Here is a 72,089-nt window from a genome sequence, read left to right as displayed (position 1 = left end):
TTTGATTTGTTCTTCTATCCAAAGTTGTGGTCTAAAAGCAGCAAGGCCACCACCCATTATATCTGCTTTAGGGAAAATGCACTCCTGTAGCCACTAGGGGAGCCCTCACCTTCTCTGAGCCCTGCTAATAATTATGTCATGCATTCTAACAAGCTTTATAATCTGTGTTAATAAGCATTACTTTTACACTAACACTCCTGCTGAGAGACTAATTTGATTACCAGTCTTGGCCTTATCATTAGGAACACATTTAGAGAATTTGCAGAGTGCTGTTTCACAGTGGATTCTCCCTGGTTTTCCCCAAGAATGGTACCATACATTTTATTCACTTGCATACTGCAGATGATTGCAAGAAAGCTTAATTAGTTTACTCTTATACCAGTGCAAGGAAATTGTTTAATACATGCTTAAAAAGGAAATTAATAATTACATTTTTAAAACATTCATTCTCTAACCCAATCCCAACTTCATAGCACATGTAAGGCAAGAATCAAGAAGAAGCATGTATTCAGCTTACCAAAACACAGTGTGCTGATCTTCAGAAAAATCAAAGTTAACATTATTTAAAGTTTACATACCAAGAGACCTTATTGCTTTTTTGCTCTTTTTCATGACGGTGGGTTAATCAAACACAGTACTTAGCTGCCCCAGACATAAGCCACCCATTATGCACCTGTGTGTCACTTATATGGGCTTGGATTCTGGGAAGAGGTGGAGTTTCAGTGATCTAACACTCTATAGTGTCAAATGAACACTATAAGAGCTAATAAAATGTAACACTATACAACAACACGCATTGCACTCTACAAAGTGTTAAATGTAACGCTGATTAGGTGAGAATTATAAAAACAGTATGCAGTGTTAATTTAACACTGGCAAATTTGCTGTGAAGTTCACACAGAGCTTTCGCACTAGCCACAAGTGGCTACCGCACACTCTCAAACGCCCCATCCACCCCCAGCAGTCACTGCGACAGAGTGAGAGAGGGAAAGAGTGTTAATTGGAAGAGTGAAAACAGTGAAAAAGAGAAGGACAGAATGTTCCGCTTGTCATGTTAGATTTAGCAAAGCCTAACACACACTCGGCAGAAACTGCCCCTGTGTCAGTAACCCAGTAACCCTACCTTATCAATTACACAGCTGTGTCAATGACGCTTTTTAAGACTTATGTTTGATTAGAAGTGTAATCCACCAATCAGAGATATACATGCATGCACCAATCAGAAAGCTGCACTTCTGCTTGCCTTCAGTTACACATACGTCACATATGCAATCTAACAAACCATCGCCACTTCTATACATTAAACACAAGGGTTTATCCTTCTTCACTCTGATGTACCAAATTAAATACAGGAGAGACTTCATACTAATCTGTAGAAAATAATCTGAATAACCTATCAAGTCAAGAGCTTTAGGATGAATGATCTAAATAAAAAGGTGAAAGTGAAAGATTTTGCCTGACTTTCTCCAGCCTTGTCTGAAACTTTGTCTTTATCTTACAGAGGTATTAAATGCCGTTATATCATTAAGGAAGGTTTACTGTTGATCACTTGAGATTACAGTCTTCATGTACGTCTTTTTATTCATACCTCTTATAATGTATAATCAGTTACGCACTTGTATGTGGGAAGCTGAAGTACAGCCTTGCAACATTCATTACAAGTTCATTACACCTATATGACCAGAACATTTTTCCCCCCATCATATTAATGTGGATTTGGATAAAAATGTCTTCCTTTTAAATTTATATTAATGTATATTTCAGTTAACCAAATGTCAGCCTCACTGTAGGTAACAAAGGAGAGACATTTTATACCCTCACAGACCAAAAACAAGGGGTTCAACATGTGACGACTACACAGTAATGACTGGCTAAGATGTTTCTGTGACTAATATAAACTCACCTTGTGTAGGGCAAGTACAGCAGTACGCATAGGACGTCAGGACTCACACTGAAATTCCCTACATTTGGACATATTATGTAACTCATGGTTTTGTAGGAATGTTGATACACACATATACAAAGATATCATATATGAATTTGGATTTGGGACTGGAGAGGCTTGTAGTACAAATTCTGCAAAATTTTTATAATGGTTGTTGCAAATATTATGTACAAACTGTAACAGAAACTTGAATGCAAACATGGGTTTTGTTGGGAAAATATCATGAAATACATTACTGAGGAAACTGCGGTTTCTTTTACTCCTATTTCATACTATTAAGCAGAGACATCACAAGGAAAAGAAACTTATTTATAATGATTTATACAGCAGACAATAACTACACATACAAATATAGCACAGAAAAATCCAATAATACTATCGGACAAAATGGCCATGGAAATGTAACAGAGAGCTGTGAGCTGGAGACCAGAGTCTTGACCTTAAGGAGTCAAATAAAATATTTAATTTCTCTGTTGTGCCACAAACCTTACAGATACACTACTTTTCAAAAAGAAAAGAACTTACTTCCTCACACATTTCTAAAAGGATGTATTTGTCAAATCCCTCCAGCTCACTGAGAAATAACACATCAAGAGCACATATGGCCTAAATAAAGATATAACATAGACATATAATACACTGGGCGACATTTTAAAATGTTTTGTTAGGTGATTTAACAAAAAACAAGTGCATGTTCTACAGTTTTTTCTGTAGTTTCAGAATATGGCTTCCAATTTGCCACCACATGTCTGGTTTTGTCACAATTTACAATTAAAGTTCAACATAAATTACACTAACGACATCAAATTTGGTGAATAATATCAAATGACATTTTTCAAACACCCTTCATAAACAAACATTTTTAGTATATTTAGTTTTGCACCAGTATGTCTGCTTTTTTGACGTAACTTTATTTCATATACAATGCATTGTATTCCTAGTAATGTCATATTAAATCACCAGTAACCTGTCATAGACTCTTGTACAAACAAGTCAGCAGGGTTTACAGGCAGCTTGCAGTTATGTAAACTTACATGTATGCTGCTGCAGGTCCACTGAAGCCGACCTTTGCATGCAGAACTGTGTTCCGCCTTCCGGTACTGAGTGACAGACCACCTTGAATTGTTGGACTATCTTACAATTTTCATGCCCCGCTTGTCCGCTCCTCCGGTGTGCCACGCTCCCTCGTTAACCTCGTGTGAAATCCCGATGTTATTAGCAGTTTCCACTTGTTTTCATTAGTCCTATGTATTTAACTCCACATCAAAGTATGTTTCCCCAGTCCTGTCATTGGAGTCGCTACCTGTATTGCCCGACTTAAATATATAATTCATTGTACAATATAGGCCTACTATACATACGGTCAGGGGCGCATGGCAGATTCCCCGTACACGCGCGGCAATTCCTTGTTAGCAGCGCAAATGCGTATTTGTTTTATGTGCATTCACGTAACGACAAAAAAATTACCGTGCATGTTAACATTTATGTGGCTAATTTGTACTTCGTTCTGGACATGAAGGCTAGAATGCACAGTGATTCTTTGTCATAACAGCGCGAATGCACATAACATAAATACGCATTTGCGCTGCTACAAGACATTTCTCATACCAGTTATGTGTCCCCTGCATATGATCTGACAGCCTGAGTCTCGCGCCAGATGCGTCAGAGTTCAACGATGCCTCATTGCAGATTGCAATACGGCCAGGTCATGGTCCCTGCCACGGCCAGCCCGAGCGACTCAAGTGTTGCTAATTTTCATGGAGAAATACATAGAGCAAATAGTCAACGAATCAGATCTGAGAGACAGTGTAATTTCTGACCAATCAGAAATGAGTGGGCCAGGCTGCCCGTGGGCCTGGCCGTCTTGCATCCTGTAACGAAGCACTCTTTGCTAGGTTTGCTAAAGCTAAACTTTAGCGGTGCGCCCTTACCCTACCTCCAACCTTGGATAAAGTGAGATGCTTTTATTGTCACTGAAAATACAATGAGATGTCATTTGGAGCAAGCCTGTAGATGCCATAGTAAGCATAAAACTATAGACTAACACTTATAGAGCATAAATACAGAAAAAATACATTTAAAGGCTAAAGATACATACACCAAAAATAAAAAAGAATAAAAATGAAGAAAAAATTCTGGTGCTGGAAGCAAAGAAACCAGTAGCACATTGTAGTGATGAGTCGGTTGCGAACAAAACGGCTCTCGGAGCCGGTTCTTCGAAGTGAACGATCGGAGCCGGCTCCTGCCTGTGAGCCGGAGTCAGAGCCGCTTTTTTTCTTTCTCTATTTTTTCCACCCGCACGGATTGGTCAACTACACGATGTGTGTCTGCACTGAGCAGGAGGGGGAGGGGCGGTGCTACAGGGTGCGTTCGACTTGGGATTTAAGTCTTAAGTCGTCTTGCTCTCGTGAGGTTTTTGTACCATGTGACATGGTCACGGATGGTAACATTTTGCAGCGCCGGCTGAAGTCGGACAAAAAAATCTAACCATGATGCATTGCGTTGGGACCACAATGCACTGCTTTAAGCAAGCACTGCAAATGGCTGTGTGAAGTCGAACACACCCATAGACAAATACAGCAATCACACGCACTGAGAGAGAAACAGGAAGGAAGGAGATGTGCGCGACAAAATGAGTGACTGTAGGAAACGGAAAGTAAAATTTGGATACATTTCAATTGCATTGATAATACAAAGGCAGAGTGTAGAGCTTGCAAGGTTAAAGTCTCATATCGAACAGGTTCTACAAATAACCTGCATTGGCACATGAGAACTGTACATCCATCAGTGCAGTGGGAAGAAAAAAGACAAGCAAGTGAACCTGCTACTAAGGAAAGTGACAGTTTGTCTACTGCAGTTTGTCAATGTCTACACCGTCATCCAGTACAGCACCACAACCACCTAGACCTACAACCTAGAGCTCTATGAGACAGTTTCTGCAAACAGAACACAATTGATGAGGAATTGTCTAAAATAATTGCGTGTGATTTCCAACCATAGTAATTCATTTCACTAATAATTTTACATTATTTCTGGTAATAAATTCATTTAAGCACCAAAGAAAATCTGAAGAGCCACTTGGGAGTCGAAAGAGCCGGCTCTTTTAAGTGAGCCGAGCCAGAAGAGCCGGATCTCTTAAAAGAGCCGGAATTCCCATCACTAGCACATTGTTAGATATTACACAACAACAGCGTAGCATTGAAAAGCTCCGGGCCGCTGTTTCTGCATGCACTGCCATTTTGGTTTTTGACTCTGTTTACATTGGAGTGGATGAGTCAGATGGCTGAAGATAGAAGACAACACTGCCATCTAGTGGTCAGGGGTTTAAATGCCAACAGAAAATGAAAAAGTCTCACAAATTTTTGAACTGATTAGCTGTGAATTTTGTAAAACAGCAGAGGCGGTTGGCTGGAGATGCACTAATGATCGGCTTGCAGGTAGTAGAACAATGACCAGCTGAGTCTTTCCTCAGTGTTTCTACTTTAAATAGCAAAGGGTATCATAACACACTTTAGAGTACTTGGTACTTCACTCATTCTTCTATCTTGGTGCCATGTTTCACCATCTCTATCAGTGTCATCAACATCAGTGAAAAGGTGTCTGGGATGCTGACCTTAGAAGCAGAGTTTCAAAGAAGAGCTGAGGAAAGGGGGGGCGAAACACCCCCCTTTGAAAACCTCTGAACACTAGGGGATAAGAGCCTTAATGAAGGAAAGATCAGCAATTTGGTGTGAAGCACTTAAACAACTTAGTTAAACTTGGCATAAGAAAAGACAAACAACATAGCAGAGAATGGTTTCAATCCATCGAACTCTGGGTTATGGGCCCAGCTCACTTCCTCTGCGCCAAACTTTAAACAGCAAAGGGGCTCTGGACACACATAATGGTACTTAGTGCTTCTTTTCAGAGACCCTAGGTTATAAAGCCCCCGTGAGGTGCAGCATGAGCCTTCCTCAAGCGATGCCTAATGTATGCATGACAAGCAGCTAAAAGCTGTTGGCCATAGACAAAGTGAGACCCAGCAGAGGACATGGCCGTTCTAAGCCTCAGACCTGGTATGGTGATGAAGCTTCCTGTTACACTTTCTACTGCCTTGGTTCATCGCAACAATCAATATGATAAAGAGAAGGAGTCATCCTAGATGGGACTCAAACCCACCCCTCCACTTTGGGATCCCCAGTACATAATGGGGAGCGGGGGGGGGCATAATGAATTCTGAAGGTCCCCGTAGCCCTCAGCCCACTGGGAAGATGCCCAGTACGGAAATGACAGATGCTAAAATAGATGCTAAAGACTCAAATGGCCTAATTGTCAGTGTTTGTTATAGACACCTAATGTAGCTGCAGAGGAAAGCAAAATGTTATATGACGACATCAGGATTATGAGTAATAAAAATGATGTGGTGGTTATGGGTGATTTTAATTTACCAGGGATACAGTGGGACACAGTCTCTGGCTCTTCTGTAAATGAACTCGAGATGGTGGGAGTGGTACAGGATTGTTTTTTTACTCAGTTTAATACCCCTACCAGGGGAGAAGCCATTCTTGATCTTCTTTTCTCTAATAACCAGGTTAGGATTGGAAAATTAGAGGTTTTAGAACCACTGGACAGTAATGAGCATAACATGGTTAAATTTCAGGCTAATTTTCGTGTCGGAAGAGCAAAATCCAAAAGAAAAAAATATATTGTGAGGAAGGCAAACTTTAATGGTATGAGACTGAAATTAGAAACTGTAAACAAGTTAAATAGCAAAACGGTTGAAGAGGCATGGGAATTTTTTAAAAGGACATTGTTGCAAGTGCAAGAGGACTTCATACCTGTTTCCAGCAACACTAAATCTAGGAAACTACAACCAAGGTGGTTTACTAAGGAAATTAAGAATAAAGTCCGGAGGAGAAGGGCAAAATAAAGCAGGAGTCTACAGGTTGAGTTAAAAAATAACATTAGACTCAATAAGAGGAATGTAGAGAGGAAGATTGAATTGGAAGCTAAGAATGACATTAAAAGTTTCTCCCAATGTTTTATCTCCAAAAGAGTCTAAAAGCTGAAATCACTAATTTACAGGATAGTAAGGGCTTTATAATTGAAAATGAAATTGATATAGTAAATGAATTTAATGATTATTTTACACGGGTGTTCACAGTAGAGAACACAAATAACTCAGCACCATGTAGATTCATTGAATTATTAGATTTCCAGAAGTCCTTAAGCTCAAAGCTACAGGGTTTTTACAAACTGTATCAGCCTGGATTGAAAACTGGTTTACAGACAGGAAGCAGTGGGTAGTTATTAGAGGCATAATATCACAGTGGACCTGCGTTCATTGTGGGATACCATAGGGTTCAATTTTAGGACCACTATTGTTCCTAATTTGCGCCAATGATATTGACATCAGTACATACAGTAAAATGGTTAAATTTGCTGATGATACCAAGGTGAGTGATGTAGCAGATACTGATCTATCAGCGGAGAGACTACAATAGGATTTAATTAGCAACTGGGCTGATACATGGCAGACGAAATTTAAAGTAGATAAATGTAAGGCTATCCATGGAGGGAGCAGAAATATAAAGTACAGATATTTTATGGGTTCCATTGAAATAAAGTTAGCTGATTATGAGAATGACCTCGGTGCGTATGTTGATGCTTTCATGTTCCACTCTCGTCAGTGTGGGGAAGTAATTAAAAAGGCCAATTGTTCCAACTAGAACTTGTGGCCGTAGTGGAAATTAGCTGGAGAACATTTTAAAATGAATCTGAGGAAGCACTTCAATTCAATTCAATTTTATTTATATAGCGCTTTTAACAACATGCATTGTCACAAAGCACTTTACATTTAACCAGCCAGAACCCCACCAAGCAAGCCTGAGGCGACAGTGGCAAGGAAACTCCCTCTAGCAGGAAGAAACCTTGAGTGGAACCTAGACTCAGAAGGGGACCCCATCCTCCTCTGGGCGACCAGGGAGCATGAAACTGCATTTACATTGACATTCATTAGAGTTCATATAGTTATAAAGTCCCAGTTGGTTTCATGTAGTTATATCCAGGAGTCCAGGTGCGGGTTCACACGGTGTAGTCGGCTCGGTATCAGCTCGAAAAAGAGAAAATGGAGAAGAGTTATTGCCCTACACCTAACCGGCAGGACTAAAGCAACTATGACAGCCTGGCTAAAAGATAGACCTGGAAGGAAGCACAGGCATGAGGGTTTACAGGGGTTTTGGCGTCAAGCCACCTCCCATCCACAGCTTAAGTGATCGGCGAGAGTGGCAGGACGACAGCACCAATCCCCCCTTTCCCCTTCAATCTCAAATAACTATGAACCTCCAGATTTCCCATTCACCTTAGAAAAGAAGATTTAACTATCCAAAAGACTGGCTAAAGAGGTACTTCTTAAGCCTTGACTTAAAAGCAGAGATTGTGTCTGAGTTCCGAACACTAATAGGAAGTTTATTCCATAGCTGTGGTGCTTTATGAGCAAATGCTCTTCCCCCAAAGGTAATGTTCTTTATTCTGGGTACGGATAGAATACCTCCATCTCGTCATCTAAGTGTATGATTCGGAACGCAAATGAGGTCACTCACATACTGCGGTGCAAGACCATTTACAGCTTTATAGGTTAAGAGCAGTGTTTTGTAGTCAACACGAAATCTAACTGGCAGCCAGTGCAGTGAAAATAAAATTGGGGTAATATGATCATATGTTTTAGTTTAACTATTGCTAGTAGCGGTTCAATCAATGCTGGGAGCATATCTGAATAATTTTGATGGAACAGGGTCTAGCATACAAGTAGATGAATTTGAAGATAAAATTAAGTACATCAGTTCTGACTGGTTAACCCTGGTAAATGCTTCAAATAGGGTGATTGCAGCATTAGCACATGCCGTGTCAAGGCCAGAGAATGTAGTTATTGGAATATTCAAAATGTTCTGTCTAACTGAGCATATTTTTGGTCAAAAAATTTCATAAAGTCGTCACTGGAAAATAACCAGTGGTCAGTGGTTATTAGTCAGCTTGGACACCATAGTAAATAGGAATCTAGGATTATTTTTGTTTATTTCAATTAGTTCTGATAGATACTAGATGATTTGGCGGCACTAAGAGCCTTTTTGTAGCTACCCATAGCCTCTTTCCATGCTAGTTCGAACACCACTAGTTTAGTATGATGCCACTTACATTCTGTAAGGACATAAAACTTATAGGTCCTGCAGGCCCCAACTCTGATCAGCCTGCATCAGTCTATTTCAGAGCTCCGCTGGCCCAGGCAAGACTGGACTCAACTCGTCAAACCACCCCTTTTAAGGAAGGCAAAGGCCTGCCGGCTCCTGAGAGACTGGATAGGAATAACTGGAGCAACACAAAAAAGCAAGACCTTTCACCCCCGGAGTGACCAGAGTTCCACAATCAATCCACAGCAACAACAGCTGTCAGCCTCCAGACACAGACACCTTTTCCACTATAAACAGGATAACTCAGCACACATAGATGTTAGGGACAAATACACGCATGTTTGGTCTCGTTTGAATAGGCATGAGACGAGGAGTATTATACTCTCAGATTTAAGGCAGTATAGCTTTTCCTAAGAGAAATACAGAAACTTCGGCTCAACCCACCAAACTGAGAGAGCCTCTCACATGGTAGAACAAGGGAATTACGACCACCCCCTAAAGTGATCTGATTGGCTGGGGACTTGAGAACCAAGGTCAGCAATGCCCCTAAAATTAACCATTGACCGAAATTGGTCAGTCTTCAGAGACATGCCATCACCTGGTCTGGATACTTAAGGAAGGGCTTCAGAAGTAGTCGGGGAGTCACTCTGTAATCAGAGCTCCCGCAGAGAACTGGGCGAAAGTCCATCTGTAGTCAGATACTTTCCACAGAACTTTGTTCACTCTCAGCTGAGGAATGTGATTTTTAATATTGTATTTGTCCAAATGTATTTACAAGTATGTGTCCACATGTCAATAATTGTATATTGTAGTATGTTTAATAAATGTTGTTTCGATTACTTTATGACTGTCTGATTTGCTAACTTCTTTATAAACTTTCCAGATTGGACTTCTATCCTTATTAGGACTATGGTGGTAAATACTATCTTGCAGCCTCTGGGTTAAATCCCATTTATTTATCCGGGTCCCAAACTTGACTGCCCAAGTTAAGTTAGGTGGATACCAAAACTACACCTCTGGAGTTCGCACACGCTCAGTTACGGGCCGACGTAACCTCTGAGGTCAACACATGCTGATGAAAGGTACAGGTCTACCCTCTGAGGGGCGTACACACTATGTTCCTAGGCACCGGGCATAGTCCCTGAGACGCTCACATGGTAAGACAATGGGCGGCATCGGCGGAGTCCCCGAGACGAGCCAAAAGTAAACCTCGTACAAACTACCGCAACAGAAGGTGCGCCTTCACAGCCGCTGAGGTTGACACACGTTATGATATGGGCTGCCCCCGGCTGAGCCTCTGAGGTGGACGTACGTGAGGTTTGGGTAAACATCGGCTTAATCTCCGAGGCACCCACATGCTCAGTAATTGGCAGACACTGAGCCTTTGGGAAATTATATAGGTCGAGGGACCCAAATAATCAGAGGCTGACATTGTCTTAAATGGTGGCAATTTCCGTACCTTTAAGACAAACCCTGTGGAACAAGCCCACGGGTCGCCCTGTCGGCCGAGGCGAATCTGGCGGACTCCTTCGTCAGGGGTAAACTAGAGTTGGTAATCTAAAGTCTCGAAGTAATCCGAACAACATAAATGTCATGACTACAATATACTGAAATAAGGTCTTTAATAAAATGGAGTCAGATATGTGTCTAAAAGAATATTTTGCATATTAAAAAGGGTAAGTAATTCCTAGGAGCGCTTGGAAGGACCAACACGCATTCACAGCCTTCGGCTGCGCCATTGGATTCCGCCATTGGGCCAGTGGGCGGCTCCCTACAGTTCTAATTTCCGTGTCTCCAGTTTTAAAGTACGCAAGTGATCATTATACCAAGGAGCAGTTTTATTTACTCTGTTTTTTTTTATTTTTAACAGAGCAATTTTCTCTAGTGGAATTAAGCATAGATGCTAAATAATCCGTAATGCTATCAAGTTCAGCATGATTCGACATTAGTTTGGTTGAAAACGATAGCTCAGGGAGATTATCGATAAAGTTACTCGCTGTATTTGACGTGATTGTACGTTTGGCATATAGAAGCGAGTCGGGGGGCTAATATTTTGAGCAAGGGAAATATTGAACGCAATAAGATGATGGTCAGAGATAATACTGGACTGAGGCAGTAGAGTGACATTATCTATATGAATACAACTGGATCACGGGGGAATCATAAGCAGGGAAGAACACACAGGCAAACAGCAGCAGCAACATTAATGGCAGGACTGAGAAGCACATTTATACAAGGCTAAGCAGGGAGCAAACTAGAGGCACCTGAAATGAGTAACACAAGGGCAGGAAGGAGAGGTAAAACAAACGCGGAACAGGCATGGCACGTTATACCACACTAGGGAGGAAACGGGAGGTTCAGGAGGGCAGGGTGTGGCAGGGATCCGTTTCAAAATTTAATTTTGGCTTGTACAAACCTTGGTGAATTTATCACACATATAGAAATTATTTTAGGTTTAAATAGTGATTTAGCTGAGTAACTAGGCTGAAATTCTAGATAGTTGCAATTTTAAGAATTATTACTGTTATTCACAGCTTTTAAGCATGCAGTTGGATGATGGATGGATGGATATTCAGCCACCAGAAATGCCAATTGTTGTTAAGAGGATCAAAGTCTGCAAAGTAGTATGCAGGGTTTAAGGCCAGAAAACAGAATACTCTCCGACAGAAAGCATAAAGTTCACTGGGGGAATTTCTGTGGCCATTCCAATGTGAGTTTGACGTCAGATGTCACTGCGTATCACGTCGACATCGTACGTCTGTTTTTGGTTTTGACCAAGCGCGAGATGGCGAATGAATTTGAAACGGAGGACGGCACAGTGGTTAGTGCTGGCTTCGGTCCTGGCTTCGGTCCAGGGCCCTTTCTGTGTGGAGTTCGCATGCTCTCCCCGTTTTCGCCGGGGGCTCCGGCAGCATATTAGCTTTCCGGTAATCACAAACGAGGAGGAAACAGCGAGAAAAGCACAGACAAGACATAAACTGCATGCAAACATTGTAAAAGACTGATAACATACACAAACTGGCACCACCGTGAGCCGAGCGAAGATTATTAAAAGGGCAAAGCCCGCTAAAAAGCTGCCATGCAAACCTTAGCTTATTTATTTGATTTTTTATTTTTTTTATTTACTTATTTTGATTTGGGATTTTTTCAACAGTATTTTATTCAAATTCAGTTGCACTGTTCACAACAGTGTCAACAGTTCAGAAAGATAAATATGAGAATATTTTTGAATATATTTGTCTGCAGCTCATTCTGCAAAAAATGAGAAAATCGTATCGTGAACTCAGAATCGTGAATCGTATCAAATGGTGAGTCGAATGTATCGTTACATCCATAGTTCTTACAGTAGTACTATGGTATGGTGGAGCCACATGACAGGAAGGCAGTACATTGTGAAGTCTGTTAAGAACATCATTCGCACTGAACTGCCCTCCATTGACCAGCTGTACTTTAACTGCCACAGTAACAAGGTTCAGTCTATAATCCAGGACTCTGACCACCATCCACAAACACTGACTAGCAGATTCATGAACAGCTTCATTCGCCAAACAATTCAAACCTGCAGCTTTTGCATCCCCTGTAACAGTCATTTCCACGGCAGCTGCACTGTACAGCTGTTTCTGCACTTTATCCACCACTGACCACATATCATCCAGTTTTGTCCTGCTTTGTATCGCACTGTTTCTGCACCATGTTGTCGTGTACTCCCTTGTGTTGTTATGCACCATCTGTGTTGTTCTGAGCAGTGCCATGATGCAATATTACAAAAAGATCTTGAGGAAATGCAGAGTTCTGGAGGAGATTCTCACAGATGATGGCATGTGTTTATACTGAAGAAACTGTACAAATTGCTAGACATAAAACACAGGACTGGCAACTGTGGTACGTTTTAACACCTTGATAAAAAAACTTAAAATCCATAGTAAGTAGGACAACCTCATAGAACCTTTACTAGTCATTGTTCAGAAGATTAACACGGATTAAAAACCATTACTATGAAAGAACGCTAATCAGTTATGTTGATTATGTGGAGAGAGAGAAAAAAAACTGTATTTGAAAAAGATCAACCATAGAACGAAGCTGCAGCATTGACACCCCCTAGTGGTGATTTGAAGATAGTTCTGTCTGAAGCAGCTAAGCAGGAGATTTTGCGTCAGCTGTCGTGACAAACTCAGTGCTGCTCGGTTTGAACGGCAGAAGCACAAAAATAAAGAGGGCATCTACTGCACGCCCCCCACCCTTGAAAATGGTACAAATTATCATGCAACAGTTCTCTTAAGTAAGTCTTTTTGGGCGTCTGCAGAAACGTCCACGATGCGATTGCCCTGATTAAGAAGTGCGCAGCGGATACAATTTGGGATGCATCGTTCATCCGATTTATTAATATATAATTATTAGTATGTCTTTATCATTTAGAAACGTTACCAACAAAGCTTGACGAATATTTTTCATTGAGATTGATTCCCCGTTTAAAATTCTGGTGACACTTCATATTTTTTAAGAGAGACGGACAATTTGACGCATGCAATTTGCAGAAATATGTTGTGCCGCTATAAAGTACACAGGCAGCATGACAAACATAAGTACTCACTGAAGCCACGACATACGCCCAGCTGGCCCAAGCGGTACCCCTAAGAAGAACGCTTTTTTCACAACCCACGACCATCACGACGGCAAAAAAAACTGAATAGTCTAGAATTTACTTGATTACAAGGTACATATTTATTGGAGCAAGAGCTCTAACATAAAACTATCTTGTAATTATAAAATATTGTGGCTGTGAACAATGTACAAACAAGCACAGAAAGTAAAATACTCCAAAAGTGCAAAGAACCTAAATATTTTTGTTTCCACCGATTCACTCTTGATGTGTTAGGAGTCACAGTTCAGTAGCCCACTCTTCAGTATCTGCCTTTAAGACCACCAACTGCTCTTTCTCCTCCTTCGCTCGTCGCCTCAGAGTATTGGACTTGGTAAGTAATGTTGCCCTTTTGGTTCCAGCAGCACTCTCTGCTTCCTCTGCCATGTGCTCAGCATCCTTTTGTAAACTCTCACATACACTTTCCAGTGAGACTCTCTTCCTCTTGAGTTCCTCAAGTTTTCTTTTTTGCTTTTTGCTCATCTTTCACCTTTGGTCAGAGGCGCTTTGGTTGCTCCCCCACACGCTCTGACATGGTCGCATATAAGCCTCTGTGCAACAACGGTTTCCTCTGATAAGTTGCAGGTCTCCACCTCTATTCGTTCCACTTCGGCTTGCCCATAGGACAGTAGCAGCAAGTTCTTGCAGAACATCCAGAGGTCAGGATAAGGCCCACTAACTTTTTGATGGAAAAAGACATCAACTCTGCATGGTGCTGAAGGAATGAAGGATATAAAATCCAAGCCTTTTGCCTCATTGTGCAGGTGATTATCAGACTGCTGGGATATTGCATCAACTGTAATTACAGTAGATTGGATGCAGATCAACAATGTCAATACACAGAATCACATGTAGAATAGGAAAGTGATTTATAACCCAATTTTCCTATGATACCATAAATGTGCAATCATTTTAATTTAATCTTGAGATATCTCTAGGCTCATCAAAGAAAATATGTTAACTGGGCTGATGCTTCTTTTCAAACACCAAGAGTCGGTCTTCTAAAGACTGTTAAAATCTATGTGTTAACACTATTCAGTTAGATGTGAAAAAAGAAAAGCATAATTTAACAATAATATTCTGAACTATCCAATTCTAATTCCTATGATTTACCAGCAGATATCCTGCCTGCCAACCGATTCTCCTGCGCAAACTTCTGCATGAGATTTCTCCTTTTCTGCTGGCAGTTATCTGGCTGGTGTGCATTTTGTTTGGGTCCAAGCACGTCATCTCATGTACAATCGAGTACTTCAGAGGGCATTTATCCAAGGCCTTTTTGCAGATTTTCGAGAGCACAATCTGGTTCAAAAAAACAAGTTTTTTTTAATCTGAAGGACACCAAGGTCACTTCCACTGCCTTTGGCTCCTGACTGTCTCTGACAAAAAGATGGTTTGTCAAATTTCCAGAATCTTTGTGTAGCTACCAGATGTAGTTTGGCCAGAAGAAGGGGATCCATTTGGGCTTCAGAAATGCAGTCAAAAGAATATGTCCATGGGTTTTTCACCTTTTCTGACTTCACAAGGTCCACATATTTCACAACAGAGGGCCAGACTTCCAATGCTCGTTCGACAGCTGGCAAATGTTCGAGCCACCGTTGCCCACAGAAAGGTAGAAGGAATCTTGAGGATGATGTTGCAGCTGTGAAGTCCTCTCTTCTGGCTGGTGCAGAGTGGAAAATAAAATGTAGGGCTTTGAGAACTTTCTCCACCATCCACACTTCAAAACCAGTCTTGAATGAGTTGTGAAGGGTATGTAGGCCACAGCTTCCTACAATTACCAACTGGGTCCCAGCAAATTGCTCACCATGGTCTTTTTGCAAGAGCTCTACGAACATCCAAATGACCGCAGGTCCATCCACCGACAAGGAGAGCAAATGTTTTACATTGAGCTCCTTTGTACACTCCTGAAATTACTGGAGAAAAAAAATTTGTAAAAACAGTTAGATATTTATAGCACTATACTGAGATATTGCAGTCAAATAGTTTTCATATATTAAGTTCACGCAACATAAGGAGTGCAAGGACATAAGCATACACTAGTACAGAAGACTTGCTAATGAAACAATCGTATGTAAGGGATATTGTTCAGTGAGGCGGTCATTCTCGTGGAATAAGCCCCGACAGAGTGATGCAGGACCAGCTGTACATGTTGCTACACAACACTTAAACATTCTATTTCCTCAATGAACTATTTTTTTGCAAGAAAAGCCATGAAGCAGCAATAAAATCTTTAAAATATGCTAACCCTAACCCTAACCTTTTTTACAAAGGTTGTATCGCGCTTTGTAGACATTAGTCGTCTTTTTCAACCAGCCACAGTACTTCTCATCATTTGCATTTACCCATTCTACCATTTTAAGGGAAACCAGTCACCCTGCTACACACCAGCTACGCACATGCAGCACTATTTCTTCTATTTCTATGGCATGCATATAGGCCTATCGGGTACACACTGCCCCCTGTGCTATAGGCAGTGACGTGCGCTGGTTAAAAAAAAAAGGGGGGGGGGGGGACAGACTTTTTGATACTTTTCAAAGATCCACAGGGATCCTGTAACTTCCACAAAGCTCTGGCCACCTTCCTTTGCAGGGTCACAGGGCATCTGGAGCCTATCCTGGATGATATGGGCACAAAACAGGGAATAACCCAGGACCGGGTGCCAACCTGTTACAGGGCACACACACCACTCAGACATGGGCAATTTGGCAACTCCAGTTAACCTTGGAATATTTTTAGACTGTGTGGGGAAACCGGAAGAAACCCCATGACACCTGGAGAACATGCAAGATCGACAAATGTGACTTGAACCTTCCTCCCAGATGTGTCAGGCAACAGGCCTAACCACTGTGCAGCTCCTACGTACAAACAGTGAAATTAAACGATGTTGCTGATGTAGTTATGAAGACTGTAAAAATTAACAATAGCAAAAGTAATCAATCAGATATTCAGATTCCTTCCTGAATGTTTTTACGCATAAGAAGGAGAAACAAGAGGAATATCTCATCACAACCTTTACTTTGAACAGCTTTATTACAGGACATCATGGGGTTCACCTAAAACAGCTGAATAAAGGTCATTCTAACTGGTTCAAGATTTATTGTCATATTTATTAAGCTAGTTATCACAGCTAGTTATTATCACAGCTAGTTTTAAAACTTGTTTTTCACTTTACAGTACGTTACAGTGCTTAAAGATTAAAGGGGAGATCACATGCAGAGCTAGTTTTCTGTAGTTTCTTTGTCTGAATAAAAATAAAATTTTCTCTTCATATAGGAACCCAGTCTCTGGTTGGAAATTTCTACAAAAGAACCATTTAATTATTTCTTGAAAAATATTTATAGCCAATTAAGGGATCTAATGTCACAGTAACACATGTCACTGTCCGTGGTGCTGAATTCTCTACTTGTTGGGCTGATGCTGAATGAATAAGATAACCAGCCAACGTGTTCATGTGCTTACACTGATTATATATCAGGGGGCCAAATATTTATAACATTGAGGGGAAAAATTTTAAAATATATACAGTATGGACAATATAATTGTGATTTAATGTATCCCTTCTGCTCTTTAAAAAAGCACAATATCTGACTGATATATATGTCTATTACTCTGCACATTTTAATAATTTCATTAATATTACGCAGTTCACTTATTTCCTGTAATCACTTCGAGTTAAAGCAATATTTAAAACTAGCTGTGAAATTGATGCTGTTGTTCTGACTGTTGTTGCCCTGGTGCCTTATGATACGTCTGTCTAAACATGAGTGAGGAGACGGATGCACTATTCCATGGAGGCCTCTGAAGAGAATAACTCATCCCAATATTATATTGAGTGAGATGGTTAATTCCGTTTTAATCTAGACTGGGTTCAGAGCCTCCGTTCTGCCATTGATCTTTTGCATGCCCGCTATTACATGTATTAGTTTACTCTAAATTTTGATCCCATGTCAAACTAAAGCATATTAGGTCCAATTTTGTGTTACTAATGTAGCACCCCCTTGTACAGCCGGCCACACCACCCCTTAAACTACAATTAAATGTGGTATATCACAACAAGGGGGAATTAGGCCCTTAAAATTGAATTACACAGGTTTTATTTTATAAAACTACAAATCTTCATAAAACACATTTAAAAGAAGATCAGACAGGTTAGTCATTCAGCAAATCAAAGGCATTAAGCAAAACAAACATACAAGGGACTTGCCAAGCTACCAGGTCCAAGCCAGTTCAACCGCTAAGATGAAACAATACCGCACGTGAACAAATGCAGGCGCTCAGACCGCACCACGCAAAAAAAATTAAAATAAATAAAACCCCATGCGCTGCAACCTCATACGATAATAACCACAATAGTGAATATTAAAAAGAAACTGGCCTCAAGCTTCACCGCACATCAAACTCACCATTCAGGGAATTTAGCGTTGAAGACACCCTGCGATTAAACAGCCTTAGCACAACCGCAACTAGCTAAGTGAGAGGGAGGGGAGAGAGACAAACAAAAAGGAAAACCCCCCAACCCGTCGCTCACAACAACCCTAGTGCTTATAACATACAGCCCACAGGCTGGAGGGCCAAACAAATGCAACGATACTATAAAATTTCAAACCGCAAACATCACGCAGACATATACTATAGAGAGCAGCTAGCGCACGACACAAAACACTAAAGAAACACGGGAAAAAAAGAAAAGACAATGTAAAGTCCTCACCTTCCCCCCCGTGAACAATGGGCACATACCTCTAAACATAACATCACTTGCTCACTAGTTTTGGTTGCGTCAGTACGGAATAGTTTAACCTACATAGGTAAACATACCTGTTGCGATTTCTGTAGCCAGCGTTCGGTGGACGCCGCTTCAGTAATCTACGCCCCCTCTCCGTCAGCAAACACAGTACAGCGCGGAACGCTGGTCAAGAATAAGGGTCAATCAAAACAGCCTTCGCTACTTTCAAACGCGAGTGTAGTACACACACACACATATATATATATATATATATATATATATATATATATATATATATATATATATATATATATATATATATATACACACACACATCCGTGAGAGAAGAACAGGAAAACAGACAAATGCCTAACTAATTAACCAGCAGGAGAATGGAAGTGACAAAATAAACACCAAAATATCCCCCTGCTACACTCATTTTGAAGTAATTGTGCAACAATTTTTTTCCCAGTCGCCATGCTTCGTCTTGCTTGTGCAGGTTATGCTTGCATTGAACTTACTTTGTAGACAATAAGATCCTGTCGGCATGAACTCTCTACTGTGTGGTAATTTGGAGAAATTACGCACGTTCCTTATCCCATCAGAATCTATAAAACTAACGCCGTCCGAATGTGGCTTAGCGCAGAGTTTAGAATATTTACGGTTTCCGGCCAACGAAGGCAGTTTGAAATAAAACAAAACAAAAACGTTAAACTTTCTGGATGCTCAAATACTTGCACTTGGCGAAATGGCAGAGCTAATTGAAGTAAAGGAGTGTTACGCGATGACATTTCGAATCCATCGCTCATTGAACCTGGAGAACATGGATCCAGAAGGTAATTAATAATTAAATGATAATAAAGTTGTAGCCACCGGTATGTGACAAACGAAATGAACGTCTGCATTGGCCTAATACTTGTTAGTTGATAAGTAGCTGATAAGTAAAACCTTTGAGTTTTGAGGTAAAATCACAGACCGGTTGAATAGTTCAACTTTTATCTACAGAAACCAATGTATTTTGTACTGCAAAGGGATGCACTGAAGTTTTAATATGAGAAAATGTAACGATGCGATAGGAAATGCTGTTCGGTATACTCCCCTTCACCGTGTTTAAATAATAAAAAAATAAAAAGTGCCAAAAGTGCAGGAATAAATGTGTTTCATTTAATATTAATTCACTTGGATATTTGTGAGAGTAAGCGTATTCATGGATGTTGTCTTTTTAGCTTTATGGGTAATTCTCACAATTTTATTTATCCGACTATCGGAAGCCCGTAGACTCATTTTAAACTTATTTTGTAGTACAGTGTTTATCCCGTTATTGTCAGAGCCCATGTTCTTATATATATATATCTGTGTTCCATTTTGTCGCAGTTCATGAGTTTGTGGAGGATAAGTTCATCTCCATTCTGGTCGTGAACTTCGAGAGCAGCTCACTGACAATGGAGAACTTCCAGTCTCTGGCCCTCAGTGTCCCTTCATTTTATTGGCGACTCACTGGGGAGCAGTTGGATCCCAGTCTATTGCGCATAGCACCTGCACGGCTGGAAGTAGTACATCATGGTGCAGAGACTGGTATCCAGCATGGGAATGGAGAGTCACCAGCTGAGGAGAATGCCCATTACGGACAGGGGCTGCCGTCACCCAGCTCTGCAAGGGAGGCTTCCCCTGCAGCTCCAGCATCCACGACTGAGGATGCTAATGGACTCCTCGAGGCTCATCCCTTGGCCTGGGGTGAAGATGAGCCCTTATCTGTGGCTTCTGAGGTTGAGCCAGAACATGGTGAATCCTCCAGCTCCACCTTCTGGATCCCCGCGGGCCCTAACAGCACGTGGCAGCAGGTTGAGATTGAAGGCCAGACCTTTCTGCGCAAGCTGGATGAGCTCAGCCTTCCTCAGGGATTTTGGAGCATCACGGACTACGCTGATGATCACACCATGGTCATGTCCGTGCATGTCTGCGTGCATGTCCGCAGTTCTCTGCGGACATGGAATGTGAGGCGGGAGGAGAGGCCTCCTCACAGGCCCGCTGGCACCAGTCAGAGGAAGCGTAAGGCCAAGCCCGACGACAACAGTGGCTCCAGCTCACCTCCGCCACGCAAGAGGCCCATGCGCTTATGATTGCATTCCACGTTTTTACACTGTGAGTTACATTTACAATTTAGTCAGTTACTTGATAAATGACCAAATAGTAGTTGCTGCGGTATATATTGTATACGTTTGCTGAACTGGAGTTTTGTGCGTCCTTACAAAGTAATAACTGTAAGCATTCTTTAAGTATGAAAGAGTTTGGGGCATTGTCATCTGAAGGAGACGGCCCCGTGTCCCCATAATTATAACTTTATACTATATTTCTGCATGACTGAGTATTCAATGAGTACCTGGTACTCGCATCACATATTTACCATTTATATCAGTCTCCAAAGTACTTAGAGAGTTAAGGCTGGTCTTGGTTAGTTCTTAGTGATTGAGCTTTTATTCTTCTGTAATACTCCCCAAGTCCCTCACTCTACTCAATCTCTGTACTCTTTGGTAGTGAATGAGTCATTGTCACTAACTGCAAAAGTTTATGGATATTAAATGGCAAACATAATGCAGACATATGTAACATAGTGTGGTGTTTGCAGTAAGTTCGGCTTAGTGGAAAAAGCCCAATTACTAACCCTGACTTCTACTTCGCAGGCAGCCCCAAGTCGCGTCCCGGCGGGCAGGCGGCCCCAAGTCGCGTCCCGGCGGGCAGGCGGCCCCAAGTCGCGTCCCGGCGGGCAGGCGGCCCCAAGTCGCGTCCCGGCGGGCAGGCGGCCCCAAGTCGCGTCCCGGCGGGCACGCTGCCCCAAGTCAAGTCCCGGCGGGCAAGCGGCTCCACCCGGCGGGCACGCTGCCAGAAATCAAGTCCCGGCGGGCAGGCGGCCCCAAGTCAAGTCCCGGCGGGCAGGCGGCCCCAAGTCAAGTCCCGGCGGGCAGGCGGCCCCAAGTCAAGTCCCGGCGGGCAGGCGGCCCCAAGTCAAGTCCCGGCGGGCACGCTGCCAGAAGTCAAGTCCTGGCGGGCAGGCGGCCCCAAGTCAAGTCCCGGCGGGCAGGCGGCTCCACCCAGCGGGCACGCTGCCAGAAGTCAAGTCCTGGCGGGCAGGCGGCCCCAAGTCAAGTCCCGGCGGGCACGCTGCCAGAAGTCAAGTCCCGGCGGGCAGGCGGCCCCAAGTCAAGTCCCGGCGGGCAGGTGGCTCCACCCAGCGGGCACGCTGCCAGAAGTCAAGTCCCGGCTGGCACGCTGCCAGAAGTCAAGTCCCGGCGGGCAAGCGGCTCCACCCGGCGGGCACGCTGCCAGAAGTCAAGTCCCGGCGGGCAGGCGGCCCCAAGTCAAGTCCCGGCGGGCAGGCGGCCCCAAGTCAAGTCCCGGCGGGCACGCTGCCAGAAGTCAAGTCCCGGCGGGCAGGCGGCCCCAAGTCAAGTCCCGGCGGGCACACTGCCAGAAGTCAAGTCCCGGCGGGCAGGCGGCCCCAAGTCAAGTCCCGGCGGGCAGGCAGCTCCACCCAGCGGGCACGCTGCCAGAAGTCAAGTCCTGGCGGGCAGGCGGCCCCAAGTCAAGTCCCGGCGGGCACGCTGCCAGAAGTCAAGTCCCGGCGGGCAGGCGGCCCCAAGTCAAGTCCCGGCGGGCAGGTGGCTCCACCCAGCGGGCACGCTGCCAGAAGTCAAGTCCCGGCGGGCACGCTACCAGAAGCCAAGTCCCGGCGGGTAAGCGGCTCCACCCGGCGGGCACGCTGCCCCAAGTAAAGTCCCGGCGGGCAGGCGGCCCCAAGTAAAGTCCCGGCGGGCAGGCGGCCCCAAGTAAAGTCCCGGCGGGCAGGCGGCCCCAAGTCAAGTCCCGGCGGGCAGGCGGCCCCAAGTCAAGTCCCGGCGGGCACACTGCCAGAAGTCAAGTCCCGGCGGGCACACTGCCAGAAGTCAAGTCCCGGCGGGCAGGCGGCCCCAAGTCAAGTCCCGGCGGGCAGGCGGCTCCACCCAGCGGGCACGCTGCCAGAAGTCAAGTCCTGGCGGGCAGGCGGCCCCAAGTCAAGTCCCGGCGGGCAGGCGGCTCCACCCAGCGGGCACGCTGGCAGAAGTCAAGTCCCGGCGTGCACGCTACCAGAAGCCAAGTCCCGGCGGGTAAGCGGTTCCACCCGGCGGGCACGCTGCCAGAAGTCAAGTCCCGGCGGGCAGGCGGCCCCAAGTCGCGTCCCGGCGGGCAGGCGGCCCCAAGTCGCGTCCCGGCGGGCAGGCGGCCCCACCCAGCGGGCACGCTGCCAGAAGTCAAGTCCCGGCGGGCAAGCGACTCCACCCGGCAGGCTCGCTTCCAGATGTCCACTCCCTGCGGGCAGGCGGCCCCAGGTCAATTCCCGGCGGGCAGGCGGCCCCAGGTCAATTCCCGGCGGGCAGGCGGCCCCAGGTCAAGTCCCGGCGGGCAGGCGGCCCCAAGTCAAGTCCCGGCGGGCAGGCGGCCCCAAGTCAAGTCCCGGCGGGCACACTGGCAGAAGTCAAGTCCCGGCGGGCAGGCGGCCCCAAGTCAAGTCCCGGCGGGCAGGCGGCTCCACCCAGCGGGCACGCTGCCAGAAGTCAAGTCCTGGCGGGCAGGCGGCCCCAAGTCAAGTCCCGGCGGGCAGGTGGCTCCACCCAGCGGGCACGCTGCCAGAAGTCAAGTCCCGGCGTGCACGCTACCAGAAGCCAAGTCCCGGCGGGTAAGCGGTTCCACCCGGCGGGCACGCTGCCAGAAGTCAAGTCCCGGCGGGCAGGCGGCCCCAAGTAAAGTCCCGGCGGGCAGGCGGCCCCAAGTAAAGTCCCGGCGGGCAGGCGGCCCCAAGTCAAGTCCCGGCGGGCAGGCGGCCCCAAGTCAAGTCCCGGCGGACAGGCGGCCCCAAGTCAAGTCCCGGCGGGCACGCTGCCAGAAGTCAAGTCCCGGCGGGCACGCTGCCAGAAGTTAAGTCCCGGCGGGCACGCTGCCAGAAGTCGCGTCCCGGCGGGCAGGCGGCCCCAAGTCGCGTCCCGGCGGGCAGGCGGCCCCAAGTCGCGTCCCGGCGGGCAAGCGGCTCCACCCAGCGGGCACGCTGCCTGAAGTCAAGTCCTGGCGGGCAGGCGGCCCCAAGTCAAGTCCCGGCGGGCAGGTGGCTCCACCCAGCGGGCACGCTGCCAGAAGTCAAGTCCCGGCGGGCACGCTGCCAGAAGTCAAGTCCCGGCGGGCACGCTGCCAGAAGTCAAGTCCCGGCGGGCAAGCGGCTCCACCCGGCGAGCACGCTGCCAGAAGTCAAGTCCCGGCGGGCAGGCGGCCCCAAGTCAAGTCCCGGCGGGCAGGCGGCCCCAAGTCAAGTCCCGGCGGGCACGCTGCCAGAAGTCAAGTCCCGGCGGGCAGGCGGCCCCAAGTCAAGTCCCGGCGGGCACACTGCCAGAAGTCAAGTCCCGGCGGGCAGGCGGCCCCAAGTCAAGTCCCGGCGGGCAGGCGGCTCCACCCAGCGGGCACGCTGCCAGAAGTCAAGTCCTGGCGGGCAGGCGGCCCCAAGTCAAGTCCCGGCGGGCACGCTGCCCCAAGTCAAGTCCCGGCGGGCAGGCGGCCCCAAGTCAAGTCCCGGCGGGCAGGTGGCTCCACCCAGCAGGCACGCTGCCAGAAGTCAAGTCCCGGCGGGCACGCTGCCAGAAGCCAAGTCCCGGCGGGTAAGCGGCTCCACCCGGCGGGCACGCTGCCAGAAGTCAAGTCCCGGCGGGCAGGCGGCCCCAAGTCGCGTCCCGGCGGGCAGGCGGCCCCAAGTCGCGTCCCGGCGGGCAGGCGGCCCCAAGTCGCGTCCCGGCGGGCAGGCGTCCCCAAGTCGCGTCCCGGCGGGCAGGCGGCTCCACCCAGCGGGCACGCTGCCAGAAGTCAAGTCCTGGCGGGCAGGCGGCCCCAAGTCAAGTCCCGGCGGGCACGCTGCCAGAAGTCAAGTCCCGGCGGGCAGGCGGCCCCAAGTCGCGTCCCGGCGGGCAGGTGGCTCCACCCAGCGGGCACGCTGCCAGAAGTCAAGTCCCGGCGGGCACGCTGCCAGAAGTCAAGTCCCGGCGGGCACGCTGCCAGAAGTCAAGTCCCGGCGGGCACGCTGCCAGAAGTCAAGTCCCGGCGGGCACGCTGCCAGAAGTCAAGTCCCGGCGGGCACGCTGCCAGAAGTCAAGTCCCGGCGGGCACGCTGCCAGAAGTCAAGTCCCGGCGGGCACGCTGCCAGAAGTCAAGTCCCGGCGGGCACGCTGCCAGAAGTCAAGTCCCGGCGGGCACGCTGCCAGAAGTCAAGTCCCGGCGGGCAGGCGGCCCCAAGTCAAGTCCCGGCGGGCAGGCGGCCCCAAGTCAAGTCCCGGCGGGCAGGCGGCCCCAAGTCAAGTCCCGGCGGGCACGCTGCCAGAAGTCAAGTCCCGGCGGGCAGGCGGCCCCAAGTCAAGTCCCGGCGGGCACACTGCCAGAAGTCAAGTCCCGGCGGGCAGGCGGCCCCAAGTCAAGTCCCGGCGGGCAGGCGGCTCCACCCAGCGGGCACGCTGCCAGAAGTCAAGTCCTGGCGGGCAGGCGGCCCCAAGTGAAGTCCCGGCGGGCACGCTGCCCCAAGTCAAGTCCCGGCGGGCAGGCGGCCCCAAGTCAAGTCCTGGCAGGCAGGTGGCTCCACCCAGCGGGCACGCTGCCAGAAGTCAAGTCCCGGCGGGCACGCTGCCAGAAGCCAAGTCCCGGCGGGTAAGCGGCTCCACCCGGCGGGCACGCTGCCAGAAGTCAAGTCCCGGCGGGCAGGCGGCCCCAAGTCAAGTCCCGGCGGGCACACTGCCAGAAGTCAAGTCCCGGCGGGCAGGCGGCCCCAAGTCAAGTCCCGGCGGGCAGGCGGCTCCACCCAGCGGGCACGCTGCCAGAAGTCAAGTCCCGGCGGGCAGGCGGCCCCAAGTCAAGTCCCGGCGGGCACGCTGCCCCAAGTCAAGTCCCGGCGGGCAGGCGGCCCCAAGTCAAGTCCTGGCGGGCAGGTGGCTCCACCCAGCGGGAACGCTGCCAGAAGTCAAGTCCCGGCGGGCACGCTGCCAGAAGCCAAGTCCCGGCGGGCACGCTGCCAGAAGCCAAGTCCCGGCGGGCACGCTGCCAGAAGTCAAGTCCCGGCGGGCACGCTGCCAGAAGCCAAGTCCCGGCGGGCACGCTGCCAGAAGCCAAGTCCCGGCGGGCACGCTGCCAGAAGTCAAGTCCCGGCGGGCACGCTGCCAGAAGTCAAGTCCCGGCGGGCAGGCGGCCCCAAGTCAAGTCCCGGCGGGCAAGCGACTCCACCCGGCGGGCACGCTGCCAGAAGTCAAGTCCCGGCGGGCAGGCGGCCCCAAGTCAAGTCCCGGCGGGCAGGCGGCCCCAAGTCAAGTCCCGGCGGGCAGGCGGCCCCAAGTCAAGTCCCGGCGGGCACGCTGGCAGAAGTCAAGTCCCGGCGGCCCCAAGTCAAGTCCCGGCGGGCACGCTGCCAGAAGTCAAGTCCCGGCGGGCAGGCGGCCCCAAGTCAAGTCCCGGCGGGCACGCTGCCAGAAGTCAAGTCCCGGCGGGCAGGCGGCCCCAAGTCAAGTCCCGGCGGGCAGGCGGCCCCAGGTCAAGTCCCGGCGGGCAAGCGGCCCCAAGTCAAGTCCCGGCGGGCAGGCGGCCCCAGGTCAAGTCCCGGCGGGCAGGCGGCCAGAAGTCAAGTCCCGGCGGGCAAGCGGCTCCACCCGGCGGGCACGCTGCCAGAAGTCAAGTCCCGGCGGGCACGCTGCCACAAGTCAAGTCCCGGCGGGCACGCTGCCACAAGTCAAGTCCCGGCGGGCAGGCGGCCAGAAGTCAAGTCCCGGCGGGCATGCGGCCCCAAGTCAAGTCCCGGCGGGCATGCGGCCCCAAGTCAAGTCCCGGCGGGCAGGCGGCCCCAAGTCATGTCCCGGCGGGCAGGCGGCCCCAAGTCAAGTCCCGGCGGGCATGCTGCCACAAGTCAAGTCCCGGCGGGCAGGCGGCCCCAAATGAAGTCCCACCGGGCAGGCGGCCAGAAGACAAGTCCCAGCGGGCAGGCGGCCAGAAGTCAAGTCCCGGCGGGCAGGCGGCCCCAAGTCAAGTCCCGGCGGGCAGGCGGCCCCAAGTCAAGTCCCGGCGGTCACGCGGCCAGAAGTCAAGTCCCGGCGGGCACGCTGCCAGAAGTCAATTCCCGGCGGGCAGGCGGCCCCAAGTCAAGTCCCGGCGGGCAAGCGGCTCCACCCGGCGGGCAAGCTGCCAGAAGTCAAGTCCCTGCGGTCAGGCGGCCCCAAGTCAAGTCCCGGCGGGCAGGCGGCCCCAAGTCATGTCCCGGCGGGCAGGCGGCCCCAAGTCAAGTCCCGGCGGGCAGGCGGCCCCAAGTCAAGTCCCGGCGGGCAGGCGGCCCCAAGTCAAGTCCCGGCGGGCAGGCGGCCCCAAGTCATGTCCCGGCGGGCAGGCGGCCCCAAGTCAAGTCCCGGCGGGCAGGCGGCCCCAAGTCAAGTCCCGGCGGGCAGGCGGCCCCAAGTCAAGTCCCGGCGGGCAGGCGGCCAGAAGTCAAGTCCCGGCGGGCACGCTGCCAGAAGTCAAGTCCCGGCGGGCACGCTGCCAGAAGTCAAGTCCCGGCGGGCACGCTGCCCCAAGTCAAGTCCCGGCGGGCAGGCGGCCCCAAGTCAAGTCCCGGCGGGCAGGCGGCCCCAAGTCAAGTCCCGGCGGGCAGGCGGCCAGAAGTCAAGTCCCGGCGGGCACGCTGCCAGAAGTCAAGTCCCGGCGGGCACGCTGCCAGAAGTCAAGTCCCGGCGGGAATTTTTACTCGGACTGAGAGGCTACAGAAAATCATCTCTGCATGTGATCTCCCCTTTACTGCTCGAGCAGGGCACACGTACATCAACAAGTGTCAAGGCAGCAAGTGCATACAAACAACTTCTCAGGACAGTTATAGGGCCTTCAGGAGGAGCCAAACTGCTGCGTCATTCAGAGATACCATTGTCTAAGACTTGCACTAAAACATTCTGAGCACTTGGGCATATTTAAACAAAGTAGTATGGCACCTGTGTCAGAATCCATCCCTGCCTTGTCCTGTTCACATGTCACTGGCCATCCTATTCTCTCCTCTGTCTTCATACGCACACGACGGTCGTCTGTGGTACTGCAGAACTGAGATGTATCGCTGAACATGGTAGGACGCCAGTCGTCATCAGTCCATGCCTCCCAGTGACTACACCACTCCAATCGCAACAGTTTCTGTGCTATTGTGAACGGCAGCCTATGCATGGGACGGTGAACCTATAGTCCAGCTGATGCCAGTCATCGCGACACGATGATATAGGGTGTTGTAGAGAGTCCAGTAGCTGTGTCCATATATCAGGCGCAGGTGTCATGGGGATCTGTGATGCTTGGAGCACAATCCGACGATCCTTCCTTGGCGTGGTCTGTCTTGGATGACCAGAAACTTCACGACATGTGTGGATGCCTCACGTGCCCATTGGTTTCAATATCAGGCGACTGTGATATCCGCATGGCCCACATGCAGTTGCACCATATGACCACCTGGCTTCATGCAAACCCGCAATGCAACCCTATCAAACTCCGTCAAGTGCTGTTAACCCTGTCTAATGTGACTACGAGGCATCCTGTGTCTGGTAATTAAACATGCCAACTCCTTGCATTTCTAATAATTTACATATCCATCACTGGTCTGCACGTGTACCAAATTACATCTAAATTGGATAGTTCTGGGTTTTCAACTTTTTTTTCCCTGAGTGTATATGCCCTTCACTGATGAGAAATTCATCAACATCTAAGTCCTACATTCATGTACAATGCATATTAAATGAATATTTTGTCACTATTAGTCTTGATGTATCATTCTTTGAATGCACTCAATTGAATCATGGACAGTGGTTCCACATGGAAAAAAAATGAATATTCTGAAAAGGAAACATCCTTCTTCGGTTGATACATTCACTTTGTATTCTGAGAAGGTTTTTCCCTTGATTGCCTTGTACAGTATGTCTAGTGTGTTTTTTGGTATGAATGTGGCATTAATCATACAATGAAAAAAACACTGACTTGTAGTGAACATGTAAAACAACAACATGCAGTGTCATCCATCCATTTTCCAAACCGCTTATCCTATTGGGTCACGGGGGGTCCGGAGGCAGGGAACAACCCAGGATGGGGGGCCAGCCCATTGCAGGGCACACTCACACATGCACACCTATGGTTAATTTAGCGACTCCAATTAGTCTCAGCATGTTTTTGGACTGTGGGGGGAAACCGGAGTACCCGGAGGAAACCCCACGACGACATGGGGAGAACATGCAAACTCCGCACACATGTGACCCAGGCGGAGACTCGAACCCGGGTCCCAGAGGTGTGAGGCAACAGTGCTAACCACTGCACCACCACGATGCCCCTCATGCAGTGTCATATATAACTGAAATAAGAAATGCTGGATTGCCTGAGTTGCATGCGTGTGTGTTTTTTAATATGGGCAACATGGTTCCCTGAGATGCCTCAGTGTTGCTCACCTCCATCTCTAACACACAGCCTCAGAAATGATTTTAAAACTACTGAAAGAAATAATTGGCTACACTGCAGCTCCACTGTTTTGTTTGGCACCCCTGCATGTCCTGCATTGTGTGGGAAAAAAAGTTGAAGGCTGTGTTACATACTGTAACACAGCTAGAATGCAAAAACACTTTATACTTCACATAAGATGGTGGACCTTATTGACAAAGGCAAATTTGTGTTGACCCCAGCAAGGTAGCTAGCGTACTTTGCATTTTTCACTTACCCGGATGTGAAAATAAAGCGCTGCACTACAGTAAACCCTGCAGACAGCATTCCCCTGGAGGATGAGGGGCAGCCACATGAGTGTGTGGCAGAGTCTTTGGTTTACACTAAACTGAGAGCAGACTTGGAGAGCTCTCCCATTGAAAATAGCGAGATGGTTTTGTTTGTGGATGGCTCATGTTGGAGAGATGGGGATGCCTTGAAGGCTGGGTTTGCTGTAGTCCAGGCACAGGGTGATGATTTTCACACTCTCGTTTCAGAGCACAACCCTGTTCCGCTCAATTAGCGGAGATAAAGGCTTTGACTACAGCGTGCCGGCGAGGACAACATAAGACAGTTACTATCTACACAGACTCTGCATACGCACACGATGTATGCCATCAGTTTGGAGCAGTCTGGAAGCAAAGGGGGTTTCGCAAAAGTGACGGCTCCCCCATTCAGCATTATAATCAGATTTTGGAGTTGCTACACACAATGATGCGTCCTAAGCGTTTGGCTATTGTTAAGTGTCAGGCCCACCGCAAAGGTCGTGATTTTGTTATTCAAGGAAATGCAGCCTCTGATGCGGCAGCCAGGGCGGCTGCGCAGGTGAGTACTGCTGATCTTTTACCTATGGTGACTACAGAGCAGGTTTCTGATCTGGTGGCCCTGCAGGAGCGGGCGGGCCCCTATGAGGCCTCAGTGTGGCTAAAAAGGGGGGCCTCTAAGGATGCTAATGGTCTGTATCGCAACCATGAGGGACTTTTGGCTGCACCTCTGTCTCTAGTGAACATTTTGATAACGGATGCGCATGGTCTTGACCATTGCGCAAGGGGGGAGGAGTTAAGGAAAATTACACAACAAGCTGCAAGCAATGATGGATGCAAGGTTGTCAGAATGTGAATATGAGGTGTGCATTAAGAACAATGTACGCAAAGCAATCACGGCCCCAGTAGGGCACATTCCAGTGCCTGAGGGACCGTTCAGACACTTGTTGATGGACTATGTGGACATGGGAAAAACAGCATATGGAAAGCAATATATGCTTGTGATTGTGGACAGGTTCAGCAGATGGGTGGAGACAATACCGTCCAAGGACATGGGGGCGATGACAGTGGTGAAATTCCTGATCAGAGAGTCCGAGGTTTGGGATACCAACTGAAATAAGCTCTGATAATGGAGCTGCCTTTGTGGGGAAAGTTACAAAGTTAGTGGTTTAACAGCTGAGAATTAAACAAAAGTTGGCATGTGTGTATCACCCTCAGTTGCAGGGTATGGTGGAGAGAGTGAATGGCACACTTAAGCAGAAGCTGAATAAGATTTGCGCCACCATGAAAATGAACTGGGTGGATGCACTGCCAACAGCCTTGATGGCGTATCGGATGGAAACGCACAGGGTGACGCATTTGTCTCCGCATGAAATGCTGACAGGGAAACCAATGCCTGGATCGACTTGGAGGGGGCGTATAAGGGACCCAGCCTAGATCAGCTGGGAGATGAATTAAAGTTGTACATGAGGACTTTAACCAAAATACACAAAACTATTTCCAAACAGGAAAAGGAGAAAGCACAGAAAGAAGACACAGACCAGGAGGAGCCAGTCATCTTTCCAGGAGATAAAGTCTACCTGCGAGTGTTCCGGTGAAAGTGGCACGAGCCCCGACGAGAGGGACCCTTCAAGGTGACACGAGCCACAGCAACAGTGGTGCAGGTAGAAGGGAGTAATACGTGGTACCATTTGAACCACTGCACTAGAGTACCGTACGAAAGACAGAGTCACTGAAAACAACACAGAGGATGCAGCTGCCCTTGACTCAGATGGCCCTGATGGAGCTCCCAGAGGAGCTCCACAGCTTGGGGTGGAGTCAGTTTCAGGATCAGAGCAGAGTGAGGGCCAAGAGGGAGCATCGCAAGCAGACCAGCCACTCCAGACAGGACACGAAGCTGTGGGTTCTGGTAGGGCTGACAGCAACGATGTTAGTGATGCTAATGATTTATCAGGCCCTTCAGGTCTGGGTGCACAGCAGGACCACAGGTCAGGTGAGCACAGGACAACTGACTTCACTGACGCAGCCTGGTCCTTTGATGCTGAATAACCTCTCAGATTACAAAGAGCGAAAGCGGATAGAGAAATGGGGGGAGATATAGGAGTGAGGAGAGTGAGCAAATTTTAGAATATACCCAGGATGAAGTAGACCTGGATGAGTTAGCAAAACGTACGCTTGGAAATTGGTGGTATAAATGGGCTAAGTATACCGCCACTTCATTAGGGCAGGAGGGGTGTGTGTTGTGTGCAAGTCCTGACCCTTCAGTTAGGGTTGTTCCGTTCCCATACACTAATAAACAGTGTGAAGAATGGGAAATGGAGAGGATTATGAGATTCTGGAAGAGTCTGTGTCAGGAGGGGCAGGCCCCTAAGAAAGTGCAGGCCCACATCTAACCAGACGGAGCGCATACCGTACTGCCCATATCAGCGTCTGATATATCAGGGAAATACTAAATATGCATAGAGGGTGGAAAAGCATTGTGGGCAGTTTAAGCCCTGGGAAGGAGGTCAGCAAGATATTATGGCGAACAAATTGAGTTTTTTTACAGCAAATTTTCCTCTCTTCACGTTGTCCCTACTGCGCAGATTAATCGTCCCATGTGCCTGCCAGCAAATATTGCTCCTTTACCTGCCGAATGCTGCCTAATTTTAATGCTGCAATTGAAAGGCTTCAAACATGATATGGGTGTGTGGGTTCTTACTAAAAAGTTATAATTCAAGTAGCCTCAATGACAGTCCATTTTGATGGCAGGTATCTGAAAGTACAACTCTGGAGGACCTTGAGAAGTGAAAGACACCTCTGCTTGACTTCATGGCCAATGCAGGTTGTCTGAGGCCTATCCGGTCAATAAGAGACAGGAATCTGCTGGAACATGACATTGTCACGTTTCAGGTCATCCACAGGGGTCAGGGTCCATTTCAGAGGTATTCTGTGTTCTGTTTACATGCATGTTAGTTAGGATCAGAATTTTATCCTTTGACCAACATGGATCAAGTTGCTATTATTTCTTTGAATATAAACTAATAAAGTAACCAGTAACACATTGATAATTCATAAGTGAGTTATAAACACTGTCTACATTCTGCGCCCCCTGTTCTGCTTTGAGCCAATCACAATGACTGCTGACCAGATGGAAGATCTTTTCAGCTTTCATCTGTCTCCAGAAGGTAGCAACAAGAGAGTTGCTGAGGAAATAGACTCTCCAGAAGGTAATGACCATCTCCAGGATGCAGAAGGTACTTTAATTGACCGTATACTACGGGACCGTTGAATGCTTGAATCTGATTGGCTGACGAACGTTCTGAGGTGTGCAATTATTTTCAGATAAACGCACGGCGAACGTAGTTCCAGGTAGCTCTCTTGACCGCATTACAGTTCCATATCACTTCGCATAGTTAACTGTAATAACGGAAATTAGCATACAGTACCTATACAGCACACAGGACTAACAAAAACAACAACATGACAGACGATTTTCCATTAAGTAAATTTTAATATTTACGGTGAATATGAAACTTTCAACAATTGGGCTGCAGCAGTATTAGTTAGCCTAGTGTACCAACTTAAAGGCTACACATGACATTTCTCACTAGCGAGGTAATAACAGCGCTGCATCTTAAAGCAGACTTACAGTTTAGAGACGGTGCTTCAGAACACTGTTGAGGGACACACAGAGGTAGCCTAATTCATACAAGCTCTCTCTCTCTCTCTCTCTCTGTTTCTCTTTCCCTGTGTCTCTGTCTCTCTCGCTCTCTTTCTAATAACTTCATTATTAACTGCATTAGTCTGCTATCAACGGCTCAAGCCTCCATTGCCAGCTTTAAAATGACGTTTTGGAACTAGCAAAAGAGTCGTTGGATGAGATGCGGAAGAAATAATCCTACTCACAATAGCGATTTAAGTAGATAAACCGGACGAATCCCTTGAAATATATCATCTGATCGATGTCTTGAGGTGTGGCAACCGTAGTATAAGCGGAATAATTGACTCCGGACCGTTGAATTATTAGAAAATAATGCACACCCGAGGTGTAACGGCCACGACGCGAAGCGGAGTGGCCGTTACACCTCGGGTGTGCATTATTTCAACGGTCCGGAGTCAATTATTCCTTACGTATAGTGTAGAAGTAAATGTTGTTTTTGTAAAACCAAATATACCTGTATAACAAAAAACACTGTAGCTAAAGTTAAATCCTCTTACTGGACAATCACCTATTTTAAATCGCTCTTCAGTTTTATCCATTTTCCAAACCTCTTATCCTTCTGGGTCACGGGGGTCGGGAGCCCATCCCAGAAGCAATGGGCACGAGGCAGGGAACAACCCTGAATGGGGGGAAGCGCATTGCAGGGCACACTCACACACCATTCACTCACACATGCACACTTACGGGCAATTTAGCAACTCCAATTAGTCTCAGCATGTTTTTAGACTGTGGGGGAGAACCGGAAAACCCAGAGGAAACCGCACGACGACATGGGGAGAACATGCAAACTCCACACACATCTGACCCAGGCGGAGACTTGAACCCGGGTCCCAGAGGTGTGAGGCAACAGTGCTAACCACTGCACCAGCATGTCGCCCCATCCTATTAATCTTACTGTTCAGAATTAAAAATGGGGTTATTAAGAAAGAGTAGCCTCCTATAAAATAGCCCAGCACCTCCTCCCTCCAGGCCAAGAATATTTTCTTTATGGTCCAGTTCAAAATAATATCAACTGCAGAAATACGGAGCACTTGTAATTTATCTGTATTTTAGATGGTAGATGATGGGCTGGGTGACGTCGTGGCTGGACGACTTGCAGTGTAGCTTGTTATCTGTGCGTTCTGGGCAGGCTGCTGACTTCTGATTACTGTTGGCATTTGGTTCGATGTTACGTCATTTCCAGGTGTGTCGGTGCCCAGTATGAAGCTAATCGCCGCATTATAGTTATGAAAAGAAGACAGAATAGCAAAGAAATTGAGGCAGAATTAATTCAACAAAGTATTAAAAATATTACTCAAGTAGATGAATCGCTTCTTGAGACTGAAGGCGACTGTATTTGCACGAACGAGCGTCGAAAAGAAATGCATTATTGTCGCGTTTAAATGAAATAGTAGTAAGTGTCACATTTGCGACGTATTACAGGAGGATGTTAATCTTAACTTTGACTGTAAAATATCATAATAAACAAGAAATGTGAGTTTTTAGTCTGCTTAAACAAGACAACCGATGTTACAGCGAGCGGACGCTGCTGCCGCGCAGGAGAAGCGAAGCGACATTGCCTTTAAAATGAGAGATTACATTCCATGGCAGGGGGACAGTTTACAGCACGACACCGGCATTAGGCAGCAGGATGGGTGGGGTTAGGTGATCTCCCAGACTGAAAGGGATTCTGGGGACTCAGGGGACAGTGTCGCCCTGAGGGACTGAGGGCCACGTCAGAGGGGGCCTGCTGTAGAGGGGCCCAGACAAGGGATGGCTGATGTAGAGGAGCCAGGTGTGGAGGTGCCACATATTGAGGAACCCTGGTGATCACACTACAGGGGGCCAAATGTTGGTGGGCCAAGAGGAAGTGGCTGGGGAGTAGAAAGCATAGATGTCTTGGAGGTGGGTAAACTACAGAGATTTATGCACCCCGGGATTCCCTCAAGTGCCTCTCAGATCTAGGATGACCAATACTCAGTCCTCCCCAGGAGTGAGAGGATGCAGACTGGCTCCCCTCAGCCCTCCTCACCGGCTCCCTCCAAAGAGCTGTAGCCCTCCTTTTGGTGATGCCGACATCGTCCCTGCACTTCCCCCTCACACCCTCTGCCATGCGGCAGCAGACATGGCCCACAGAATTTATCAATTTTCTTTGATCTCTTGCTATATATTTTCCTGACATATATTTGTCTTTTGCTAATGTGCATTGTGGTATAGGAAACGTACCCCAGAGCAGGACTTTAGACTAAACCATTTTCAGTAAGGATAGGTGTGCTTGGGGTGAAAACACTTTAAATGAACTGTTGAGATTGATTCATTTTATCTGTACTTTTTTGAATATGAAGAATTATATATCTCCCTATTTTAATGCTAGAGGGAGCCCCCCCCCCCCCCCCCCCGCCCCCCAAATTTATGCCTGACCCACAAACCCACACACTGTCCACAGATGAGAACAGCGCAGACCCTGCACAGTCAGGTTTGGCAACTCCTTCCAATTTTATAGCCCAAACCAGGAGTAAAAGATGCAGAAAATCAGACCCTTCATAGAAAAATTTATGTTCAACGACACTCCATAATGCTGCTTAAAATGAAGCAATGCACGCACAAGTTAAAGCTCTTTTCGTTTTAATGAATGAGGAGTTTTGGATAAAGAAATGAATTAGGCTTATTTTTTTCATGTGAGCATCCTCCTGCAGCATTTAAATACGGTAAAGTGGCTGATGGATGGACTTGTATTAAATTTGGGAGGGTCTGAATGAAGCTCATTACCCCAAATTTTCTTAAATTGGCTTATATATTTACAACATGGTGACTGCAACAATAATACACCCACGACTGTGGTGTTCTACCTAGAGCACCACTAGAGGGAGCTCACACATTCTGTCGTACTTGCCACAGTAACAACAGTGATGTATAGGAACAGAGTTAGAAGCCGGTAATTTTTATATAAAAAATGTCATTTCATTAATCTGACTGGGTAGGTCCAGCTGTCAATCCCACCCAGGCCTATCCTCAGCTCCGCCTCTGCGTCAGTCCATCTCTTTGCAGTCCAAGTTGTACATCTACCAAACTTGGCAACAAATTGAGAACCGTTCTGTTTCGGTGGTTGTATTTAAGGAATGTCACATTAGTAAACATCTGGACATCTGAAATGGGCAGAGACAAAATCGGCAGTACAGGCAGTCCAATGTCTTTGAAACTCCTTTTTCCTTCAGCACCCTCTTACTGCAAAACCTCAATCCAAAGTTCTCCATGTTGTTCATCTCTGTGAAACTGCAACAGGAGAGCTCTCTCCACTGGTGTTCTAATTCACCAAGGGAATAGGAAAGGCCCTCTTTTGGTAGACTGCCTACTGCAGGCTCTCTTTCCCGGGGATGAATTATCTCCAGCTTACTCAAGTGACTCTGGAAGTCGCATTAGATACTGTGTCCAGAAGCAGTCCATGCTGCGCTTAGGAATGATGTCTCTTCTAGTGTAGAACTGACTGTGGAATTTACTGTAAATACCTAGCAAAAAAAAAGCTGCCAGAAAAGTATTGCAAAATTGCTGTTAATCACTGTAAAACCCCCAGCTCCATGGGTGTCCCTACAGGTGGCTGCCCTTTGCTGCCAGGTTTGCTGTTACCTTTGTCTGTGCCCGTGTGTCAAGTAGAGCAAGATGGGGTAGGTGAAAAGAGAATTTCCCCAAGGGGAGTAACAAAGCATCTTCATTTCATTTAGAAAATAATTACAAAATGTCTTTTACAGGTTTTGTCCTATGTAAATTACAGCAATTGTCTTTTTTAAACAGAAAAATAACATTTAGCTGTAATCTAGTTTAAAATATTATCTTGTATTCTATTCAAAATATAGAAGTTACCTAGCAACTGGAATTGGCAATAAATGCTATTAATACTCCACAATACTGAATGTTGTTGTAGAATGCTTTCCAAGTTAATTTTTGTATTTTACATTTGCAGCTATGCAATCTATGCATATTGTTAAGTGGTTTAAATGAGACTAAGACGAAAATGACAGCCTGAGACAGAGACCCACACAGAACAAACTCACATTAACTGGAATGACATTAACTTGAAAATTTCAGGATAATCTTCACACCCGTTAACCACTTGATGGAATTCAACTTAGTCAGAGTTGCAACAAAGTCAAGTATTTTTAAAACTGACCATATTCTAGGCTTAAAGGCCCAATTTGAAATCAGGACTGGACATAGAAATCTATTCAGAACAACATTACATTAATGTTAGAATAATGTTATATTTTTTGCTGGTCTGTGTTAATGTAATGCAACAACTCTGGTCTAATACCTCCCTGTCACTTTAATGCTGGATGTGTGTGCAATTTATAACAAGTTAGGCAAGCCACGGATTCAACCATTAAACTGCATTTTCATTCCACATTTTTTGACAGTTTGGTCCAAAATCATATTCCACTAAATCAGCCGTAACAAATTCCAATAACTTCAACCTTCAAATGTATTAAAGTTGATCTTTTTCAGTGTGTTCCTAAATCTTACGGTATAAGCAAAAGGTATAAATAAAAGATTAAGAACAATTTCCATTTGAATAGTGGAGAAGAGTCCTCATCTTTTGTACATGTCTCATGCTCAGAGTCCATCAATCGCCTGAGGAGAGAGGAGACGTGAGGATTGACTGAGTTGTTCTTCTCAGGCATCGTCCCACTTCTTTGGCTTGCAGTCTTCATGCTGCTGGTTGGATTGATTCCAATGAAACAGTTTAAACCGCAAAATCACATTAATAAAACTTACGCTGACCCTCACTGAAGCGGCCTGGTATCTGTTTCATACCTCACTTTACAACACACAAGACTTTTTTTTAACAAAGGCACAAGTTATTTTACGTCATGGCCAACCCACGTTTGCTAGTTTAATGGCAGAAAAATAGTCAAAGCCAGGCGCCTGGTCCACAAGGGTTGTACTCAGTCACTGCTGTTTTTATGGTGTAAACATGCTATAAACTAATTTTTTCAAACATTTTCTTTAAGAGCTAGGTGCGCTAGGTGGATTGCTATTATAATGATGGATTTGCCAGGCAGAAGAAAAGAATGCTTCTCTGCAGAGATACAGAAACAGAACTGCTCGTGCACAATGTGAAAGCGTGCGAGCAGACCATCTACAACAACAGCAGGATTACACCAAAGTAGAGGTCTGCATTCCTGTGGAACCCACAGCAATAAAGTGCAGTGCAGGACAAACTTTCATTTTTGAATGCAGGAGCAGGAGGGAAGTGACTGATATGTTCGCAGGGAAAAAGAATGAAACAAGTGTTTTTTGTTATCAAACAATTTTTTATTTGCGTGAGTAAATACAAAATTACACAACAAAGTATAGCACGTTATCACAACATTACATTGTGTGAAAGCGCTTTACAGCATCCCCACCCAAAGCCCCCAGTGAGTAAGCCATAGGCGACAGTGGCAAGGAAAAACTCCCTAGAAGGAAGAAACCTTGGGAGGCACCAGACTCAAAGGGGAAGCCCAAACCTCCAGGGGCCGGCAGGGAAAGTCAAAAACACACACATCAGATAACTGCAACAGGTTCTTCTACATATCCTATACAGGGGCATGGTACAGTGATGCAGTGGTTAAAACTGTTAACTCACACCTCTGGGGACATTCATCCATTTTCTGAAACCGCTTCTCCTGTTCAGCGTTGCTCCAGCTGACAGCTTTTGCAATTCATCTGTATCTGAATGAGGAAAAACAACATACAGGCAATACAATGGAGCTGTCAGTCACTTTAATGGTTAATGGTTAAATGGTTAATGCAAACTGTGTTCAGAGCCCCTGTTCTGCCATTGATCTTTTTTTAAGGCAAGCTATCATGTATTAGTTTACTCTAAATTTTTGATCACATGTCAAACTAAGCCACATGGCGGCCCGAGCAGCAGGCAAACACACTACGAGCTTAGGAGCTACAAGTCAGAGGAGAGAATAGGATGGCCAGTGACATGTGCTGGCCAAATGGGAACAAACAAGAGAGAACAGGACAAGTCAGGGATGGATTCTGACACTAAATACGCCCAAGTGCTTAGAATGGTTTAGTGCAAGTCTTAGACAATGGTATCTCTGGATGAGGCAGCAGTTTGACTCCTCCTGAAGGCCCTATAACTGTCCTGAGAAGTTGTTTGTATGCACTTGCTGCCTTGACATTTTTTGATGTGCATGAGCCCTGCTCGAGCAGTAAAGGGGAGATCGCATGCAGAGCTGATTATCTATAGCTTCTTAGTCTGAGTAAAAATAAAATCTTCTCGTCATATAGAAAGCAAGTCTATGGCTGGAAATTTGTACAACAGAGATATTTAGTTATTTCTAGAAAACTATATAGAGCCAATGAAGGAACCAGATGTCACAGTAGCACAGGTCACTGTCCATGGTTCTGAATACTCTACTTGTTGGGCTGGCGCTGAACAAATAGGATAACCGGCCACCGTGTCCGTGTGCCTCCACTGATTGGCCCCCTGACATATAATTATTTTTAAGACTGAAGGGGAGAAAGATCATACAGGAAATTAGTTAACAGTAATTAGCAATCACTTATAGTTCTCATTTATAATGATGTAAATTTAAAAAAATAATATATATATATATCATTAAAAACAAAATATAATCCTGATTTAATGTATCCCTTCTGCTCTTAAAAAAGCACAATATGTCTGAAAGACAAATATGTCTATTACTCTACATGTTTTAATAATTTTGTTAATATTACCTAATTTGCTTATCTTTTTTTCTGTAATCACTCTGCATTAAAGCAATTTTTAAAACTAGCTGTGAAATTGATGATTCTGTTGTTATTCTGACTGTTGTTGCCCTGGTGCCTTAGGATACGTCTGTCTAAACATAAGTGAGGGGATGGATGCATTATTCTATGGAGGCCTCTGAAGAGAATAAATGATCCCAATATTATATTGAGAGAGATGGTTAAATCAGAGCTGGATAATATTTTAACAACGCTGAGCTATTAGTTAAGTTCTTCCCAAACGAGCTTGATGGGCCGAATGGGCTCCTCTCATTTGTAAATTTCTTATGTTCTAAGATATACAGTACTGTGCAAAAGTCTTGTTGAAAAAAGAAAATTACAGATTGGAAACCTTTTAATAAAGAAACTGTGATAGAAAATTCTTGATTATGCTAATCAGTAATCAATAATGGAATATAGATGATTATGCAAAATGCATTACCTAATCAGTAATTAACAATTGAGTTTACAATGTGTTGTTGATTTACACATAGTGGTTGAAACAATGTAATTTACTTGTCATTAATTGAATGTATCAAACAAGAATGCAAATCTGCTTAAGTAAAAAATTTCTATTTTCTATAGAGGAACTAACATGTTTGCCATATATTGCTTGTTCAGCAAGAGGCCCAGGTCAAAGCAAAGGCATGACCTGAGAAGTAAGCTGTTGCAGAAGATATTATAAAATGAATGCATGGTATTGGATAATATAAAATGTAGAAAAAGAGAACAACGAGTCCTAGAATAATATAGCAAAAGGAAAAGTCCCAAATAGATAGACTTGTTCTAAGCTGATAGGTGGACCTTGAAAACGTAGAAGAAACTGGTATCTCCAGATGGCCAAACTTTCTTTGAACTGCCTGGACCTTGAAAGGCAGAAGTAACTGGAACGTCCAAAAATCCGATTTGTCCTTGATTTGTCAGATGACTGTCGCATTTTAGGCCATAAAAGATGTATGAATTTGTTGCTCGGGGAGCAGAACACAAGACGCATGATTGCTGAGTGTCTGTTCCCTGTGAGCTCATCGAATAATAAAGTTCTGTCAAACACTTAAACATCGGACTTCGAGAAATTTCTTCCACAAAACACTCTGTTCTCGTTAACAATTTTTCAGTTATAAATTCCATATTATACACTTTCATCTTTCTTTCCATTGTACTGTCGTGGGTGGCTGGGGTTTTAGCCAGGAGATCGTTATCATCCTCCTGGCAATTACAAGAAGAACTCTCTGTAATACAACCTTATTTTCATGCACTATATTCTGTGGCATAATTCCTAGTATGAAACGAGCTGGTTCAAGTGGTAATTTTATGTTCAAACATTTATTTTTTATCTCTTCCTGTATATTTTGCCAGTACTCTGACAGTTTTGGACAATCCCAAAAAATGTGGGTGTGGTCTCCTACCAGGTCACAACCCCTCAAATAAACCCCTGATTAGAGGTGTTGCCAAACGTAGAGATGAGAAGGGGAGTCTTAAAGTATCTCATCTTAACTTTCCAATCAAATTCCCACCATGTAGGACTGTTTGTTATTCTGTGTCCTTCTTTACATGAATGAGTCCAATCTTCATCGTTAATGATAGTATTCATCTCTAGTTCTCATTTTTCTTTGATATCAACACTGTTGACTCTTTTTGTAATATTTTATAAATACATGATATAATGTTCTTTTTAACCAATCCTTCAATTGTTCATATAAACAATATATTTGTTGACTGTAGGTATCTAAAACAGTTGGGCACTGGGAGGCCACATTTGTTTCTAAGATGTTCGAAGGACATTAGATCTCCTCCATCACACAACTGATCCAACTGGTTAAACCTCTTTTCTCCCCATGTCTTAAACCCTGTATCTAATTTAGATGGTAGAAAAATCAACATTCTGTGCAATTTTCATTGATCTTGATATTGATGAAGGGCGTCCCAGCCTCTCTCTCACTTTTCAGAGTGTTTCCTATCCAAATGTTATTGATTTTATTTACTTTCCGTGTATCTTGATTAAAAATAATTGCTATGTCTAGCGGCAAATTTGGGCAGATAATCTGTTCCATTCCCATCCACTGAGCCTCCCTGTCCTGGGTTATCCATACCACTACTGATATAAGTTGGGCTGCCAAGTAATAATTTTTTAAATTAGGTAAGTCCAGACCCGTATTCTCTTTTGGGTTTAACAGTCTTTTCAGTTCAATCCTGGGTCTTTTGTTTTGCCAGGTAAATTTGGATAACCATTTATTGAGCGTTTTGAATGTGGATATAGGGACCCCTATGGGCAGGGATTGGAACATAAAGAGAAGCCTAGGTGGTATGTTCATTCTAATGCTCTCCACTCTCCCCAATAAGGATAGAGGGAGGATTTCCCATCTTTCGAGATAATTCTTTATTTCACATAGTAATTCACCATAATTAGTTTTGTATAAGTATGATATACCAAGGATCCCTAGGTATCTAAAGCCATAACTGTGGAATCGAAATTTAGTATTTGCGAGCTTTAATGCAAAAGACATTCTCTGTAGCATAAGTGTGGGTAGGTTACTGTAAAATTTGGACGAATATTAAACTTAAAGCAACAGTAAGGTGAAGCGATCAGGGAGTTCAGTATAGGACTAAACATGCAAGGGAAGAAGTAGATAATTAGTGAAACTTTTGACTGGGCTGGAGATCTGAGGAGTCATACACAGATGTATGGCACAGCAGATATTTTTGTCTGCTTTTCAGATGGTTGACGTGACATATTTTCCGACGCGCGCTCTCTGTCCGCTGGTGGGAGTGTGTTCACCTGTCTGCATCGGGGCGGAAGTCCGCCATGCGCAATACAGAGAGCAGAGGAGAATTGTAAATGTGCCACCGTGTAGAGACAAAAATGACAAGCTTTTGTGTAAATAATATAAATAGCATAAGGCTATTTAGTTTGTTTAATAAAAGGACAATGTATAGATTTGTTCTATAGGAAAAGTAACCATAAAAACATAAGAAATTTACAAACGAGAGGAAGCCATCCGGCCCATCAAGTACTTTTGGGGAAAACGTACCTAACAGCTTAGAGTTGGTAAAATCTTATCTAGCTCTGATTTAAAGGAGCCCAGGGTTTTAGCTTGCGCTACACTAGTAGGAAGACTATTCCATACTCTAACTACACGCTGTGTAAAGAAGTGCTTCCTCAAATTCGTTTTAAAATGTTCTCCCGCTAAATTCCATTTGTGGCCACGAGTTCTAGTATGTCATGTCACTCGCCATCCAGACCTGTTAGAATCTTATATAACTGGATCATGCCCCCACTTAGTCTCCTTTGCTCGAGGCTGAACAGATTCAGCTCAACTAACCTGTCCTCAAAAGACATTCCTCTAAGACCGGGAATCATTCTCGTAGCCCTACGTTGCACCTTTTCCAAGGCAGCAATGTCCTTCTTAAGGTATGGTGACCAAACATGCACAAAATATTCTAGGTGGGGTCTTACCAAGGAATTATACAATCATAGCATCACTTCCTTTGACTTAAACTCCACACAGCTAGAGATGTAACCCAACATTCTATTTGCCTTTTTTATTGCTTCCCCACACTGGCGAGAGTGGGACATGGAAGCATCAACATACACACCGAGATCTTTCTCATAATCAGCTACCTATATTTCAGTGGAACCCATAAAATATCTGTACTTTATATTTCTGCAATATTTCTGGATGTGGCAGTGTGTGAGGAGATGGAGACTGATAAAGTATCATAAGGCTAATAAGAACACAGAAAGGTGTAACAAGAAAAGGACTGAGCAACTGGAGGTTCTGAGGTTATGGCAAAGGGAGAGGCCTGGAGAAAAGAGCAGAAAGTGATGAGAGAGTGATGAGTGAGAATCAGGCAGGAGTCAAAGGTGAAACAGAGCAGGAGGAGTTACGACTTCCTCTGTATCAGGGACTGTATCTGTTAGTAGAAGGGCCACCTCTGATATTTAAGGGCCACTTTCCAGTAATAGAGGGCAAGGTAAAGTTCAGAGGGGAAGAAACAGAAGGATGAAGAAAGTTGTTTATATGGCTACAGGGAAGTGAGCGACCTGCGGCGGCAGACCGTGAAGGAAGGACTGTGAGGGAGTGATATAATAATAGAAGGCCAGGCATGTGGGTTTAAGAAAAAAGGGGGGGATATAAAGGTGGGGTACGGAGCAAGTGGTAGGGCTGCAGAAGGGCTGATGCATCTGATGGACAGCCCTAACCCTCCATGTAGTGGATGGAGTCAGTTTCAGGAGAAGGAGATAGAAACGGATAGTGAGGAAGGAGTAGAGGAGGATAATGCAGATCATAGAACAGTGGGAAGCAGGAGGGCTGTGAGACCCCCGATAGGGACACTCTGATGCTCCCCCTGGTGGTGAAAGGAGCACAAACACAGTATGTGCCATGGGCAGAACAGTCCTGGCAGACGGAGCTTGAAAATGGATGAAAGTATTTGAGGAGGAAACTATGGGACGGCTCTTGGTGATGGGGGACATAAAAGCGGTTCAGGCTTGTGTCCTGGGGGTAGACGGAATGGAGAGAATGCTGGCAGTGGTGACAGGGACTAGGTGTGGCTGAAATGAAGGAGGAGCCCGTAAAGGAGGGGGAGAGCCCAGCTGCCTATCTGCAAGCCCAAGAAAAGCGGTGGAGCAGTGAGGCAGAGCAGGACCTGCAGGATTCGTTGTTTAGAGGTCTGTACCGGAGGGCACTGCAGGACACGCTCCCAAAGCCAGTGAGAAGCAAGCTAAGGCAAGTGGTGGGGCTTATTACTATGCCTGAGGAGCAGCTGATCCACGCTATTGACTTGTACAGAGAGGAGGAGGACTCTGCTGAAGAGCATGAGAGGGAGCTGACGAAGATATTGAGTTAGTCACCGCCAAAAAACAAGGCCTAATTAGCCTCAGGTCCCTAATTAGAACAGGTGAGTAGATACAATGGATGGGGGTTTCCTCAGAGGGCACCCATTTACTCACAAATTTGATGATCCTAGACCCTGGGGAGACTGGGGAACAGGCTGATTCATCTCGTGTGCTGGAGCTGTGATCAGCCTGGACACACCTGTCCAACCTGCATGTTCCAGAATCTTCTTTAGTAGATGTTCAGATAGGGGCCAAAAATGTAAATATGTCTAAACTAACATCAGAGCATATCCCAGTGAATTTGTTAGGCAGAGATGCTTTGTGTCAGCTGCAGATAGACATAAAATGTACGAAGGGGGAGTAGAGGTACTCAGTGGACAATTCACCCTTCTGCAACAAAGGTTGTTGTCCAGCAGGGATAGTATAGCTTATACGGATTAGAAGAAGTTATTGGAAAGGTTTGGGAAATCCTAGAATAGTGGGGACCATTTATACAGGAACAATATAGCAATGTGCTAAATTGGAAATAGGATAAATACAGTTGTTAGTTGTGATGGGAGATTTCAGTGATCCTGGAGTGAGGGATGAGTGGGATCGGCTGATAGATCCGCTGCCTTGCGGAGATCTTCATGGTTTATGCAGCGTGCAAGCGTTTTTCCCCTCCTTGTGTTCCTGTCTTCCTGTGTACCGATCTCTGCTTCGCCTCCTTGGCTCCGAGTCATGCCTGGCGCGCTTACTGCCATCTACGATCAGCCGACCTGGATTACCGACAGCGTCTGCCGTTTCAGCCCTCTGACAGCCGACGCCGGACCCCCGGTTACATAAGATGGATGGATGGATTCGAGCTTGTATTTGAAATATAAGCATCGCAGCAGTTCTCAGGCAAGAGCTGGACATATTTATTTTTCAGCTTGTTTTTGGTAAAAGCAAGAAATATAAGCTTTGTGCGTCTGTACTCTGGTCTTACTCCCTGCACACATTGATGGCACGGAAGGACAGTCACTGCAGTCAGCTATTCTCACAGACTGACTTTCTCCTTTAAGTGCTGATACTGCAGAAGAAGATGGATCATTTGCTTGCTTGCTTAATAACCACAAGCACCCATATTGCAGAATGAATGAGACTGAAGTGGATGGAAGGCCACGTCATTCTGTCTGCAGTGAAAGAAATAATAGCAGGAGTTGGAATTGATTATGATTATGGAGAAAATGGCTGGCTGTGGTGAGAAAGCTGTGGAAATTTGTGCCAATTCACATCGGTGAGGGCATAAAGGGTAATTTCTTTCAGTATGGGAAGAATTCACATATTTGTGTGAGGAAGGTAACAAAAGTTCACTAAAGTACAATATATTAACTTTGAATATCCTTGTTCTGATTGTTCAATCATGTTGTGTGTCTGATACCTGTACCTGTTTGGCAAAGCAGTATATAGTTACTGCCTACATTTTTGGCTGTGCATGTGTGATTCTGATGGGAATATTATATTTTTATATCTGTGTGTAGATTTTTTCAGCAATAATTGAGTTTATCCTTCTGTGCAGTATTTAAGGTTTTGGTAATTCATCATTTATTTGTATTTGTGCAGTTACCAGGTTATAAATAAACAAATAAATAAATGTAACATCAGAAGAGATGTACAATGACAGTAAAATGTGTGAAAGTAATGGAATGTAAAAAATGTGTGTGAGTCTCCACAGGTATAAAGCGGCTGTATACCATAAGGAAAAGGAGCAATGGATGAAATACATAAAGTGCTTACTGTCCAAAACGACAATGAGTCATGTTCGGCGTAACATAAATATTCAGTGAGTTAACCCTTCGAACTCGACAAACGCAACATGCGTTTTTCGTACCTATTAATCTGAAGCTCTTAACTTTGGACATGCATAATGCACAGACAAGAATCATATGTCTTTGGAATCAAGAGAACTATCAGCTAACTTCACCAAGTCACCATATGGATGCAAAATCAAAGATTTCTGCCTGACACTAAGCATGTACTCCTCTGTCACGTCACCGGTGGGAAGTAGGACCCAAATGCAAGCTGTAGGGCAGAATCCCCTTCGTGGGGTTTTATTGACAGGCAGGTTTGGGCACAGAGACGCAAACAGACAAGGAGACAACTGGAGAAGATAGGACTGGGCACTTTACCAGACTAAGGAATGGGAAAACACAAGGAAGCTGATAGTGACTGACAGAAGGGGAGGAACATGGGATGAGACTAATAGACATCAAGCGTGGCTCATCAGGGAGGAGAACTGGAGGGTAAGGTTGACTAAATGGGCAAGACATGACCGTAAATGCCCCCCTCCCAATCCTGTGCCCTCTGGGTACAAGGGCATCATTAAGGGGACACACAGACCAGGGCAAAACCAAGGACAACAGGGGAGACTAACCCCCAGGACACAACTCATGACAGGCCAGGTAATCCAACAGGGATGCTGACTATGGACCAAAAGACAGACAGTGGGTGTCAGTGGGTAAGTGGGAACAAAGGAAACAGAAGAAGGAGACAAAAGGGAGGGATTGGGCATCAAAAGGACCAAAGACGGCACAGGGACAGACAAGGCAGGACACAACCAGACAAGACAGGCAAGTAATGGAACCAGTGCAACAATAATATGGCCAGGAGAGGGGAACCTAAAGCGGGAAGCAAGAGTGACTGGAGTGGGGGCTGGAACAGTGAAATCGGGCTAAGAGGTGAAACCAGGGAGAGCCACGGGGAAGCAAGACTACAGACCAAAGACTGAGGTATTAGGAGGGGCAAGACACTAGGTAGCATGGGAGGTAAAGTGAACAGTTCAGGGCCTCTGATGGGCTCCGGGGTGCCGCAGAAGGGTCACGGCCAGGGGGGCCTTTGGAATCCTGTCTGGGTCTGTAGAAGCTGTACTCGTCTGCGGCAGCCGAGGGAAGAACAGCATCGGTAGACGGCGAGGGGTTGGCAGAGTCGGAGGGTGTCGAGGGGCAGGCAGGACAGGAACTGGACCAAACCAGGGACCCTGCAAAACAAAAACACAGGCCAGTATCAGAGCCATAAGGAGACCGGAGGTGGTTCCTTTTGGGAACCATTGGATGGGGTACCCTGAAAGACCATCTTGGACCAAGCCTGGATCAGGAGGCAGGTCTGGGTAGCATACCCTCGTTTTTTCCTCCCGGAGCTGAGCCCACGACTGGATTTCTGTTGACCCTGCCGTTGTCGCGGCGATAGCCTCCTCGGCTGGGGAAACTTTGGCCACGGGGCTGACACCACGGAGTGGGACTCAGGTCAAGACCTGGAGGCTCCCACTCCATGTCCTCCGGGGGAATGTCCTCCAGGTCAGCCCCCTCTGGGCTGGCATTGTCCGGAGAGTCTGATGCCAGGCTGGTGATGCCTTAATCCATACTAAATGTAATTAAACATAATGAAATTTAAAAGAATAAAATGGTAATTAGAGGAAAATTTAACGTGTAAGTTTTAAAAAAATGGGCTTTTCCTTTTATCCAGATGTCTGCAAGCGCTGTGACTCTGTGATGAATGGTGACGTATGAGATCCTGAGAATGGGCGACGCTTCCAAGGATGGGTGGCAGGTGGCATTTCCCAGGAATTGCAGGCTGGAGATGCCTGAGGAGCTCTCCTGGAGGGAAGACAGAAAGAGAAGAAGGGAACAAGCAGGGGCTGTGGGGAGAAAAAGACTGCAGAACCAGTTTAAGTTGTACAGGTGGATTGCACAAATGCCCTCAAGTCTTGGTCCACGAGGGTTCCCGTTTTTAATTTACAAAAAAAACAATAAATTTTTAATAAATCTTAAGGCTTATCATTAACATCTTTCTAATAGTTAAAACACATACAATCGATTAACTTACCTGGTGATTTTGGAACTTCCGACTCCAAAGCAAAATGTAAAGTAAATGCAGCGTTTTACTTGGGGAAAAGGGATAAATTAAAGGGTTAACTTTGGAATCTAAAACAAAAACAGCAATATCATATCAAGGGTCTTCAATACCTTTTTCCTGTGTCTGCTCCCTTTACATGTAGATACTGAATGTGAAAAAGGCAAGAGCTGGACAGGCCCTGCCTTATTGAGTTGAGGGAATGCAAACAACCCCGCATGCGAGTGGGGAGAAACCAGGCACAAACGCAGTAGGCCTCAGAACAAAGGTAGCTTTATTTCATGGGGCCTTTCCAGCCTCACCTCAAGCTGTTACCCCTCTCTCTTGGCCTTGACATGCCTATAATCCACACAGGCCACAGCATGACAAAAACAACAAAAAAATAAATAAATAAATAAAAAACAAACAACAATTAGACCAAAAGAAAGACCACCAACCACCCTTTTTACTCTAATCCCCTGCCCTTATATACGGCTTCCCATTAAACTAATTGGGACAGCCCAACGACAAGGGGAAACCAGTTGGAGTTTCATGTACTAACAACATATATTACAACACATACATTTAACATGGAACACATCATAATAGCTGGCCCTTAAGCATTACCGTCCCCTGCTCTTTCACACAGAACATCCCACCTCACACAACAAAAGCAAGAACAAACAACCTTTCTCACCTATTTCCCCCCCCCCCTTTTGTGCCAAACCTTCACCTTCCCCTGTTCCACCCTGGGCTATAAGGGAACCTTCCCCAGACGGCGCGCGCTTCCGCAGGGAACCCATATGCCGAGGGACCAGAGGAAACAGCAACCGGGGTGGAAGTTGGTGAGAGACTTCTGCTGATTTACCCAAGTTCTCCCTTTACCATGGCCGATGGATAAAACTAGAACAGTGGGTACCTCACAGCTCTAAGTTATTGCCTTGAATAAAGAAAGAAATAAACCAAACAGCACACTAAGCATGGACTATTATTTTGTGGTGCGCAGGGGATGATGGGATGTGTAGTCCGCCAATTCAATAAACTTCAACACACAATACACTACCATAAACCACTAACATCGGACTCCTTGACCCCCCAAATGCTACTACCAACCCAAGTCATAGAGAAACCCCTTCCCTTTTTACACTGATATAAACACGTACCTTTAAAATATATTATGTTTAGTTTATAAGCTTATTTCATTATAACAAACAAGCACAATCCATAAGTGCACTAGGCCTAACACATGGTTCAGAAGCCTCCTACCCCACCTTACACCAGCCACATGGACACCATCTGTCCAACTGGGCAACCTCAGCGTCTTGTGCCTCCTGAAACGCCACCTCAGTTTCTTCTTCTTCCTCACATCCTTCTTCCTGAATGGTTTCCAGCCATGATCTGCCTCCTTGAGACACAATAGATCCCAAAGCATTCCCTCTACTTTTCTCTCCTTCTCCCTTAACCTCCTCCACATTCACTCCTACCTCACATCCATTCTCCTCACCTCCATTTACCATATGCATTCCATTCATACCAGCCTCCGCCCCCTCCATCTCACCATTGGAGGCCCCTTTCTGATACCTCCACATTTTCCCAAGTAGCCCTTCCCAATCCCTCCTTATCCCCCCCAACCTGGACAGTGGGGGTGTCGCTCGTGAGCACTCCTCCACACCGTCTCCCCAGTCGATCACCTCGTCACACAGGTTCCAGGCATCCCAGTACTGGGTGTTGATCCAGGTAACCGCTGTCTGAATATGCTTTCTGAGGAGTAAATGATAGATAGTTAACCAGATATTTACAGTGATAATTAAATGAATAAAGACCAGACAGATCTTCAACCATACAGAAAATACAGTTGCTATGATTATTATAATCATGGGCGTAAACTTTACTTCTGTCATTATTATTGTAGCATGGAGACTGTGTCATTATGCTTATTTTCAAAGTTTTTCTCAGGTTCAGTGACAAAGCAGATTTTTCTTCAAAACTATTTATTGCATTTTTTGTTATGTTGTTTACGGTCAAGCCATCAACATTCAATAAAATTTAAACATGACTATTATTGTGAAAAAGATATAAAAAAAAGTAATGTTTTGTATCAAAATCAACAATTAAATAATCAATTTACAGTAACTGTTCTATGCAACAAAAAAAAACATCTGCAATTTAAAGCAAACTTACATTAATGAATAGACACTAAACAAAAGTACCAAATGTGTTTTTCCTGGTATCACTGGGCCCCACAAACTCTTGGCATATGTTGTTTATGTTAAAGTTGTCCAGCTCGTCTTTCTGCATATTGCAGACTAACAGACTGTGAAGTCTGTCTTGGCCCATAGTAGCCCTTAGCCACGTCTTTAGTCTGCGCAATGCACTGAAGCTCCTCTCAGCTTCACATGAGGACACTGGAACCACCAACAAAATTCTGACAAGGACCTCAATCTGGTCAAACAAGCCTGAAGGGCCAGTGCTTTGGACAGGATCTTAGTCCGTATTCAATAAGCCTTTAGGTGAAAGGAGGTGTAAGAATGAGGATCTTTCCCCTTTTTTAGCATGAGAAATATTAGCTTGGGCAAGAGGTTCAGGTTGTTGAACATGTCCAATAGGAGAGAGGACAACTGGGGCCACTTTTTATAGAACTCTGAAGGAAAGCCATCGGGTTGGTGAGCCTGTGATGTTCATCTACTGAACAGCCACAACTCAGAAAACATTAAAGAAATTGTTCATCCAAAAAAAAATTCTGTCCTTATCCCTTCAATAAAAGCACAACACACTTACCTGACACTGTACATCTGAATGGCCCTGCTCTACCTGTCCCTCAATAATTTCTGTCTCCTTTTCCTGCGATTGATATTGTGACATTAGTATTGTCATAAACACCCATTCTAAAAGCCAAATTGCCATAATATGTGAACTTTTCGTAGTTACTTGGCGTTTAGGTGCACTGAAAAATGTTCCTATGTCCATTTTCCTTTTCTCTGTCATTTTATCTAGTTTATCACACTGCAAGGCAAGGCGAGTTTATTTATGCTGTAGCCATTTTATACACAATGGTAATTAAAAGTGCTTTACACAAAGAAAGTAAAACTATCATGAAATAATCACAACAATAAAAACAAGGAATTAAAAAACGTTTAAATTTGTATTTAAAATGAATTAAGACACTTAAGAACAGAATAGAAACTGATTATACAAAAAAATACAGTGGGGTCAGTTTGGACGTAGCACAGTGCTCATTTAGTAAATGCACAGCTAAACAATATGCTAACTGTGGCCGTTAATGTTAAGTTAATATTATGCTAAGTCGTCACAAATAAAACAATGCACTGGAAACTGCTTTGGCGCGTTAGTTGCAGTGCACTACGGAACAAGTTATTGTAAACAAGCGAACGTTAACTACACAAGTAATATTTTAATCGCTAATATATCAAATTCATGGTAAATTACATCGGTAATCAGCATTTTTGCCGAAACTAATTTATGAATGAGTATGCATTAACTACATTAAAGATAATCTCTTTATTTAAAGTGAATAAAATACCCTACTTGCTGGAATTCAACGTTAATAGATCCGCAGCCACACACCTGACTCGTGTGTGTAGAGTAGGTAAGATGAACTGGGAAAGCAGGCAGCGGGCCAAACCACTGTGAGGAATGGGGGGGGACGCAACTGTTTCTAAATGCATTGTTTGCGTTTGTTTTATTTTCTACTTACAGAATTATTTTAGGTATACAAACATATATTTTTCATAATAGAGAGTGCGTTTTTTAAAATTATTTATTGGGGGGGGACAACTCTCGGATGGGGGTGGGGGGGCATGTTCCCTCCGTCCCCTCCGCGATTTACACCCATGATTATAATGAGTAATTGTGGGGTTTATTGCTTCCGTAGGATAAGCGGTTTGGAAAATGGATGGATGGATGGATGGATTATAATGAATAATTGTGGGGTTTATTGCTTTCAGGATAGGCTCCGGACACCCCGAGACCCAGTAAGATACGCGGTTTGGAAAATGGAAATGGAAATTGTGGGGTTTACAGAAAAAAAAACTGTGCTAGCGATTATAACTAACATGGAATAGGAAACAACAGCCCTCCACAAGTGAAAACCCAGATGAATGCTACTGAGAACTGTGTTAACACTGATGAAACTAAGAGTATTTTTTTAATTCTGTGCAACATTGTTTTTTTTTTTTAATGTAATAGTCAGCTTGAAGCATTTACCTTATTACGAAAGCAATGCCCCAAATTACTTAAACATTTTAGGTAAACATTTTACCATCCATTACCGTAAGGGTTCCCAGCCCCCGGTCAGTGTACCGGTACAGTCCGCGCTCAGTGCTCAGGGGGGGGCGGGCTGTGCCTACCGTCCTGTTTATTACGGGTTCGCGCCGTATTAAAAAGAAAACTGTCTGTATTGTTTAGTGCCGGATTTCCGTTCGCATAGCCAATCTCCCACCATTCCGCATATTTTATCGTGGACACCCCGGCAAATTACACCGCCGTTTTAAGGATCAGTGACATTTTTTGAAGTTTGGGAAGATTTTACTAACCAAATAGCTGTCTATCATCATCACTTCGATATAAGAGCACCCCCAATAAAAATAAAGACCACAAGTTTTAATGACATTAAAAACATGCAATAATTTTATCGACATGTACTACATTAGTATAGTATAAAAGAGTAAATAATCAAAGTAACAATATAATTTGAAGAATAAAACGAAATTTTGGAGAGCTAACAAACTGCTCACTTGAGCGCCATTTTCATTCGTAGAGTTTGCTGTGCTGCAAACGGTAAAGAATATTTATGTTGTTTCTATGGAAACTACTCCCACTGTCCGCTTAACATTAATGTAATAGTACGTACGTTGAAATTGGCTAATGAGTTGTATTACGCTACGTGCGTATTACGTCATAACTCGTGCGTAACGTCCATTTAACCGGGGAATGTCGAAGACGTGCTATGTAGTTCAGATGTAGAAAGTTCTACGTTTCTTTTAAATGTTAAAGAAAGTTTTATAAAAACAAATTGTATAGCGAATGTTCAGTACAATAGGAAGCGTTATTTTGTTCAATATGCAAATGGAGCCGAGGCATAACATTTAAAGGAATGTTATTCAAAGGTAATAAGCTTCCACCACACTGCAGCTTAAATACACGCGTAATGAGGCAAAATACCGCTTTCGTAAATTAATTACATGATACGTGAATGTCCTGCTTTGTCTTCCAATAAGGTAAGCTCGGTGGCTATAAAAACTCATACATTTAGCTGATACAAATTAATTTTGTACTTTGGAAAAAAAAGTAGTTGATTTTTGGCTTGTTGAGCCTTCCACATATGACAAACCACAAGATGGCACTGCCTGAGCAGGCTTTTAGAAATGTACTGGAGTGACACTAGCAGGCAAGCAAGTTACTTTGCAAGTTCTAGAGCACAGCAATGGTGTTTGACATTCTGTTAGCTATATACGCAGGGATGGATATAACTGGTAAGCAAGTACGCATTCACCTTCAAAAGCGATATGTGCAGCAATCGGTTGTTGTAACAGTGTGAATTCGTACGTACTTTATGTGCATTTGCGGCGATATGACAAGAAATTACCGTGCATTTTAACCTCTATTTTCCTTACTTCTTTATATTACGTTTTCTCTGCTTTATTTCAGTCAGTCTAACATATTGCGCCACAGCCTTCAACCCGAATTTTCATAGCAGACTTCAGTTAGGAGTACGCCTTAGTAATGATTAACCTGGGACTCACCAGGGAGGTGTGGGGGGATACTATTGTAAATTGCTTAGTTTTAACTATAACAGCCTTAATAATCCTATCAAACACAGTGAAATACTGCAATACCTTTATCGCTGAAGGTCTCGTATGATGCTCTTTCAAGAAACTCATTTTAAACCATCAGACGACAGAGGTGTGGATGGGCAGATTACATCTATCATTCTACAATCTTTCTGCTTTAGAGCAAGGGATGTAGCAATATTGTTGCATACATCTATTCCCTTTGTTCTTTGCATATCTGATGTGTATTCCCGATCCAAATGGGAGATCTGTCATAATTACTAGTTTATTGTTCATTACGCCTGTACTATTGGTTAACGCATGTGCTCCTAATTGCGATGATGATATTTTCTTTAAGCTTCAGTTCTCACTGGTACCTGATACCTCTAAATGTCACCTTTTCTTGGGGAGTGATTTAAATTGTCGCTTTAATCCGAAATTAGATCATCCATCCCCCAAGATAGCTCTGCCTTCAAAATCTGTCAAAATGATCAATTCTTTTACCAAAGAATTTGTGTCAGGTGTTTCACAATTCTTTAATCCCACTCGAAAAGAGTATAGTTTTTTTTCTCTCAGATTCATCACACGTTTACCCAAATTGACTATTTCTTAGTTGATAAGACTTCTTGCTCAATATCTAAGTAGCTATGATAAAATAGCTTTCTCAGATCATGCTCCAGTCTCCTCGAAAATTTTGTTAGAACATGGTGTCCTTGACGGTTCAACACTCAGTTGCTTTCTTTGTTGATTTTGTTTCACAACAATTGCCAATTTTCTTTCTTTAAATAAATCTCCAGATGTATTTGTTTCCATATCGCTGGAAACCTTGCAGACTGATACCAGTGGGCAGATTATCTGATATGTAAGCAATGATAGAGAGCTGTGGAAAGAGAAGATGGCATATTTAACACAGCGTGAAGCAGATCTTGACAATTGATCTCTACTGATGTTTATAAGGAGCATCTAACGATACTAGCAGAGTATGAATTTCTAGTGTCTCAACACACTGCTGAACTACTGATGCAAACAATGGTCTCATTATTACGAGCAGATCCTCTAGAAATTAATAATGCATTCAAGCATTTTTACATCTCTCTTTTCTCCTCTCTCTTGTTGTCTAGAGTTCAATAGTTTCTTTAGGGATTTAGCCATTCCTTCATAGGAATGTGTGGCTGTGATTGATTTAGATGTCACTATCACTCTCACTGTAACTTAACTGACCACCATGGCGGCTGCTTCGCAAAGTGGTTAATGTCCCAGACCCGATGGCTTTCCTTCCGAGTTCTATAAAAAGTTATGGCCCCAGTTGTTTTCTCTCCTATTGGACATGTTCAACAACCTGAACCTCTTGCCCAAGCTAATATTTCTCATGCTAAAAAAGGGGAAAGATCCTCATTCTTACACCTCCTTTTACCTAAAGGCTTATTGAATACGGACTAAGATCCTGTCCAAAGCACTGGCCCTTCAGGCTTGTTTGACCAGATTGAGGTCCTTGTCAGAATTTTGTTGGTGGTTCCAGTGTCCTCATGTGAAGCTGAGAGGAGCTTCAGTGCATTGCGCAGACTAAAGACGTGGCTAAGGGCTACTATGGGCCAAGATGGACTTAACAGTCTGTTAGTCTGCAATATGCAGAAAGACGAGCTGGACAACTTTAACATAAACAACATATGCCAAGAGTTTGTGGGGCCCAGTGATACCAGGAAAAACACATTTGGTACTTTTGTTTAGTGTCTATTCATTAATGTAAGTTTGCTTTAAATTGCAGATGTTTTTTTTGCATAGAACAGTTACTGTAAATTGATTATTTAATTGTTGATTTTGATACAAAACATTACTTATTTGATATCTTTTTCACAATAATAGTCATGTTTAAATTTTATTGTATGGCTTGACCGTAAACAACATAACAAAAAATGCAATAAATAGTTTTGAAGAAAAATCTGCTTTGTCATTGAACCTGAGAAAAACTTTGAAAATAAGCATAATGACACAGTCTCCATGCTACAATAATAATGACAGAAGTAAAGTTTTTCACTGTGGGGACAAATCTTCATAAGTACAATTTGACTGTATAATTTGTGTCCCCTTCAAAAACTGCTTATGAGAAATGTTATATTTATTGTCCCCCCGTACTGTTAAATAAAATTTACGCCCATGATTATAATAATTATAGCAACTGTATTTTCTGTATGGTTGAAGATCTGTCTGGTCTTTATTCATTTAATTATCACTGTAAATATCTGGTTAACTATCTATCATTTACTCCTCAGAAAGCAAATTCAGACAGCGGTTGCCTGGATCAACACCCAGTACTGGGATGCCTGGAACCTGTGTGACGAGGTGATCGACTGGGGAGACGGTGTGGAGGAGTGCTCACGAGCGACACCCCCACTGTCCAGGTTGGGGGGGATAAGGAGGGATTGGGAAGGGCTACTTGGGAAAATGTGGAGGTATCAGAAAGGGGCCTCCAATGGTGAGATGGAGGGGGCGGAGGCTGGTATGAATGGAATGCATATGGTAAATGGAGGTGAGGAGAATGGATGTGAGGTAGGAGTGAATGTGGAGGAGGTTAAGGGAGAAGGAGAGAAAAGTAGAGGGAATGCTTTGGGATCTATTGTGTCTCAAGGAGGCAGATCATGGCTGGAAACCATTCAGGAAGAAGGATGTGAGGAAGAAGAAGAAACTGAGGTGGCGTTTCAGGAGGCACAAGACGCTGAGGTTGCCCAGTTGGACAGATGGTGTCCATGTGGCTGGTGTAAGGTGGGGTAGGAGGCTTCTGAACCATGTGTTAGGCCTAGTGCACTTATGGATTGTGCTTGTTTGTTATAATGAAATAAGCTTATAAACTAAACATAATATATTTTAAAGGTACGTGTTTATATCAGTGTAAAAAGGGAAGGGGTTTCTCTATGACTTGGGTTGGTAGTAGCATTTGGGGGGTCAAGGAGTCCGATGTTAGTGGTTTATGGTAGTGTATTGTGTGTTGAAGTTTATTGAATTGGCGGACTACACATCCCATCATCCCCTGCGCACCACAAAATAATAGTCCATGCTTAGTGTGCTGTTTGGTTTATTTCTTTCTTTATTCAAGGCAATACCTTAGAGCTGTGAGGTACCCACTGTTCTAGTTTTATCCATCGGCCATGGTAAAGGGAGAACTTGGGTAAATCAGCAGAAGTCTCTCACCAACTTCCACCCCGGTTGCTGTTTCCTCTGGTCCCTCGGCATATGGGTTCCCTGCGGAAGCGCGTGCCGTCTGGGGAAGGTTCCCTTATAGCCCAGGGTGGAACAGGGGAAGGTGAAGGTTTGGCACAAAAGGGGGGGGGGGGGGGAAATAGGTGAGAAAGGTTGTTTGTTCTTGCTTTTGTTGTGTGAGGTGGGATGTTCTGTGTGAAAGAGCAGGGGATGGTAATGCTTAAGGGCCAGCTATTATGATGTGTTCCATGTTAAATGTATGTGTTGTAATGTATGTTGTTAGTACATGAAACTCCAACTGGTTTCCCCTTGTCGTTGGGCTGTCCCAATTAGTTTAATGGGAAGCCGTATATAAGGGCAGGGGATTAGAGTAAAAAGGGTGGTTGGTGGTCTTTCTTTTGGTCTAATTGTTGTTTGTTTTTATTTATTTAATTTTTTTTGTTGTTTTTGTCATGCTGTGGCCTGTGTGGATTATCGGCATGTCAAGGCCAAGAGAGAGGGGTAACAGCTTGAGGTGAGGCTGGAAAGGCCCCATGAAATAAAGCTACCTTTGTTCTGAGGCCTACTGCGTTTGTGCCTGGTTTCTCCCCACTCGCATGCGGGGTTGTTTGCATTCCCTCAACTCAATAAGGCAGGGCCTGTCCAGCTCTTGCCTTTTTCACATTCAGTATCTACATGTAAAGGGAGCAGACACAGGAAAAAGGTATTGAAGACCCTTGATATGATATTGCTGTTTTTGTTTTAGATTCCAAAGTTAACCCTTTAATTTATCCCTTTTCCCCAAGTAGAACGCTGCATTTACTTTACATTTTGCTTTGGAGTCGGAAGTTCCAAAATCACCAGGTAAGTTAATCGATTGTATGTGTTTTAACTACTAGAAAGATGTTAATGATAAGCCTTAAGATTTATTTAAAATTAATTTATTGTTTTTTTTTTGTAAATTAAAAACGGGAACCCTCGTGGACCAAGACTTGAGGGCATTTGTACAATCCACCTGTACAACTTTAACTGGTTCTGCAGTCTTTTTCTTCGCACAGCCTCTGCTTGTTCCCTTCTTCTCTTTCTGTCTTCCCTCCAGGAGAGCTCCTCAGGCATCTCCTGCCTGTAATTCCTGGGAAATGCCACCTGCCACCCATCCTTGGAAGCGTCGCCCATTCTCAGGATCTCATGCGTCACCATTCATCACAGTCACAGCGCTTGCAGACATCTGGGTAAAAGGAAAAGCCCATTTTTTTTAAAACTTGCACGTTAAATTTTCCTCTAATTACCATTTTATTCTTTTAAATTTCATTATGTTTATTTACATTTAGTATGGATTAAGGCACAGTCAGCCTGGATTAAGGCATCACCAGCCTGGCATCAGACTCTCCGGACAATGCCAGCCCAGAGGGGGCTGACCTGGAGGACATTCCCCCGGAGGACATGGAGTGGGAGCCTCCAGGTCTTGACCTGAGTCCCACTCCGTGCTGTCAGCCCCGTGGCCAAAGTTTCCCCAACCGAGGAGGCTATCGCCGCGACAACGGCAGGGTCAACAGAAATCCAGTCGTGGGCTCAGCTCCGGGAGGAAAAAACGAGGGTATGCTACCCAGACCTGCCTCCTGATCCAGGCTTGGTCCAAGATGGTCTTTCAGGGTATCCCATCCAATGGTTCCCAAAAGGAACCACCTCCGGTCTCCTCATGGCGCAGGTACTGACCTGTGCTTTTGTTTTGCAGGGTCCCTGGTTTGGTCCAGTTCCTGTCCTGCCTGACCCTCGACACCCTCCGACTCTGCCAACCCCTCGCCGTCTACCGATGCTGTTCTTCCCTCGGCTGCCGCAGACGAGTGGAGCTTCTACAGACCCAGACAGGATTCCAAAGGCCCCCCTGGCCGTGACCCTTCTGCGGCACCCCGGAGCCCATCAGAGGCCCTGAACTGTTCACTTTACCTCCCATGCTACCTAGTGTCTTGCCCCTCCTAATACCTCAGTCTTTGGTCTGTAGTCTTGCTTCCCCGTGGCTCTCCCTGGTTTCACCTCTTAGCCCGATTTCACCGTTCCAGCCCCCACTCCAGTCACTCTTGCTTCCCGCTTTAGGTTCCCCTCTCCTGGCCATATTATTGTTGCACTGGTTCCGTTGCTTGCCTGTCTTGTCTGGTTGTGTCCTGCCTTGTCTGTCCCTGTGCCGTCTTTGGTCCTTTTGATGCCCAATCCCTCCCTTTTGTCTCCTCCTACTGTGTCCTTTGTTCCCACTGACACCCACTGTGTGTCTTTTGGTCCATAGTCAGCATCCCTGTTGGATTACCTGGCCTGTCATGATTTGTGTCCTGGGGGTTAGTCTCCCCTGTTGTCCTTGGTTTTGCCCTGGTCTGTGTGTCCCCTCAATGATGCCCTTGTACCCGGAGGGCACAGGATTGGGAGGGGGGCGTTTACTGTCATATCTTGCCCATTTAATCAACCTTACCCTCCAGTTCTCCTCCCTGATGAGCCACGCTTGGTGTCTATTAGTCTCATCCCATGTTCCTCCCCTTCTGTCAGTCACTATCAGCTTCCTTGTGTTTTCCCATTCCTTAGTCTGGTAAAGTGCCCAGTCCTATCTTCTCCAGTTGTGTCCTTGTCTGTTTGCGTCTCTGTGCCCAAACCTGCCTGTCAATAAAACCCCACGAAGGGGATTCTGCCCTACAGCTTGCATTTGGGTCCTACTTCCCACCGGTGACGTGACAGAGGAATACATGCTTAGTGCCAGGCAGAAATCTTTGATTTTGCATCCATATGGTGACTTGGTGAAGTTAGCTGATAGTTCTCTTGATTCCAAAGACATATGATTCTTGTCTGTGCATTATGCATGTCCAAAGTTAAGAGCTTCAGATTAATAGGTACGAAAAACGCATGTTGCGTTTGTCGAGTTCGAAGGGTTAACTCACTGAATATTTATGTTACGCCGAACATGACTCATTGTCGTTTTGGACAGTAAGCACTTTATGTAATTCATCCATTGCTCCTTTTCCTTATGGTATACAGCCGCTTTATACATGTGGAGACTCACACACATTTTTTACATTCCATTACTTTCACACATTTTACTGTCATTGTACATCTCTTCTGATGTTACATTTATTTATTTGTTTATTTATAACCTGGTAACTGCACACTGCACAAATACAAATAAATGATGAATTACCAAAACCTTAAATACTGCACAGAAGGATAAACTCAATTATTGCTGAAAAAATCTACACACAGATATAAAAATATAATATTCCCATCAGAATCACACATGCACAGCCAAAAATGTAGGCAGTAACTATATACTGCTTTGCCAAACAGGTACAGGTATCAGACACACAACATGATTGAACAATCAGAACAAGGATATTCAAAGTTAATATATTGTACTTTAGTGAACTTTTGTTACCTTCCTCACACAAATATGTGAATTCTTCCCATACTGAAAGAAATTACCCTTTATGCCCTCACCGATGTGAATTGGCACAAATTTCCACAGCTTTCTCACCACAGCCAGCCATTTTCTCCATAATCATAATCAATTCCAACTCCTGCTATTATTTCTTTCACTGCAGACAGAATGACGTGGCCTTCCATCCACTTCAGTCTCATTCATTCTGCAATATGGGTGCTTGTGGTTATTAAGCAAGCAAGCAAATGATCCATCTTCTTCTGCAGTATCAGCACTTAAAGGAGAAAGTCAGTCTGTGAGAATAGCTGACTGCAGTGACTGTCCTTCCGTGCCATCAATGTGTGCAGGGAGTAAGACCAGAGTACAGACGCACAAAGCTTATGTTTCTTGCTTTTACCAAAAACAAGCTGAAAAATAAATATGTCCAGCTGTTGCCTGAGAACCGCTGTGATGTTTCTATTTCAAATACAAGCTCGAATCCATCCATCCATCCTATGTAACCGGGGGTCCGGCGTCGGCTGTCAGAGGGCTGAAACGGCAGACGCTGTTGGTAATCCAGGTCGGCTGATCGTAGATGGCAGTAAGCGCGCCAGGCATGACTCGGAGCCAAGGAGGCGAAGCAGAGATCGGTACACAGGAAGACAGGAACACAAGGAGGGGAAAAACGCTTGCACGCTGCATAAACCATGAAGATCTCGCGTCTGGCCAGAAATAAGAGACTGAGAAGGGGAAGGTTGACCACAGATGGGAGGGGCGGGGTTCCAAAGCGGAACCACACCTCCTCAGGCACTTCCATCTCCTGCCAACATTCCTCTGTCCTTTATTTCCCTTCACACTGCACTCCAATCATGCTCCACAACCACAAACCTCTGAAATCTCCTACACTCTCTGCACTCGACTGACTCCTTACCAGCTTCTCTCCTGCCGCTGCCTGCACTCCTTCATGTTCTGTCGGCACCCAAACCACCTGCTTTGCTCGCCCCATCATTTCTCCCAGATCCAGCGTGGGCTGATTAAAAGCCACTGCTAAGGGGGGCTCCTCCTCTGGTGTGTTGTACCATTCTCCCACTACTCCCGTCCTCCGTATCTGAATGGCTACTCCCTCAGGGCCTAATATTATCCAGTCTGCCGTCATGCGCATCCCGTCTTTCTCTCGGCAAGGCAGCGGATCTATCAGCCGATCCCACTCATCCCTCACTCCAGGATCACTGAAATCTCCCATCACAACTAACAACTGTATTTATCCTATTTCCAATTTAGCACATTGCTATATTGTTCCTGTATAAATGGTCCCCACTATTCTAGGATTTCCCAAACCTTTCCAATAACTTCTTCTAATCCGTATAAGCTATACTATCCCTGCTGGACAACAACCTTTGTTGCAGAAGGGTGAATTGTCCACTGAGTACCTCTACTCCCCCTTCGTACATTTTATGTCTATCTGCAGCTGACACAAAGCATCTCTGCCTAACAAATTCACTGGGATATGCTCTGATGTTAGTTTAGACATATTTACATTTTTGGCCCCTATCTGAACATCTACTAAAGAAGATTCTGGAACATGCAGGTTGGACAGGTGTGTCCAGGCTGATCACAGCTCCAGCACATGAGATGAATCAGCCTGTTCCCCAGTCTCCCCAGGGTCTAGGATCATCAAATTTGTGAGTAAATGGGTGCCCTCTGAGGAAACCCTCATCCATTGTATCTACTCACCTGTTCTAATTAGGGACCTGAGGCTAATTAGTGGCCTTGTTTTTTTGGCGGTGACTGACTCAATTTCTTCGTCAGCTCCCTCTCATGCTCTTCAGCAGAGTCCTCCTCCTCTCTGTACAAGTCAATAGCGTGGATCAGCTGCTCCTCAGGCATAGTAATAAGCCCCACCACTTGCCTTAGCCTGCTTCTCACTGGCTTCGGGAGCGTGTCCTGCAGTGCCCTCCGGTACAGACCTCTGAACACCGAATCCTGTAGGTCCTGCTCTGCCTCACTGCTCCACCGCTTTTCTTGGGCTTGCAGATAGGCAGCTGGGCTCTCCCCCTCCTTTACGGGGTCCACCTTCATTTCAGCCACACTCAATCACGGAGTCCCTGTCACCACTGCCAGCATTCTCTCCATTCCGTCTACCCCCAGGACACAAGCCTGAACCGCTTTTATGTCCCCCATCACCAAGAGCCGTCCCATAGTTTCCTCCTCAAATACTTTCATCCATTTTCAAGCTCCGTCTGCCAGGACTGTTCTGCCCATGGCACATACTGTGTCTGTGCTCCTTTCACCACCAGGGGGAGCATCAGAGTGTCCCTATCGGGGGTCTCACAGCCCTCCTGCTTCCCACTGTTCTATGATCTGCATTATCCTCCTCTACTTCTTCCTCACTATCCGTTTCTATCTCCTTCTCCTGAATCTGACTCCATCCTCTACATGGAGGGTTAGGGCTGTCCATCAGATGCATCAGCCCTTCTGCAGCCCTACCACTTGCTCTGTACCCCACCTTTATATCACTCCCTTTTTTCTTAAACCCACATGCCTGGCCTTCTATTATTATATCACTCCCTCGCAGTCCTTCCTTCACGGTCTGCCGCCGCAGGTCGCTCACTTCCCTGTACCCATATAAACAACTTTCTTCATCCTTCTGTTTCTTCCCCTCTGAACTTTATCTTGCCCTCTATTACTGGAAAGTGGCCCTTAAATATCAGAGGTGGCCCTTCTACTAACAGATACAGTCCGTGATACAGAGGAAGTCGTAACTCCTCCTGCTCTGCTTCACCTTTGACTCCTGCCTGATTCTCACTCATCACTCTCTCATCACTTTCTGCCCTTTTCTCCAGGCCTCTCCCTTTGCCATAACCTCAGAACCTCCAGTTGCTCACTCCTTTTCTTGTTACACCTTTCTGTGTTCTTATTAGCCTTATGATACTTTATCAGAGTCTCCATCTCCTCACACACTGCCACATCCAGAAATATTGCAGAAATATAAAGTACAGATATTTTATGGGTTCCACTGAAATAAAGGTAGCTGATCATGAGAAAGACCTCGGTGTGTATGTTGCTGCTTCCATGTCCCACTCTCGCCAGTGTGGGGAAGCAATAAAAAAGGCAAATAGAATGTTGGGTTACATCTCTAGCTGTGTGGAGTTTAAGTCAAAGGAAGTGATGCTACGATTGTATAATTCCTTGGTAAGACCCCACCTAGAATATTGTGTACAGGTTTGGTCACCATACCTTAAGAAGGACATTGCTGCCTTGGAAAAGGTGCAACGTAGGGCTACGAGAATGATTCCCGGTCTTAGAGGAATGTCTTATGAGGACAGGTTAGTTGAGCTGAATCTGTTCAGCCTCGAGCAAAGGAGACTAAGTGGGGGCATGATCCAGGTATATAAGATTCTAACAGGTCTGGATGGCGAGTGACATGACATACAAGAACTCGTGGCCACAAATGGAATTTAGCGGGAGAACATTTTAAAACGAATTTGAGGAAGCACTTCTTTACACAGCGTGTAGTTAGAGTATGGAATAGTCTTCCTACTAGTGTAGCGCAAGCTAAAACCCTGGGCTCCTTTAAATCAGAGCTAGATAAGATTTTACCAACTCTAAGCTGTTAGGTACGTTTTTCCCAAAAGTACTTGATGGGCCGGATGGCTTCCTCTCGTTTGTAAATTTCTTATGTTTTTATGGTTACTTTTCCTATAGAACAAATTCATACATTGTCCTTTTATTAAACAAACTAAATAGCCTTATGCTATTTATATTATTTACACAAAAGCTTGTCATTTTTGTCTCTACACGGTCGCACATTTATAATTCTCCTCTGCTCTCTGTATTGCGCATGGCGGACTTCCGCCCCGATGCAAACAGGTGAGCACACTCCCACCAGCGGACAGAGAGCGCGCGTCGGAAAATATGTCACGTCAACCATCTGAAAAGCAGACAAAAATATCTGCTGTGCCATATATCTGTGTATGACTCCTCAGATCTCCAGCCCAGTCAAAAGTTTCACTAATTATCTACTTCTTCCCTTGCATGTTTAGTCCTATACTGAACTCCCTGATCGCTACACCTTACTGTTGCTTTAAGTTTAATATTCGTCCAAATTTTACAGTAACCTACCCACACTTATGCTACAGAGAATGTGTTTTGCATTAAAGCTCGCAAATACTAAATTTCGATTCCACAGTTATGGCTTTAGATACCTAGGGATCCTGGTATATCATACTTATACAAAACTAATTATAGTGAATTACTATGTGAAATAAAGAATTATCTCGAAAGATGGGAAATCCTCCCTCTATCTTTATTGGGGAGAGTGGAGAGCATTAGAATGAACATACCACCTAGGCTTCTCTTTATGTTCCAGTCCCTGCCCATAGGGGTCCCTATATCTACATTCAAAACGCTCAATAAATGGTTATCCAAATTTACCTGGCTAAACAAAAGACCCAGGATTGAACTGAAAAGACTGTTAAACCCAAAAGAGAACGCGGGTCCTGACTTGCCTAATTAAAAAAATTATTACTTGGCAGCCCAACTTATATCAGTAGTGGTATGGATAACCCAGGACAGGGAGGCTCAGTGGGTGGGAATGGAACAGAGTATCTGCCCAAATTTGCCGCTGGACATAGCAATTATTTTTAATCAAGATACACGGAAAGTAAATAAAATCAATAACATTTGGATAGGAAACACTCTGAAAAGTGAGAGAGAGGCTGGGACGCCCTTCATCAATATCAAGATCAATGAAAATTGCACAGAATGTTGATTTTTCTACCATCTAAATTAGATACAGGGTTTAAGACATGGGGAGAAAAGAGGTTTAACCAGTTGGATCAGTTGTGTGATGGAGGAGATCTAATGTCCTTCGAACATCTTAGAAACAAATGTGGCCTCCCAGTGCCCAACTGTTTTAGATACCTACAGTCAACAAATATATTGTTTATATGAACAATTGAAGGATTGGTTAAAAAGAACATTATATCATATATTTATAAAATATTACAAAAAGAGTCAACAGTGTTGATATCAAAGAAAAATGAGAACTAGAGATGAATACTGTCATTAACGATGAAGATTGGACTCATTCATGTAAAGAAGGACACAGAATAACAAACAGTCCTACATGGAGGGAATTTGATTGGAAAGTTAAGATGAGATACTTTAAGACTCCCCTTCTCACCTCTACGTTTGGCAACACCTCTGATCAGGGGTTTATTGGAGGGGTTGTGACCTGGTAGGAGACCACACCCATATTTTTTGGGATTATCCAGAACTGTCAGAGTACTGGCAAAATATACAGGAAATCGATAAAAAAAAAATGTTTGAACATAAAATTACCACTTGAACCAGCTCGTTTCATACTAGGAATTATGCCACAGAATATAGTGCATGAAAATAAGGTTGTATTACTGAGAGTTCTTCTTGTAATTGCCAGGAGGATGATAACGATCTCCTGGCTAAAACCCCAGCCACCCACGACAGTACAATGGAAAGAAAGATGAAAGTGTATAATATGGAATTTATAACTGAAAAATTGTTAACGAGAACAGAGTGTTTTGTGGAAGAAATTTCTCGAAGTCCGATGTTTAAGTGTTTGACAGAACTTTATTATTCGATGAGCTCACAGGGAACAGACACTCAGCAAGCATGCGTCTTGTGTTCTGCTCCCCGAGCAACAAATTCATACATCTTTTATGGCCTAAAATGCGACAGTCATCTGACAAATCAAGGACAAATCGGATTTTTGGACGTTCCAGTTACTTCTGCCTTTCAAGGTCCAGGCAGTTCAAAGAAAGTTTGGCCATCTGGAGATACCAGTTTCTTCTACGTTTTCAAGGTCCACCTATCAGCTTAGAACAAGTCTATCTATTTGGGACTTTTCCTTTTGCTATATTATTCTAGGACTCGTTGTTCTCTTTTTCTACATTTTATATTATCCAATACCATGCATTCATTTTATAATATCTTCTGCAACAGCTTACTTCTGCCTTTGCTTTGACCTGGGCCTCTTGCTGAACAAGCAATATATGGCAAACATGTTAGTTCCTCTATAGAAAATAGAAATTTCTTACTTAAGCAGATTTGCATTCTTGTTTGATACATTCAATTAATGACAAGTAAATTACATTGTTTCAACCACTATGTGTAAATCAACAACACATTGTAAACTCAATTGTTAATTACTGATTAGGTAATGCATTTTGCATAATCATCTATATTCCATTATTGATTACTGATTAGCATAATCAAGAATTTTCTATCACAGTTTCTTTATTAAAAGGTTTCCAATCTGTAATTTTCTTTTTTCAACAAGACTTTTGCACAGTACTGTATATCTTAGAACATAAGAAATTTACAAATGAGAGGAGCCCATTCGGCCCATCAAGCTCGTTTGGGAAGAACTTAACTAATAGCTCAGCGTTGTTAAAATCTTATCCAGCTCTGATTTAACCATCTCTCTCAATATAATATTGGGATCATTTATTCTCTTCAGAGGCCTCCATAGAATAATGCATCCATCCCCTCACTTATGTTTAGACAGACGTATCCTAAGGCACCAGGGCAACAACAGTCAGAATAACAACAGAATCATCAATTTCACAGCTAGTTTTAAAAATTGCTTTAATGCAGAGTGATTACAGAAAAAAAGATAAGCAAATTAGGTAATATTAACAAAATTATTAAAACATGTAGAGTAATAGACATATTTGTCTTTCAGACATATTGTGCTTTTTTAAGAGCAGAAGGGATACATTAAATCAGGATTATATTTTGTTTTTAATGATATATATATATTATTTTTTTAAATTTACATCATTATAAATGAGAACTATAAGTGATTGCTAATTACTGTTAACTAATTTCCTGTATGATCTTTCTCCCCTTCAGTCTTAAAAATAATTATATGTCAGGGGGCCAATCAGTGGAGGCACACGGACACGGTGGCCGGTTATCCTATTTGTTCAGCGCCAGCCCAACAAGTAGAGTATTCAGAACCATGGACAGTGACCTGTGCTACTGTGACATCTGGTTCCTTCATTGGCTCTATATAGTTTTCTAGAAATAACTAAATATCTCTGTTGTACAAATTTCCAGCCATAGACTTGCTTCCTATATGACGAGAAGATTTTATTTTTACTCAGACTAAGAAGCTATAGATAATCAGCTCTGCATGCGATCTGCCCTTTACTGCTCGAGCAGGGCTCATGCACATCAATAAATGTCAAGGCAGCAAGTGCATACAAACAACTTCTCAGGACAGTTATAGGGCCTTCAGGAGGAGTCAAACTGCTGCCTCATCCAGAGATACCATTGTCTAAGACTTGCACTAAACCATTCTAAGCACTTGGGCGTATTTAGTGTCAGAATCCATCCCTGACTTGTCCTGTTCTCTCTTGTTTGTTCCCATTTGGCCAGCACATGTCACTGGCCATCCTATTCTCTCCTCTGACTTGTAGCTCCTAAGCTCGTAGTGTGTTTGCCTGCTGCTCGGGCCGCCATGTGGCTTAGTTTGACATGTGATCAAAAATTTAGAGTAAACTAATACATGATAGCTTGCCTTAAAAAAAGATCAATGGCAGAACAGGGGCTCTGAACACAGTTTGCATTAACCATTTAACCATTAACCATTAAAGTGACTGACAGCTCCATTGTATTGCCTGTATGTTGTTTTTCCTCATTCAGATACAGATGAATTGCAAAAGCTGTCAGCTGGAGCAACGCTGAACAGGAGAAGCGGTTTCAGAAAATGGATGAATGTCCCCAGAGGTGTGAGTTAACAGTTTTAACCACTGCATCACTGTACCATGCCCCTGTATAGGATATGTAGAAGAACCTGTTGCAGTTATCTGGTGTGTGTGTTTTTGACTATCCCTGCCGGCCCCTGGAGGTTTGGGCTTCCCCTTTGAGTCTGGTGCCTCCCAAGGTTTCTTCCTTCTAGGGAGTTTTTCCTTGCCACTGTCGCCTATGGCTTACTCACTGGGGGCTTTGGGTGGGGATGCTGTAAAGCGCTTTCACACAATGTAATGTTGTGATAACGTGCTATACTTTGTTGTGTAATTTTGTATTTACTCACGCAAATAAAAAATTGTTTGATAACAAAAAACACTTGTTTCATTCTTTTTCCCTGCGAACATATCAGTCACTTCCCTCCTGCTCCTGCATTCAAAAATGAAAGTTTGTCCTGCACTGCACTTTATTGCTGTGGGTTCCACAGGAATGCAGACCTCTACTTTGGTGTAATCCTGCTGTTGTTGTAGATGGTCTGCTCGCACGCTTTCACATTGTGCACGAGCAGTTCTGTTTCTGTATCTCTGTAGAGAAGCATTCTTTTCTTCTGCCTGGCAAATCCATCATTATAATAGCAATCCACCTAGCGCACCTAGCTCTTAAAGAAAATGTTTGAAAAAATTAGTTTATAGCATGTTTACACCATAAAAACAGCAGTGACTGAGTACAACCCTTGTGGACCAGGCGCCTGGCTTTGACTATTTTTCTGCCATTAAACTAGCAAACGTGGGTTGGCCATGACGTAAAATAACTTGTGCCTTTGTTAAAAAAAAGTCTTGTGTGTTGTAAAGTGAGGTATGAAACAGATACCAGGCCGCTTCAGTGAGGGTCAGCGTAAGTTTTATTAATGTGATTTTGCGGTTTAAACTGTTTCATTGGAATCAATCCAACCAGCAGCATGAAGACTGCAAGCCAAAGAAGTGGGACGATGCCTGAGAAGAACAACTCAGTCAATCCTCACGTCTCCTCTCTCCTCAGGCGATTGATGGACTCTGAGCATGAGACATGTACAAAAGATGAGGACTCTTCTCCACTATTCAAATGGAAATTGTTCTTAATCTTTTATTTATACCTTTTGCTTATACCGTAAGATTTAGGAACACACTGAAAAAGATCAACTTTAATACATTTGAAGGTTGAAGTTATTGGAATTTGTTACGGCTGATTTAGTGGAATATGATTTTGGACCAAACTGTCAAAAAATGTGGAATGAAAATGCAGTTTAATGGTTGAATCCGTGGCTTGCCTAACTTGTTATAAATTGCACACACATCCAGCATTAAAGTGACAGGGAGGTATTAGACCAGAGTTGTTGCATTACATTAACACAGACCAGCAAAAAATATAACATTATTCTAACATTAATGTAATGTTGTTCTGAATAGATTTCTATGTCCAGTCCTGATTTCAAATTGGGCCTTTAAGCCTAGAATATGGTCAGTTTTAAAAATACTTGACTTTGTTGCAACTCTGACTAAGTTGAATTCCATCAAGTGGTTAACGGGTGTGAAGATTATCCTGAAATTTTCAAGTTAATGTCATTCCAGTTAATGTGAGTTTGTTCTGTGTGGGTCTCTGTCTCAGGCTGTCATTTTAGTCTTAGTCTCATTTAAACCACTTAACAATATGCATAGATTGCATAGCTGCAAATGTAAAATACAAAAATTAACTTGGAAAGCATTCTACAACAACATTCAGTACTGTGGAGTATTAGTATTTATTGCCAATTCCAGTTGCTAGGTAACTTCTATATTTTGAATAGAATACAAGATAATATTTTAAACTAGATTACAGTTAATTGTTATTTTTCTGTTTAAAAAAGACAATTGCTGTAATTTACATAGGACAAAACCTGTAAAAGACATTTTGTAATTATTTTCTAAATGAAATGAAGATGCTTTGTTACTCCCCTTGGGGAAATTCTCTTTTCACCTACTCCATCCTGCTCTACTTGACACACGGGCACAGACAAAGGTAACAGCAAACCCGGTAGCAAAGGGCAGCCACCTGTAGGGACACCCATGGAGCTGGGGGTTTTACAGTGATTAACAGCAATTTTGCAATACTTTTCTGGCAGCTTTAATTTTTGCTAGGAATTTACAGTAAATTCCACAGTCAGTTCTACACTAGAAGAGACATCATTCCTAAGCGCAGCATGGACTGCTTCCGGACACAGTATCTAATGCGACTTCCAGAGTCACTTGAGTAAGCTGGAGATGATTCATCCCCGGGAAAGAGAGCCTGCAGTAGGCAGTCTACCAAAAGAGGGCCTTTCCTGTTCCCTTGGTGAATTAGAACACCAGTGGAGAGAGCTCTCCTGTTGCAGTTTCACAGAGATGAACAACATGGAGAACTTTGGATTGAGGTTTTGCAGTAAGAGGGTGCTGAAGGAAAAAGGAGTTTCAAAGACATTGGACTGCCTGTACTGCCGATTTTGTCTCTGCCCATTTCAGATGTCCAGATGTTTACTAATGTGACATTCCTTAAATACAACCACCGAAACAGAACGGTTCTCAATTTGTTGCCAAGTTTGGTAGATGTACAATTTGGACTGCAAAGAGATGGACTGACGCAGAGGCGGAGCTGAGGATAGGCCTGGGTGGGATTGACAGCTGGACCTACCCAGTCAGATTAATGAAATGACATTTTTTATATATAAATTACCGGCTTCTAACTCTGTTCCTATACATCACTGTTGTTACTGTGGCAAGTACGACAGAATGTGTGAGCTCCCTCTAGTGGTGCTCTAGGTAGAACACCACAGTCGTGGGTGTATTATTGTTGCAGTCACCATGTTGTAAATATATAAGCCAATTTAAGAAAAATTGGGGGTAATGAGCTTCATTCAGACCCTCCCAAATTTAATACAAGTCCATCCATCAGCCACTTTACCGTATTTAAATGCTGCAGGAGGATGCTCACATGAAAAAAATAAGCCTAATTCATTTCTTTATCCAAAACTCCTCATTCATTAAAACGAAAAGAGCTTTAAGTTGTGCGTGCATTGCTTCATTTTAAGCAGCATTATGGAGTGTCGTTGAACATAAATTTTTCTATGAAGGGTCTGATTTTCTGCATCTTTTACTCCTGGTTTGGGCTATAAAATTGGAAGGAGTTGCCAAACCTGACTGTGCAGGGTCTGCGCTGTTCTCATCTGTGGACAGTGTGTGGGTTTGTGGGTCAGGCATAAATTTGGGGGGCGGGGGGGGGGGGGGGGGGGCTCCCTCTAGCATTAAAATAGGGAGATATATAATTCTTCATATTCAAAAAAGTACAGATAAAATGAATCAATCTCAACAGTTCATTTAAAGTGTTTTCACCCCAAGCACACCTATCCTTACTGAAAATGGTTTAGTCTAAAGTCCTGCTCTGGGGTATGTTTCCTATACCACAATGCACATTAGCAAAAGACAAATATATGTCAGGAAAATATATAGCAAGAGATCAAAGAAAATTGATAAATTCTGTGGGCCATGTCTGCTGCCGCATGGCAGAGAGTGTGAGGGGGAAGTGCAGGGACGATGTCAGCATCACCAAAAGGAGGG

The 72,089-nt window shown here is 44.7% G+C and overlaps 1 protein-coding gene and 2 long non-coding RNA genes across 4 annotated transcripts; 2 read left to right on the top strand and 1 right to left on the bottom strand.

The window, feature by feature from the left end:
* Positions 1-19,130: 19,130 nt before the first annotated feature.
* On the top strand, positions 19,131-20,805 carry LOC125722416 (uncharacterized). Its single transcript, XM_048998570.1, has 3 exons — positions 19,131-19,309; positions 19,848-20,585; positions 20,783-20,805. The coding sequence occupies exons 1-3, from the start codon at positions 19,222-19,224 to the stop codon at positions 20,803-20,805; spliced, it is 849 nt and encodes a 282-aa protein (XP_048854527.1). The 5' UTR covers positions 19,131-19,221.
* A 26,081-nt stretch (positions 20,806-46,886) lies between these two features.
* Positions 46,887-50,121, bottom strand: LOC125722392 (uncharacterized). Of its 2 annotated transcripts, none has more exons than XR_007386353.1 (3): positions 48,388-50,121; positions 47,625-48,158; positions 46,887-47,542 (listed from the first exon to the last, which is right to left on the bottom strand). It is a non-coding gene; the product is annotated as an uncharacterized LOC125722392 (long non-coding RNA). The 2 variants fall into 2 exon arrangements; XR_007386354.1 differs by having other exon boundaries at positions 47,681-48,158.
* An 8,348-nt stretch (positions 50,122-58,469) lies between these two features.
* Positions 58,470-60,034, top strand: LOC125722395 (uncharacterized). The gene is made up of 3 exons (XR_007386357.1): positions 58,470-58,588; positions 58,688-58,953; positions 59,092-60,034. It is a non-coding gene; the product is annotated as an uncharacterized LOC125722395 (long non-coding RNA).
* Positions 60,035-72,089: the final 12,055 nt, after the last annotated feature.

Source organism: Brienomyrus brachyistius, unplaced genomic scaffold, assembly GCF_023856365.1.
Source record: "Brienomyrus brachyistius isolate T26 unplaced genomic scaffold, BBRACH_0.4 scaffold38, whole genome shotgun sequence".
NCBI lineage: Eukaryota > Metazoa > Chordata > Actinopteri > Osteoglossiformes > Mormyridae > Brienomyrus > Brienomyrus brachyistius.
The sequence above is the reverse complement of the archived record's forward strand: the minus strand, read 5'-3'. Positions and strand labels throughout refer to the sequence as shown.

Excerpts from the sequence above, each read along its gene's own strand:
- LOC125722416 (XM_048998570.1), top strand. The coding sequence starts at position 19,222 with ATGGCAGAGCTAATTGAAGTAAAGGAGTGTTACGCGATGACATTTCGA. Across the intron at positions 19,310-19,847 it reads GGAGAACATGGATCCAGAAG|TTCATGAGTTTGTGGAGGAT; the intron begins GTAATTAATAAT and ends ATTTTGTCGCAG. Across the intron at positions 20,586-20,782 it reads GCCACGCAAGAGGCCCATGC|GAGACGGCCCCGTGTCCCCA; the intron begins GCTTATGATTGC and ends TGTCATCTGAAG.